The sequence below is a fragment of the Monodelphis domestica genome, chromosome 8, assembly GCF_027887165.1.
Source record: "Monodelphis domestica isolate mMonDom1 chromosome 8, mMonDom1.pri, whole genome shotgun sequence".
NCBI lineage: Eukaryota > Metazoa > Chordata > Mammalia > Didelphimorphia > Didelphidae > Monodelphis > Monodelphis domestica.
The window spans coordinates 251,645,468-251,717,556 of record NC_077234.1 but is presented as its reverse complement, the minus strand read 5'-3'; the positions used below and the strand labels follow the sequence as shown (position 1 = coordinate 251,717,556).

The window sequence follows — 72,089 nt, the reverse complement described above, 5'->3', positions numbered from 1 at the left end:
GCACTTTCACTCAAGAGCTGAAGTTTCTTGTAGCGGCAGGCGCAGAAGGGCTGCATCTCCTGACTTCTTGTACAATTTTCTGGTTCTGTCCCTGCTTCTCTAGGAAGACATTGAGCACAAGCAAGCACCTATCTGGTGTGCTCAAATGGTCCCTGGCATAGGAATATAATGGGACAAATACGTATCCTCCAAACAAGTTCTAGCAGAATGGACTGCATAGATGTGTTTGGACATATCTGCATGTTTTCCCCCTACTTTGGACAATGAGTTTCTTGAGATAAGGCGAGTCCCTTCATTCCTTTACATGTGCCGTGCTCAAGACCAGTGCCGACAAAGAACAGGTTTTTGATAAATATGGATTGACTGACTAACATCGAATACTCTACGTCTGTCATGTCTAATGATTAATTTGCTTCATGGTATAAATCACATCCTAAAGTGCTTTATTTACTGGAGAGGGAAATGGCAGATCACTCCAGTACGTCTGCAGAGAAACTCCCCCAAACAGGTCATGACGAGATGGGCATGAGTTAAAATGGTACAACAACAGTAACAAGCATTTCGTTCTTTCGGTGCATTGCTTGGATATTCGTTAATGTTTCTGTACAGTTGTCAGCCCCCTTCCGTTTCCTATTCTATCACAATCCAAAATGGGATTACTTTTGCACATTTTTCCTACTAGGTTATAGATATAGTGTGTGTATATATGTGTATAGATATATATACGTATACAATGAAGGTTTTCCTTTTTAAAATTAAGAAAAATGCTAAAGGAAATATTACCAATGAGCAGGAATGTTTTTTTTCCCTAGTAAAGGCAGGGTAATTACAAAAGAGGTGGAGAGTGATTTTAAAACTCATTTTAAGCAGTTTTTAATCATAAACCTTTTTTGTATGAGCATCTATACATCTATGTTTTACATGTATACACACACACACCTATGTTTTATATATGCACACATGTGTATGTATTTATACAACGATGTAAATATGCTTGTATGTAAGTCTTCATTGGTATTAATTTTCAGATAATACGATATAAATAATTTCAGTAGTTTATTTATATATCTCTAAACACTTTAATATATGAGTTATAAACTGCCTACCCACAGTTTCCTAAATCGCAGGATTAGCCATCCCTTTGCTTCCTGCATTATACAAGGTAATAGCATGTAAACTTTATGCAGATGGAAGTGATTGGAGCACTTTATAGACCAGTAAGATGAAACTGACCATGCTGAAATGTTGGTACATATTTCAGCGCTTACCAGATTTGCATCCAGTAAATTTTAATTCTATACCTTTCCATGAACATTGACTGTACTTATATTAGTCCTCTGTCATCATCCTAGAGGGATCATCATTATTCCTTAACTTACAGAGAGCCCATTTCTTGCTACACATCCCCCTAAGGCAGATACGTGTAGCCATAGTCCAACTTTTCCTACATGTCAAGAGACAGACCTGAGGTGTCAAGGAGGGATGTGGCCCTCAGAACCCAGAATGCAGCTCAGATAGAATGAAATGTCTTTGGGAGGGGTTTAACACAATAAATTAAAATACGTCACACTATCGATGTTAATTTGTAGTTTTCAAAGTCGATGGGCAGCTCACAGGAATCCGTGTCTATTTGAGTTTGATACCAGTTCGTATTCTCTGTGTATGTGTGTTGGGTCGGGGGGGGGGGGTCTTTAACCCATCTTCCCCTTCCTATGTTTAGCTTTGGGCTAAAATAGACTAGAGAGCCACTCCAGAGATAAAGAAGGATTTTTGTATGTTTAAAAGAGCTTCCTCTGGTAATTGGCTGTGTTTCTACTTTCCTCTTTCCTTAACATCCTTGGAACTTTTCTGACATTAAAAATGAAAACAATTGGCACATTGAGGTTTCCAATAATTTATAATACGATATATATTTTGTTTCTAGTTTTGAATATTTTTTAATTTTTAAAGTAATTGTTGACACGTTGTTTTTTCATTCAACATATATGCCCCAACAAATATCCCATAAAACCTTTTCTAAAGTATACTCCCTGAGAAAACAATTTGATGATTGGCTCTTACCAGAAAGAAGGGGTCTATATGACCTAGAGCAGGTATTTAATAAATGCATGCTTACTGATTTGTTGAGTGATTTATGTTTTTACCCTTTAATTTTGACAGTAAAATGTTAACATTTGTCTTGGATATTTTAGACGTCTTTCACCGAGAAAATTCTTTAACTTGATCGTTAAGCTGGAGAATATAATCTAAGCTACCATGAGCTCTAGTCAAAATTCACAGTCCATTTTGGTAGCCCTGGGAGTCCAAAGACCTTTTAGTTGCAGCCCAGAGAAATTTCCTGCAAACCAGAGGCAGACAACATTCCTTCATTAGATGCTTCAGGTACCCCTGCTAGGACCAATACTCTCTGATAGCATTCCTTGATAGTTGCAGTAATGCCTGACACTCTCCTACAGTTTTCACATGCAAAGTAATCTTTAGCTTCTTTTAAAGTGGGGACTTGGTCTTCCTGGTCCTCTGCATTCAATTCATCAATTCAACAACCATTATCACACATTTACTATGTGGGAAGCTCTGTGAGGAAGCTGTACAACTAGCCTAGACTTGCCTACCTTCTAAAGGTGGGTCAGATCAAATTTATCATTGTAGCATTTATATATTACTAATTGCAATTAACTGCTTAATAAATACTTGAAAATATTTGCTTCCTTTGCAGATTATGCAGTTTGGAAGAACCATATTTAAAAGTCTCCGTAATAAACTTTATTTTTCCCATTATAGGGGATCATTTTTATGTCATTATTGGAAGCAAATTGGGTGTTTGGAATATATCTCTGGAGACTTTTCATTCTGATGTTCTTTTACCACAAGTAAATGATGTAGCTGGTAAGTACGTCATGGCACACAGTCATGCATCTTTGGGGACCTTATTTTCCTTAAGGAAGAAGAAAACCAAGTTTTGCTTTGAAAATGTCAGAATATGGGAATTTCTTCAATAATGTTAGGAAAATCAGTACTGCCAGGAATGGAAGCATGTTATCATATAGGATCGTTACCAAAGCATTAAGATGAAGGAGTTTTTTCTTTTAATTAAAAAACAAAAGTAAGTCACTTGGGAGCATTTATTCTAGGAAAGGTGACTCCTAGGACACTCCTTTAAGGACATGGAAATGACTCATACTTTCTTAGGAAAAGAGAACCTGCTTACTAGGGTACTAGGTACGTGAAAACTAGCGTATGGGAAAACCTCCGGAGTGGATCACGTTTGAACAGAGAAGCGATTTCAAATTGGACCCCGATCACACGCACCTTAGGAGGACCAAAGCCCTAGCACGTTCTTTTGAGATCAGGTTTTTAAAACGCATTAAAATCTGCTTTTAACCAATTCTAACAATTAAAAAATAGTATTTCATGTAACGTATTTTGGAATGAGAGATAAGGAAGATAGTCCTTTGAAATGTTTTCCTTTTAGCTCATGTAGTGACAAGTCCCTGATACTTGGTTGTAGATTCTGAGGGTTTTCCTCTTTTGCAAGCGTCCCCGTCATCCAGCTCTTTAAAATTTCAGACTTGGACTACATTGATAATGGCTCCCTCTACTGGATAAACTCAGCTGGTAACGTTTATGTAACAGATTTGGATGACCCAGATTTCAAAACGCTGAGGATGGGAGCTGTTCAGCATGCTCAAGCCCTCGCCATTGACTGGATTGGCCACACATTATATTGGGCTGAAAAGAAAGGGAATCGGGTAGGTAGCAAAAGGAGAGGGTTTTCCTGTCCCGTTTCATATTGTTTTCCTCACCATCTCATGTTTTCCTCATTGGCACATTTCTCAGAAATAATGGGAGAAGGTTGAAACAGAAAGTCAATCGCTTCGAACAAGGATGTTGGGCAGGCAATAAGGAACAAGCGCTACCACGGTCGATCCTTCTCCATCCAATTTCTGACACTTACGAAAGCTAGCATTCTCCCAGCACTTTCACGTCTGCCGTATCTGCCATTGCCTTTTCCATTAGAAACAGATGAAGGTCGAGATAGACAATCTCATGTGTTGCTTTTTCCTTTTTGCCAAATTGCCTTGGACTAAGTTGTACCTCAACTAGAGTACGAGACCGAGAGTCAGAGAGGCTCAAGTTCCCATCCAGCCCCCGACATTTGCCAGATGGGTGTCCTTAGGCAAGTCTCTAAACCTCTGTCTGCTTTCCTTTTCTGCAGTATCAAATGGGAATAAGAAGAGCAGCCACCTCCTGGCGTTGCCATGAAAATAAAACGAGATACTGTTTATAAGGTGCTTTGCAACACTTAAAGCATTATGTAATTTTGAGGTGTTATTGTTGCATATGTCTGCACCGTGGACAGAGACCTTCTTCCTTTGTTTAAATCTAACCTCTGATACTTGCCAACTTTGTGACCCTGGGCAAGTCCCTTAACCCTATTGGCCTCAGTTTCCTCATCTGTAAAAGGAGCCGGAGAAGGAAATAGTAAACCACTACAATGTCTTTGCCAAGAAAACCCCAATCAGGAGCCCAAAGAGTTAAACAGGCCTGAAATAACTCTACGATAAAAAAAAACATTTTCAACTTCATCTCAAGTTCTCCACGATACTGATTTTCATTTCTACCACAGAACTTCATCGTGATCAAAGTATTTTGGAGAAAGCAATCGATTTAGAGTCAGAAAAGCTGGACTCAGCTTTAAATTCAACCTCTCAACTTCCTTGAACATTCGTTTTTTAGTTTCTGATATTTGATTTCTGATTTCAGCTTGGGATTTCATCCATGTAAGCCAATACCAGTGGTTGTGACAGGTGCGGATCAGCATCGTCACTTTAAAAGAGTTTGCTGAGGCCAGTAAAGGGTTAAATCACTTTCCTGGGGTCACAGAAGCAAAGTCCTCCTGACTCTCTGGTTCTCTTTCCACTAGACCACACTGTCTTTTCATAAATTACCCCCAATAGTTTTCGCATGACCTACTTCACAGGGTCATTGCCAGATTGAAGTGAAAATTATTTCCATAATTTGCAATGCAAAATTGGTTATTTTATTCTATATATTTATTATATAAAATTGGTTGTCACTGGGCATGAGTTCTAGTATGGTTCTGATTTCATAACTCTGTGGAGCTTCCATTGAAGAAACTTCCCTAAAGCAAATCAGTCCCTTTTTCCTGGGATACTAAGATGGAATGATTTGGTCAGATCACATCCTGGAACGCGAAAAGAGACGAACCTTGTCTTCAAGCCATCTTGATACCCCAGTTTGACTTTCTGTAGCTGCCTTGTCCTGCCACATGAAGAAATGCAAGTTGGCTTGCAAAGAGAAGCGACCAGCACCATGCGAAGACATCTGTGTAATATTTCTAGGGCTATGAGGCAGCCTCCCACATACTCTTATATCTGATCCTCGTAGCAAGCCTGTCGGGGCACGTGAGATGATTCTATTCAGCACGTAAGGAAATCAGTTCTGGGAGGTGCAGTGACTTGCCCAAGGGAATAGTGATGGGTTCTGCAGGACTAGGAGAAGTATTTGGTTACTCACTCCTAGTTCTATTCCACACAATTTGATCGTCGATTGACCCTACTTTATTAATGGGATACCATTTGGGTTTCTAAATCCTGAGACAAAATGCCACCTCTTGATAATGTTATACCCCGATTCCTAAACAATCCTTTCAGATACATAAAAAGAAACTCTTCTTAGAATCTTTCTTTATAGATCAATTCATTCCTTTTAATGGTAGCCTTTCTTTTTCTGCCTTTACCTGATCTGCCATATAATCAAGATTTCTTCCCCCTCCCTCCTCTTCACATTTTGCATAAATCAATGACTTGGCAAGTCTGTTAAGCTCTTTGCTCTACTTGCCTGTAACATAGATCAGATTCTCCTGTGTTGAAAAATGCAACCATGTTGAATTATTGTCCCTGCAAAATTCACTTAGTTATTACTTGGTAGATTGCCTCTAGAGCGTCAAATTAGATCTCGTTCAACTAGAACCATTTCAGTCATGCCTCTTAATGTTTGTAGGGCCAACTCATTGCAATACATGTCAGGCTCCCTCCGACTTTCCTCCCTTTCCCTCATTCAAAAAAAAGAAAAGAAAAAAAGAAGATATCTCACCATTTACATTAATAAATGCAGATATTCCATTTTTTTTGTTTATCGTTGCTGGTAGAGGATTTTCTTTGCTGACAAAACAGCCTCTCTCTCCTCCATACCAGTTTCACTTTTATTCTCATTCTGGTTATTTCCCTTTTAATCAACGGAGGAACTCTCTGAGGGAAAGTAAAAATGATTTCATTTCTATTTATAGTGGAATAGGACTAATCTTCAAGAGTTCTTTTTGACCATTGTGGTCTTTGCTTCCATTCTCTTAAATAAAAAAATCATTACAAATATTTTAATAATCATCTAAACCTGCTAATCAAATGGTGAAAGCAGCTAAGTAGTCCATAAAATATTACTGAAAAATATCTCATACATCCCTGGTATGGTCACACATGAGAAACCCACAGCTTATAACAAAATCTTTGAAAATGGAATATAAACTGCATTATTCAAAATAAAGGTTACTCCTTTTTAAATACTACATGAACAAACGAATATGAAACACTAGTTTTCTTATGGCTAGATTATAAATCCATTTAAAATTATAATGCCCTTTGAGCCCATCTAAATGTAAAAATATTACCATAAACGGTTCTCATAGCAAAAATATTATGTAAATGAAATGGATCTTAGAATTAAAACTTTGGGAGCAGGTGGCCTGGTGGTATGAGAGAGTTTAATTGATGCTGAACATTTAAAGGAAGATGTGAATAATCTTATTTTTACTCAGCTCTTTATGATAGAAAAGCATGTTCGGTGAGCACAAGAAGTGGCCTTATTTTTTTCAATTAAAGGAAAGTCAAAAAGACATGTGGTTTGAAGACACCATGGGACATGTTTTAATAACCCATTAATACAGGATGATGTTTGCATCTCAGGTAAGGCACATGATAATGAACCCCTGAAAGATATCTGCGAATATAGTTGTTGTCATTGAACTTGGAGGCTAAGAGTGTCGCAGAATTCAGAGAAATCTTAGAGGTCAGCTGGGCCAGAATCCTTCAAATGCCCAAAGCCAGGCTATAGTTAGTGTCCCTTTCCTATACCCAAGCAGCATCTGTTTGAATACTTCTAGAACCTCTTTTGCTGCCTCCATGGGTGGACAGCTCTAATCATCAGGATGCTGTTGTTTTTTAAACTTTTGTTACTCTTCCTTTGAGGGTTTTTATGGGGATAAAATAATATTTTTAAAGTACTTGCAAACCTGAAAGTCATGTAAATGCAGTGACTCTTGTGATAATTAAAATGTTTTGGGAGCAAGGGAAATATATAACAATTATGACCGCTGAAATATGTTTTCTACTGTGTCTTGGGTTTATATAAATATAAGATGGTCGCCAGGGAATATATTCCCAATTTATGAATATGCCCAAGACAACTGGGTTTTATAGAGAAATTTAGTTTATAATACACTGATTAATCAGTAGAAAACAGAGAAAGTAAGAAAGGAATAAGAATGAATAAATCAGTCAGTTGGTTTTATCACTCACCAAGATCTCTCTAGGTAAGGCTTCTCATGCCAACCTCAGGCTCCACCTTCAAGAGAGCCTCCTTTCAAGAACTGTTTCCAGAGAATTCTCCTTCAGAGCCAGCCTTCTCTCCTGGTCCTCCCACCGAGCAACCTCCTCAGTCCTCCTTCAGAGCCACCTCGCTCAGAGCAAAAACTCCTCAACCTCTTCCAGTCCTCAGACCTCTCTATCTTTAAGGACACCATCTAAGTTCCCGCCCCTCAGTTTTCACATCTACCAATCACTGTCCATGTCTTCCCTGTGCCAATGGTGGCTCTAGCTTAACCCAGGACTGCCCAGAGGTCTGTGGCTTTGCACATGTCTGTTGAAGGTCATATTCTCAAATAATTAAATTTTGATCTATGCTGCAGCCCTTCCTAAATCCTGTTAGGACTGAGTAGGGTGGAGATTGTATTCTGTCATTCCAAGTATCTCTATTGTATCAATTCTAAAATCAATCATGACTCAAAGAACTTCCTGTTCTATGCTTAAGCATAGGTCAAAGCCCTTTCCATTGTTCAGCAAAAGGTTTCTATCCTAAAGTAATCTTAAGTAGGGAGGAGAAGGACCCTCCCATGCCAAGGGGGTTCACATTCCAATAGACTATCAGTAGGAAATTTTTCAAGTATGAAATTTCCCAATGGTGAAATTTCCAACATTTATAAGTCTAAGAAATTTTAAGGTTTACACTCTTGAAGAGGAAAAGGACACAGTCAGAATCCTCTGTCACAGCATTGACAAATATTTTCTATTGCTCTTTGCAACATACTTTCATCCTAAAAAATGTGTGGCACAGAGAGGAAAGTATTATTTTCCTCCCTTATGAAGAAATGGAGGCAAAGCAGATTTTGCCTCAAATTACCCAGTGACTAAAGGTCAGACCTGTGAAGTGAACCCAGGGCTCCAGAACCTCTCTACTATTGTTCTCTCTATCATATTACAGTTTAACTAAACTTGGTTCATGATTTTTCTCCAAGTTAACAATAATATTAATTTACAGACTTGTTAAATTAGCCAGAAGTCTACCTACTTTTATTCACATGAACTTGGGCAGATCTTCTGACTTCTAAGGACTTTAATGTTTTTTTCATCCAGGTTTAGGATTTGAACTCAGGTCCCTTTGGGTCCTAGTGATTTCAGGATCCTCAAGTCAGTATTTCTGACTCCTCTCTAAGGATATCACAAGAGATATTGTCAAATGCCTTGATGAATGAACTCAGGATACACCCACTGGGTCTATAGCATTCCTTTTTCAAAAATGGAATTGAAAATAGTTTTTAAAAACACATTTATAATGACTGACACCAGGTACTCCATGATCATTATTAGAGAGAATTGTGGAGCTGGGTCTACAGTCACCATCTCATCTAAACCTTCCATGTTATTAGTGTTAGAATGGAATTGGAGTTTGTGTAGCCAAAGTCTGGCACACTATCATTGCTAGACTTAGTGCTAGAACGAAGGTCTTCTTACTCTGGACGCTTTTTCTGAATTTTATTTGGTTTTCTTTAATAAAAACCAAATTAGCATCAGCCAGATAACTTAATAGAGATGGGAGGTTCTGGGTTCAAATCTGGCCTCAGACACATACTGGCTGTGTATCCCTGGGCAAGTCACTTAACCCCAATTACTGCTCTTCTGCCATGGAACTCATACTTGGTATCAATTCCAAGTTGGAAAGAGTGAAAAGAGCAGAATCAAGAGAACATTATATACAGCAACAGAACTGTTTGAATAATATCTTATTCCTACTTATCTGGTTTTCCAAAGTAGAAATAATAAAATTTTATATATGTGTAACTTTTTGTAAAATGATACCTTCCCTAATAGGGAGAAGGCAGGGAGGGAGGGCATTAACTGGGTATTTTAATGTAACAAAAAATTTAATTAAAAAAAGATAGCCTTGTTTTTTCTAAATAAAAAAACAGTGAACAAAACCCATTTATTTCATAATCTGTTTTATAATTTAGTGTGGGTAGGAAGTGCACTGGACAGAATGCTGGATCTGGAGTCAAGAAGATTATATCCTGAGTTCAAATCTGGCCTCAAATGTTTACTTGCTGTGTGACTCTGGACAACTCACTTAGCTCTGGTTCCCTCAGTTTTCTCATCTATAAAATGAGCTGGAGAAGGAAGTGGCAAACAATTCCAGTGTCTGCCCATAAAACTCCAAGTGGGGTCAAGAAGTGTCAGACCCGGCTGAAATGATGAAACAACTGAGCTAAAGTTTCCCATTTGCCAAGAGAAGCAGCTCGGTAGGACAAAGAGAATACAGGACTCGAACGCATTCATTCCATGTTTTTATTTGTTATTAGCACTCATTTCTAATTAGTACTGTTACTAAAAGCTCCACTATTCAGTTGGAAAAGGAAGCACCCATGCACATTTCTGCACACTGAATACCGACTGAATCATTTGATAAGTTCTTAACTTAATTTAGACATAGATGTCTCATTGGAATTTGAGTTGAAAGAAAGAAAGAAAAGAGAAAATGAGAGAAATTGCTAGCATCATCATGGCGGAATTTATATAGGAGGAAGCGAGGTGGCTCAGGGAAGAGAGGACTGGGCTGGAGTCAGGAAAGTTCGAGTCTAATTATGCCTTAGACCCTTCCCACCTCTGCGACCCAGCCTAAGACCCTTCATCCACTGGAGCAGGAAATGGCAAACCACTTTAATCTCTGTATCAAAAATTATCCTTCTATTGATAGGAGGGTACACGGAGTCGTGAAGAGTAACCTGTTTTTAAAGCTACCGTCTACACTTATTCTTATACAGCTATGACTTGAATTTCTTATAATTCAGTTTTCTTATCAGAAAAATGAGAATGACATGAGCATTTGCCCCAGAGAGTTATTGCAAGACTCAAATTGGATGATGCTGTTGAAGTTCTTTGCAAAGCAAAGATCTAGGCAATGTCGGCGATCATTAGTTTGCCAGTTGCTTTCCATCCCTCCTCCCCGTGTCTTTGCATATACCATCTCCGTATGTCAGGTGCAGAAGGAATAGCAGCTGTTTTGTGAAGATGTGGCTGGTTCCCCCCTATGGAAGCTAAGAGGCCATCTTCAAGATTTGGACCGTCTTCAAGTCGGGGGGTAGTCAAGGGGTTTTTCTGGGGGTTTTAATTGAATCCCAGGGATCACCTCTTGATCCAGTGCTGTTCAGGTGGTGGAAAGGTTTAGCACTGACTTGAATTCAGACAGGAAATGGATACTTTTTAATGCTATCATAAGTAAATGGCCCAGGCGTATGTCACTGACTTTCCAACTGAGTTACAGGATTGTTCTGTGTTCGGTCAGAATTGTTGGCATCATCAGCAGAGCTTTTTGCAATGACTTCATAGTTTCTCATTGGAATGGGGAAAGGCTGACACTAAATGAAGAGAATCTTATATGATTGGATGACCAGGATACAGTGTGACAGCCTGTGCTTGTGTTGTTGTTAGTGCTATAGGAAAAGCCCTCCCCGTGCAGTATGGAGGAAGCTTCTATCCACTCTCTAGCATCATTGCAATGGCTGCTGAAAACTTGACAGGGGAAATAAAAATACAGCGAAAGAAAATATTCTTTGGCTCATTATAACAGTTTTCAAAAAGTTGGATAGCCAAGTTAGAGAAGTGGGACTATGTGTCCACACATACATATGTCTAAAATGTACATTTATATGTATAAATATGCAATATTTCTTTATTGTGACATTCCTTATGTGCATGTCTATGCATATAGGTGTATATGTGATATGTGTATACATATATATATCTGAGATGTGTATCTCTCTCTGTCTCACTCTCTGTCTCTCTCTGTTTTTCTGTCTCTGTCTCTCTCTGTCTCTGTGTCTGTCTCTCTCTGTCTCGCTCTGTCTTTCTGTCTCTGTCTCTCTCTGTCTCTCTGTCTCTCTCTGTCTCTCTGTCTCACTCTGTGTCTCTGTGTCTCTGTGTCTCTCTGTCTCTCTCTGTCTTTCTGTCTCTGTCTCTCTCTCTGTCTCTCTGTCTCTATCTCTGTCTCTATCTCTGTCTCTGTCTCTCTGTCTCTCTGTCTCTCTGTCTCTCTGTCTCTCTCTCTCTCTCTCTGTCTCTCTCTCTCTCTCTCTCTCTCTCTCTCTCTCTCTGTCTCTCTCTCTCTCTCTCTCTCTCTCTCTCTCTCTCTCTCTCTCTCTCTCTCAAACTTAAAATAGTTGCCTCTGAGCTTTGGTATAGATACTTAAGAGAAAAAAGAATACTTTTTTTTTTATAAAAAAGACAGCCTAAAACTTTAACTGCAGCTTTCCCAAAGAGGATTTATGGATTGTTCACAGCTTCATGAAGGCTGGGATGACAATAGAATAGTTCCCATTCCCTCGCAGGAATTCTCACCATCACATGATACTACCTGAGGTTTGAAGAGTCAACTGTAAGCAATTTCTCCTTTTCATTGGCACAGCCTTCTGCCCCCACCTCTGTTCCTGATTGTAGGAAGTAAAGGAATCACTTGATCAGGGTCATTCCAAAGCAATGCATGTGCTAAGCTTTGGCCTTCCACATAGGCAGGAAGTTTGTCATTCTGGAAAGGTTTAAATAGTCAGGCAATATCTCTGAAACTTCTGTCACTTTTGAAGAGACCTCTGGGTACATTTACCCTGGAATGAGTCTCAGGCCAATTCATCCTGCCTTCCATAAAGACATTGTTCTTTTGCATTTAGTAATTAGAAACTATGAATGGATTTTTGATCTTTAAGCAGTTTTGAAGAAAACGAAGTGTTCTGTGCATCTAAGGTTCTAATAAAATCACAGCTGAAAAAAGAAATAGTAATGACAATAGGAACTAATGAAATAGTGAGCTCCTGATGTCTCCTAATACACCTAACAAATGTGGTGGGGTTTTGTCACCCACTGCTACTGCTCTTACCTATGAGCTGCCCCATCTTATGCCAATGACTGGTGTTTTCTTTATTTTGTAATTTAAAAAAAAACCTCACTGCATTTCAAATATCAAAAAAGTTGGGAAAATGTCTTAGGGAAAGTAAAAGTGTCATTTAAAAAAAAAGGTTACAAGTAAGAAGTATCATCTCTGACTAGAGGTTTCACTGGAAAATGTACTGAAATCCTGCCAAGATTAGAAGTATAGCAGAAGATAAAAGTTTCATTGGCAAAGATAAGGATTGAATACTGTTGCTGATGAGAAGAGTCTTGGCATGTTCCATCACTATCTGTGGGATACTGTTTCACAGGAGTAACCTCCACAGGGAAGTCAAAGAATTGATAGGTATAGATAGTCTTTTGCCACTAAGGAACTAGAAAAGTTGCAAGAGAAATTTAAATCACAAGCAAATGAATCATTAAAATAATGACCTGCAAAGAAGATTTTTTTTTTCCAGTTATTGTGTTTCATTGACTTGGAGAACTTTTAGAGAGTTTGAACTAGCAAAGCCAGCTGAATTAATCTGTGGCCCTAGATAAGACTTGCCTGGTTTTGGTTTTGGTTTTGAGCTACTTCTACATACTTGACCTCCTAAAGATAAATGTCTTTTGGATTTGGTTCCCCACTGGGAAAGAGTAACTGAGGGAATTAAATTTTTATAAAGTGGTGGATTCCAGAGATTGCCTTTAGGTTCCAGTTCCCATGATCCTGCTTTGGAGAGAGAAGGACCTGAGCTTTCATTTGTAGTCTCATGGCTCTTCAAGTTTCAGGTAATTACAGATTGATAAATACACACACATACACACACTTGTTGTGTATTCTGATAGAATGTAAGTGCCTTGAAGGCAAGAATTATTTCTTTTTTTGTTGCTATATCCTGAGAACACAACACTGTGGCACATTGGAGATGTATCCTAAAAGCATGTTAATTGAGAAATCCTTTCCAGGGCTTGTAACAAGATTCCTCCTCAACCTTTCACTGAGTTTGACTTGCCTCTGAATCTTTAGAATCTCTGCGTTCAACCATAGGTAGAGCCTTCTAGTTCCCATAGTACAAAATTCACTTTTCTTCTTCATCATCTCTGTTGTAATATTTAAACCTTCCAGATTCTTGACAACTCTGCTCATATTCAATGACTTTGCTCCTATTTTTAAAATCAATTGGATGAAGAAGCATTACTTGAGACCTTCCACTTTCTCCTCTGTAGAAACATCTAACTTTTAAAGCAAAGATAATTGGTGATCATTATTGTTAATTTAGTTGTTATTCCCTCTAAATGCCACCAACATATTAAAATACTACATTGAACATCAGTTCCATCCATAGCTGACATTCCTGTCTTTTGTCCATGTTCTTTCATAAGCTCACTTATGAGGAAAGAGAGAAGAAGCAATTGTAGAATATGCAAAAGTAGAATGTAATTCTGTAAAATGTGATGGCCCTGAACCTGGTTCCCACACTCATGACATGAACTATATAAAGTATATATGTAGAATTTTTAATGTTTTTATTTTGGAATGTAAATGTTATAGTTGTGACACAGTTACACATATACATATGTATATCTTTTTAAAACTATTTTTAAATGCAGGACTTTCTGATAAAATAGAATATAAAGAAAACAGATTTGTTTTAAATTATTAAACTGATGACAAATTTATCATATGAATGACTACATTACACATAATTCTACTGCGTACATACATAACGATTACAGACAGACACAGGCATATACATATCAAATCCCTTGTAATCAAAAGAAAGTTTGTTTAATGATATCAATAAGGCTGTTTTTATTTCTCTAGTGGAGGGGGGCCATATTTGATAGGTCATACTTTTTCTTTTTTTGGTTGGTAGTTATGGAGAATACTATGTAACACAAGTTTCTTGTAAAGACCACACAATAAATAAGACATCCAAAAATTTAAGTTAGAAATTTACCCGATAATCATCAAGTCCCAAAGTTCTTAACCTGAGACCTATGAATTTACTTTTTGTTTTGCTATTTTGAGATTATTTTAAATAACTGGTTCCTTTTGTCATCCTTTTTTTATTTAATGCATTTCTATTTTTTATGAGAAGGGTATATAGACTTTGCTAGACTTTTCAAGGTCTTTCTGATACAAAAAACAAAACAAAAACAATTAGAAAATCTTGCTCTTGTCCAACTAATAGAGGAAAGGAATACCTAGTACAATGTTCTTGATAACTGGTAAATTATCTTTTGCTTAAAGGTTTTCAAGGTGCAGGGACCCATCTCTTTTCTTTTGGAATCCATTCCATGTTCATACAACCTAAAATTGCCTCTTCTCTTTTTTTTAACCCTGTGTTCATATTTTTTACTTCTCAGGACAAAGCATTTAATCCCTAATCCACATGCCAATTCCATTATCTATTCTCTTTTATAGCACTTCAAATACAAAGAGACAGTTATTATGTCTTCCACTTTCTTTAAGTCTTCTTCAAGCTAAACATGGCTGGTTCTTTCAACAAATTCAAATAAATTTACACAGGTTATTCTTTGAAGCCTTTAATCTGCAAACCATATATTCACCAGAAAAAATAATTTTGTTTTTTAAACAAAAAGTTGGTGGGTTTTTTTTTGGGGGGGGGTATGGTTTAAACTAGGTGGCACCTGCAATCCTTTCTTTAAAATCTGTGACTGTGATTTATAACTTGAAAATGGAATAAGTAAGAAAAGACGGAACTAGATTAACTCTGAGCTTTACATGTTTTATGTAGACTAGACATCTTAAGATTTTATATACATATGAAATATGAGGATTTCCATTTATCCATTTTTTCTTATTAACAAAGATGAAGGATATAAGGCTCTATCAGACTGTCCAGAGAAACTGAGAGACTTGTTTATTGCTGATAGTACCAAGTGGTTGACTTGTCAACTATTTGAATTTTTTTTTGAAATCTAATCATTTGATAGAAATTATTGTTCCTTTAAAATTTGAAAAATTAGCTCTACACTGCCTTTGCTTATTTACCTGATTGTGTATAGATACTATGAATGCCACTGGATACAGAGATTTCAGAAAAAGTACTAACAGCTTCAGGAAGAGTCATTGACTTACAGCTGGATCCTCTGGAAGGCTATATCTACTGGACAACAATGGATGCTGTTGAATGTGCTCTCCTAAATGGATTTTATCCAGTCATGACTGTGGAAGAATCCAGCTTCTCTAATAGACAGGTGACATTTAATATTTTTTCCTCTTTGTTTCACTATTTATATTTTTACAATATTCCAACAGTGTAAATGTGCAACATAACAGAAAATTATATTATTATGCTATATCAATTAAATTAACTACTATAATATTGACAATTCAAATTTTGTATACTATTTATTTAAAGTTAATTAATTAAATGAGCAATGTCTCCTTTTATGGCTCTACCCTAGTTAAATTTAATCAAAATGTCTATTCATTAGAATACATTTTTTAAAAATAGATTTTAAAATTTATAAATATTATAAAAATTATTGCCATTTAACATTAAAAGGCCTATGATTTGTCATATTATCTTCTTTCTTGGGAAGGAGGAAAGGGTAAAAGAGAGGGGAAAATAATGAAATATATATTTTTGGACATAGCAAATATGAGAATTTATTTCTCTTTGATAATCTGTTAAATATTTCTATCAAATCATATGTATTATTATTTTGTTACATATTATATTGTTATACATAAAAAGAAAAAGAAACTTTTAAAATGGCTGATGATGTTCCTTCGACTATGAACAGTTTCTTTTATAAGTTGTCTTTACCTTTGACAGGTATGCTTCCATTGCCCATTTGTAGAAGGAATAGATCTATTTTGTGTCCTGATGCTATGAGCCTCAAGCCTCATAAATAATCAGTCTGAGTAATCACGGGAATTGCATGGTCTCTCTGAGATTTTTTAGTGGGCTTGTTATTGCATGTACAAATACCTTTTTCAGTTAAACATTTCCCTTATAGATTGCAGGTTTGACTATGAATTTTGAACACATGATGTTTTACTGGTTGGTCCAAGATAACTTTGGAATTGAAATATATCAAGCTGAGCTATGTAAGAAAAGGTAATAATATTAAAGATTTGCATTATGGATTTTCTAAGCTTTAAAGCTATCAGACTGCTAAAAATATTCCACTCTAAATGAAAAATGTTTGAAAAAAATAATGTTTGTATAGGCATATCTGTGAGTTATGTGAGTGTACCTTAACATACACACATAGACACATGCAGGGCAACATGGGATAGTTGTTAGATGTTTTATATACATATATATGTGTGTGTATGTGTTAGCTGACCTCAAGACAGGCTCTGTCTCTGTCACATACTGATTATGTGACCCTGAGAAATTCACGGACCATATCTGAGCCCCGGAAAACGTTCAGAGGCTGAGAGTTGTAGAATGGTTGCACTTTTCCATTGGTAGAAGGAGCTTCATCACTGAGAACTCCCTATACCAGTGATAGTATAGATTTAAGAATACTGATTTTCTTTTGATATTGAAATAGATACATTCACACTTAAGCACACATGCCTATAATTTAAAAATATTTTCTCTTCTGTGTATTATATTATCATATGATTTGATCACTAACATTTTTCTTATTTATCCTTATTTTTATTTAAGTCAAATTGATATTTTACTGATAACCAAAATACCTAAAGTAGTTTAGTGACTATCTTGCTACTTGGTAAATTTTGATTAGTCATTATATTAGTGCTGAGCCTAGAATCAATTGCCCTTCTACATGGCTTTTTTAATTCAATAGCCTGACCCACTTGAGGAGAGTAGTGGAAAATTCTTCCATCTAAGATGGAAAAAAAAGGGGTGGAAGAAATGTATCTTTAGTGCTTAAGGGTGGGGTGATTGAAGGTAGTTTTTGGTGAATAACAAGTCCATTTGCCTAAAAATTATCATGCACTCAATTTGGATCAATGAACAAGTAGTTCTCATTAGTGCATACACCCAATTCCTTAGTGTTTCATCTTTATGAAGAATGGAAAACTGCCACCATTATAAAATAGTCGACTCATTTATGGAGGGAAGAAGGGCTAAGTTTACCAGGGGAATTTTGATCCCCGACTAGGTATATCTCTTATTTTTCATTACTGTAACGTGACATTTTCCCCTTATTAAATATCTAATGAAACTCCTGAAATTCTTTTTAAAAATATCAAATAATAAAATATAATTATCATTTGCATAGTTTTTTTTTTCCTTTTGTGGTTAACCTCATAGATTTACTGATAAAAGATAAGTAGGAATTCATTACAGAGGCAATAAGAAGAACCAATGTCAGAATTAAGGCAGGTTCAAGATGAAGTTGAACTTGAAGACTGCCCTAAGTTTAGGAGTCGTGGGTCAGGAACGTAGGTCCTGAGATTTCTGACATAACAAAACACAAGTGGGGGTGTTGGAATAGTCGCCAAAGATGAGTTCTCTGTGATGCATTTGTTTTCTTAGGTCCTGCATGGAGACTTCCATTTCCAGGATCATATCCGTTGATCTGAGACTCTCTTCTCCTGTTCTTCAGTATTATAGTGGTAGATTGGTTTGGATAAGCCAAACAGACACTATTTACAGCTTAGACCTTGCCAATTCACGGAAGACGAGAATCAACAAAGGAATGGATCTCACCATGCTGACGGCTTTCGTCGTTGTCCAGCCTAGACCTTTTCCAGGTTAGGTCCTTGTCGCCATTACTTAATGATGGGTGGAAGAGAGCAAAATGACTTTGGGTGCCGTTTGGGTTTTAGTGGGTTGATGAGGTTTTGTGACCGTTCTAACTGATGGAGTGTCACTCGTACAAAGGGGATACATTTGAAAGTCTGACTCCAGGTGAGGAGTCCAATGTTATTGTAGGGAATGATTGTGATGTCTGCTGAAAATCCTATGCGGCATTGTTTATGCTTCATTAAATTCTCCTTATTTGGGTAGGTGTTTTAGTTGTACAAAATCAATATAAGCCAATCGAGATAATCAGAGGGAAATGGAAAAGATTTCACTATTGTTCTGACCACTGGAAATACTGCATTTTTTTCCAAATTGAGAGACTATAACTTACTCCATATTTGAGATGATGAGATATTGAGCCAAATAAGGATGACCCTAAGCACTGAAACATTTATACCTAATCTATTCAAGGTACATGCATAAGAATTATTATCTCTGCCCTAAGCTTATTGGCTATTTTAGGGAAGATAAAGTATACTTATGTGATAGAAAAATATCTCACTTGAAAATTGAATTTTTCAGTAACTAATAATTATCTCAAAATTTATTAATTAAATAATAATTAGTATCAGGTACAGTGATAGCTCCCTGCTTTAAAAAGAAAGAGGCAATTACCTTATATCTTACTCTTCCCAGAATGATTTATTTCCCTCATGGTACTAATAACGTGCTTTCTGAATATTACTTTTCTTGCATGAGCAGAGCACTAAGTGATCATCAAAGACCACTGCAAAGCTAAATTGAAGAAAAGTTTTCATGTATTGGTCTTTCATTTTTCAGTTGATTTCTTCATGAAACCTGATGTCATTCCTCAGCCTCTCTCCAGAAATTCATTCCACATCACTGGAAACTCATCAGCATTTTGCATTAGCTGGAACCTGCCTGGGAATGTTAACCACGGAAATATATATTACCTGCTTAAATCGCTTGCCCTTTCTATTGTAGAGGTAAATACTTAATCCAGAGAAATCTGTCCCTTAGAACCGTGCAAGGCATCTCAATCCAGTGGGTAGCCACCATCTAGCTTTTAAAGTGAAGGAAAGCTCGGACCTGCCAAAGAACAACACAAAGATGTTATCTCGGGGTTCTGCTGAGGAGGCGGCTGGTCAGAGAAGGGGGAGCAAAGAACACACACTCGAGGTATAATCAGCAGAGAAGAATTCATTTTGGTGAGCCGTGTAACCCCAATGGTAAGAATCGCATGAAGTGCTACTGGGCGACAGACTTGTTTGCTTACCTTTGCACCATGTGGCTTTCAGATCCTTTCTATTCGGCTTCTGTCATTAGACCCTTAGAGTGTTTGCAGTACGAGGGCTTTACAGGTCATCGTTTTCCAGATTAGGACACTAAAGCCCAGAGAGTTTCTGACTTGGACAGGCTCAAAGATAAGTTAATGGCAACCAAGATGATCATGAGCATTGACTGCCTATAGAGTATTCTTTCCATCAAAATTTAAAACTGTCTGATATTATGGAAGGGGTGTTACACTGGGAGCAAAGAGCCTGATTTTATAATCCAATATATAATACAATCAAGGAAATAGATGGGGTCATCATTGTTGTTTGCCTGTGACGGAACAGGAAGGAAAATACTTTTCATTCACACATCAGCACATATGTGTACATTATTCACAAATGTGCTGACATACAAATACATTTGGATCTTCCTTAATGGCTCTTCATACCATGGAAATCCCCTCCAACATTTATTATTTTCCTTTCTCGTCATATTGGCCAAGCTGCCAGGTGTGAGGGGGTACCTCAGAATGATTTATCGGGAAGCAATTAGAACACTTTTTATGTGATTATTCATGGTTTTGATTTCTTCATCTGAACACTGCCTCTTCATATCCCTTGACCAGTTGTCAAGTGGGATTGGCTTGGTGTCTTGTAAATTTGACTTAGTTCCTTATATATTTGGGAAATTTTCTTTGTCAGAGAATGTCTCATATCGATTTAAAAAATCTTAAAAATTCTTGTTGGACTTCTGTCTAATCTGCAATTTTCCTGAGGCTTTTTTCAATTTATTGTCTTCTGAGTCTATCTTGAATTTCCTTGTCTTTCTATAAGATTTTTAGGATCAGGTCCTCTTCTGTTGTTGTTAGCTCATTTCCCCAGATTTTTTCTTTCGTTTGGACTTTCTGTTTGAGTGAGGCTCTGCTCCTCTTTAGGACCACTGCAGAGATGACTAGGTTAAGCTTCTGTGGCTAGACCTGGGGGCTTGCAGGTCTTCAGGGCTTCTGAGGTGCTGGGGTCCAGGCAGAGTCCTAATCACCATCCTTTTGCTCTTTTCCTTATGTAGCTGGGGTGTCTTCTGCACTCTCAGACCTGCAGCTTGTAGCCTCTCTTCTGCTCTGACACCGCAACCATCGGCAATGGGTCCTGGCAAAGCAGCTGCCCAATGGCCCTGGCTTTGTATCCAGGGCGAGCGCGGGGTTCCTCCCTATTATCTCTCTGACCTTGCTTTGGTGTCCTCACTCTGATGCTGGCGCTGTGGCAGCTTTCTCTAGACCTCAGAACTGGCCCTGCTTCAGCTGCTTCCTCCGTGTGGATTTCTGGCCAGTGTCCGCAGGCGGACCTCTCCCTCATCGCCCCAAGTTGTCGGGCTCAGCGTTTAATTTGGGGCTTTTCAGCAGGTTCGGTGGTTTGGTTCAGGAGCGCTCAGCAGCGGTGCTCACTGTCCATCTCCTCTGCTTGTGATGGAGACGGGCTTTGGGGATCCTCGCCCATGTTGGGAAGCAGACGAGCGCTCCTTTTCTCCCGGAGCTCGCGAGCCACTGATGGCTTTCCCGGGACATTGTTTAAAGTTCAGATTCATTCGGGCTCTAACAGAGAAAGGAGGTCCTCACTCTAAGGAAAGCCAGCTACGGGGTAGACAAGAGGCCGTCGTTCCTCTTGATGAGCCGGAGTAGCAATCGATACATGTTACAGTCTCTCAGGAGGCCAGTCGTGAAAACGCACTGGAGCACGCACGAGTTACGGGACTAGTCATAGGCATTTCGGCGCGGTTCTGCACTGTCCAAATAGCTGGACGTCCGTGTCTTCTGGCAAATAGACCAGCCTTGGACTACTTATTCTCTTCTTAGCATCCGTCTTTTCTGTTATCTAGTTCCGTGTTATTTGATTGGCCGTTTCAAATGATCTCTTCTCTCTGTCCTGTCCCTGCACTTTGGACGTAAAGAAAAAGACGACCAGTTCAGTGTGTGCGCAGTGATTCCACGCAAGTCCCCATTTTAGCAACGTCGAAAGGCAAAAGGTATGCTTCAGGGAGCGGTCTGAACTCATCAGGTTTCTGCCTAGTCTGGGACAGGCACTTTATGAGGAGTCCTTCGGCGTTGTGCTTTGTCAGGCTGTTGGCCAGAGGTATAAAGTCTTTCAGAGCTGATTCTCTTCCCCAGAGGGCTGTTTCTGCATCAGGTCGTGCACGTCTTCCCGGGTTTTCTGTTCGGCCATTGCCCCGCGGCTGGGCATCGCCCCGGTCTCCAGGGCTCTGCCGTTACCAAAAGAGCGACTGCCCAGAGGCCTTTGATCCCTTTGGGGCATAGAAGGGACAGTGGAGTTGCGGCATCGACGCTGGTGCAGGTTCGTAACGGGGGCACCGTCCAGAATGACTTCCCAGAGCGCCGTCGGCACACGCGCCCTCCCGCCTCTTGGCCATCGGTTGTCGTTTTGACTGGTGCGATGGCTGATCCTCAGAGCTGTCTTAGTCTTCTCCAGGAGTACTGGTAGACCCTTAGGACCCACCGGTGGCCATCCGGGCGTTTCCAAGCGTAGCGCATTCTGAGTTCTGTCTCTGAGATGCAGACTCACAGCTCAGCCACCTCTTGTCCGTGAAGCTACTCTGTCATCCAGGACACGCCTTTGCCTGGATCTGCACCGAGTCTCGTCCTATTTAGAATCAGCCCAACTGATGTAGCCGGCGGCGATGGTTTTTGGATCTTGACTCTGACATCGAATGTATTAACTCTCTCTTCCAAGGTTTAATACTAAGGATCCGTGAGCGCATCATCGACGTCTTCTAACGGTCATAAAATTACTGGATAGCAGCGAGCCGCGCGCGGGTCTTGGGAGTACGGCTGCCGCGCTCCTGCCGTTCTGGTGCCAAACCATCAACGACTCACCTACAAAGATTCGAAGGCAGCCGGTTGTGTTACCATCGGACTCAGATATGCCTCTGTGGCCCCACAAAGAGAGCATCAAGTAGAGGATCGGAAGCTTGGCTCAAATCTAGATCAGGGCGCTCCTTCGTGTTCCCCTGATGTATTTGTTCAGTGACTCTGTCAGGAAAAGGAAACGAGGCTACTCCAGTGTGGCTCGCCCTCGACGAAGCACACAAGCTCGTACCGATGACTTCTGTTTTTCCTGCTTGTTCACCGGCCCTCGATTTCATGACCTCACAAGAATCTTCCCAGAAACCAAAGTCCGGCTCACTGGCCTGCCACGTTCAGGGTCTCTTCTGTCAAAAAGCTCAGGACCGCATTCCGCCTTCTCTCATCATCTGGTGCTTGTCCAGGATTCCCACGAAAATGCATGTACCAAATGCCTATCGCGGCCCAAGCCCCTTGTGGGTGATAGGAAACAAATCCAAAGCTGAAAGCCCAAGCGGTCAAGGACCTCTGATTCTATTAAAGAAACAGCACACGCGCACACACACGCACACACATGCATGCACACACACACACGTACACATACACACTCACTCACACATGCAAACATGCACACACGTGCGCACACGCATGCACGCAATGCATGCACGCATACATACAATACACACGTACACTTACACACATGTACACACATGCACACGTGCACACATGCACACTTACACGCATGCACGCACACACGCGCACACATGCGCGCACACGTGCACGTGCACACACACTTACACACATACACACTTACACACACGCACATACATGCACACACAAATATAAAAAGTACACAAAATCCAATAGGAGGCCTATTTAAGGAAGAGTAACTGGGAGAATCACGTAGAAGGTGAAGCTTGATCGGAGCTGTGAAGCAGGTCATCCCAGCCATGGGGACACCAAGGCCATGTGTCCGGGATGATGCGTTTGGATGGATCGTAATGTGGGAGAAGGGAAGGGGTACTGAGGCAGGACAGAAGGGGAGCGAGGAGCCAGGAAGTCACGGACTTGTCAACGCGCGTGTCCTGATAGCGCGGTCAAGCCTGCACGCCCCCCTCGGCCCACTCTCCTGTACCAGGCTGTAGTCGGAGACTTCGTTGCTTTTTTAAGCATGCATCGACCACCATGTTTAGATGGATGTACCAACAGGGACCTTGTGGAGGAAAGCGATCCTGTCTTTTTACATAAAGAATTGGTCATCGATAGTACAAACTTTGATCTGTTGGCATTACGTGTCACAGCGGACTTTAAGCGGAAGTCATCTGGCCAATGAACCCATTATAGAGACGAAGAACAGGCTCCGCAGGTGAAGCCACACAGCCCCGTAACGGCTGAGGGCGATCAATAAGGATTTTAAACGCTGTGTTCGTGCCTTTATTCTGCAGGAGCCGTTTCTCCGTCTGCTCCTACGCTACCCTTTGTCAGAAATCAGATCCCTCAGGCACAGCTGTGCCCGATGCCACTGGAGACGTCAAGCGTGTTGCCTCATCTGTCCCCTGAGGACGCGACCGACCTTACACGTTATCAGCCGCTCGCCGTCCTCTCGTGCTCTTTTCAGTTGTGCTATTGCGGTCACCGCGTGTGACTGAGCCTCCCGGTCTCGCTTATGTCCCCTTGTACCACTTCATACAAGTCCTTCCCTTTTCCTCGTGACTCTCTTTTCTTGGAATTCATAACGGTCGATGCGATTGCCCTTTTGATTCCATTTCCTCAGCTTTCTCCAACAGACGAGCACCCACTTCTTTTGCCAGCATAAAAAGGCGTCAATGCAAATGCAGCTCTCCTAGGTGTGCACACGCATGCTTGCTTTCTGTCTGTGAAACTATGGGGAGATGTGGTGAGCAGTGGAATTGCCGGGGCAAAGGTTGAACAACGACGTCGCTTTTCTCACGTAGTCCCAATTCATTTTTCACAAAGTTGGACCAATTTATAGCTTTGCTAATCGTTTGTTGTATCCCTTATGGCAGCTCTTCAGTGCTGACTGTTTAGATCTCTCATTTCTCAGCATTTTTTAAGTTTGATGTTCCTCTTACACACCATTTAAATCCTTTGACTTCTTCTCTATTTTTAGAAGCTCTCGGTCAATATACCTGTATATTTAATGATCAGATTCTTATTATAAACATGAATTAAAAACCTTCATGACTCAAATTCATCTAACAAAAATAGACATTGAGCCTCCATCGTAAAAAATAATTGAGTTAGGTGCTGTGTGGGGAATACATAGAAAAATAATAGAAAATTCTTCACCTTCCTAGAAACAAAGAGAAATATTTCCCCCATATTTCATTCGTAGATTCTTCACATCGTTCAGACGGATCACCACCTTCACTCTGATAACTCCTCTGAGGTTTAATCACCTGTGTTCCTGGATGCGCTGCCTCCTGAATGACAGTGAAGAAAAAAATATTTTAATTAATAGATTTCTATTGGAAAAGTAATGTCTTCTTTGTGAGGAAAATAATGCATTCAGATATTGAATTCCTTAATGAAATCACCCAAATTATGTGTTGCACAAACGATTTTCCTCTTTTCTTTGTCCTTGATTCAACTCCTATAAACCAGAAGACTATACCCACATGCTCCTCTGGAGTCCCAAGTGTTAGAAAATAATTATATATTTCTGAGATTCTGTTCGCCATAATAGAAAAAATGTATTTATTATTTGAGTATTGAATAAAGGAGATGCCTAAATGTATGAATGATATAATTTCCTGTCATTTCAACAGTTTCTTATTATTTTAGGCAATCTTTTACTTTTTCATTGTATCTTTCTTCTTGTTCCAAGGACCTTGATACACCTAAGTATTGTTTGAGGGACCTTCCACCGTTCACAGAATTTGATCTCAGTGTAAAACCTTATACGTATTGGAGATCTGCTGCTGAAACCTTATTAATCCTTCATTCTCCAGAATCTGGTATGTTATACTGAATATAGTCAAAAATCACTTTTTTGGTGGAAAAGGAAAATTATATAAATTGCATATTTTATAAAAAAATAGTGCCATGAATGCAAATATGCTTATTATAGGACTTAACTATGTCACTGTCAACCTTTGAACTTAAGGACCGTGTTGTAGGTTTTCTCAGCGAACTCAGTTCTCCTACCCACTTTGTAACACAATAGGTGTGGTGAGCACAATATATTTCATTTATACCTATAGACTTTTTTTGAAGTGGAAAGTCTCCCATAAAGAACATGCATTTTATTTCCTAGAACAAAGGCGGCTAAAATTAAACTCAACTGATTTTTAAAAGTTAATTATATCTTACATAATAATATACATTTTAAAGATGACACAAAATACCAATTTATAACAAACGTAGTAAGAGCCATTATTTTGATGATCCAGTTTTAGCCCAATTCCCTTCTCGTTCTGAAGACTCCAACGACCACATTCATTAAGGAGACCTATTGAACAAAAACAAGGCAATGATCAAGGTAGGGATGATCATGTATATTTATCTCACACGCTCCCAACAAGGAAAAGTTTGGTAATTCAAAACATGACGGATTTGAGAATTTTCCCAAGTAAGTGTTTTGGGATTATAACGTGTTTTTTTTTGTCACAAATCACATTATTTAAAAAAAATACTTATTAGGCATTGGCCCCAAAAGATGTGGAATAAAAAGGATTTTGGACAGCAACTAGCATCATTGTCCCTTGTTTTTTGATAGGGGCTCTTAGAGCCAGAGAGCCTTGGTTAATATAATAGAAGAAGTCTATACTTGAGGGAGGCCTTTCGCTCCTGCCTTCTGAACTTCTGTTTCAACCCCCCCTCCCCAAGAAGCCGCTAGGAACTGGGCCTAGAATCCACAAGATCCCAATTTTTTTTTTTAAATCTTTACCTTCTGTCTTAGTATCCACTGAAAGACAGAAGAGTGTCAAGGACTAGGCATCTGGGCTAGCCCTTACTGCTCTTCTTCCCTGGAAACTGATAAATTCTAAGATAGAAGGAAAAGATTTTTTAAAAAGCAAGAAAGAGAAAATCATTTGAAGGAAATAGTTTACTGCTGATTTCCTAATTTCTAGGTAGATGAGAAATCACTATATTTACTCTGAGCAATACAATGGAATCAACAATAGCATTCTCGGAAAAGTAAAGCCAGTTAATTGATGTGTGCCTAAGCATCTCTTGTCTTCCCACACCAAAATCTATTCCTCCTTCTCCACAGCTCTTCCTGTCTTTTCCTATTAGAATGTAAGCTTCTTGAAGGTGGTTGGCTTTTTTCTTTGTATCGCTAGATGTTAGCACCATGCTGAGCATATCCATGTTTTTAATAAATGTGCTCTAACTTCTATTTGCTGCCATTCTTCCTATTCCCTTCCTTACAATGGGATAAATCAGATTCATAAAAAGCTTGATAAATATTTGATGTTAGTCACCAAAGGACAAAGATTTTTGTTTCTTTTTTATAAAAATGCCTATACATTTTAGGTGTTTTTTGAAACAATCATTGCTGGAAGTTTTTCCTGCAATTAAGCAACCTAAATACTTTCTTACATAACACCCAATTTTGATACAAAAATGATTATGGACCAGAATTCTGCAGATTCCTAGCTTTTCACTATTCCTTTGAGCTTTGTAGGCTGGACCCTAACCAGCCTTCTAGGATAAGAATTGTATAATTGCCTACCATATTTGATCTATTCAAGTCAAGTGAACTAAAAACAAAAAAGCAAAACATTTTGTAGGTACTTACTATGTGCCAGGGACTCTATTAAGTATTGGGTATACAAAGAAATGAAAAAAATACCATTCCCTCTTCTTAAGGAAATCAGTCCATTGAGGAGCCAATATTTAAGCATAATTCTTAATTTTTTGCTGCATGTCACTTGTTTCTAGAAACAAGTGACATGCAGCAAAATTTGAGGTAATCTCTTAGGGAAAACAGTAGGAACAAGGAAAAATATGAAAGACATCTTTGTAGGTGAGAGTTTAGCTGAGATATAAAGTATCCAGGAAAACTAGAAGAGAGAGAGAGAGAGACAGAGACAGAGAGACAGAGACAGAGAGACAGAGAGACAGAGAGACAGAGACAGAGAGACAGAGACAGAGAGACAGAGACAGAGAGAGATGGAGAGACAGAGAGACAGAGAGATAGAGAAAGGAGAACTTTCCCAATATGCAGTACCTGGAGTCAAGAGATAGAATGCTTTGTGGGAGAGACAGTAAAGAACCTAGTATCACCAATTTATGGAATATGTAATGAAGGGCTGGGGAGTAAGGTATGTAAAAAAAACAGAAATGTATGAAAGAATCAGGTTAAGAAGGGATTTAAAAGATAAACAGAAGACTTTATATTTGTTCCTAAAAGTAATAGGAAACTGCTAGAATTTATTGAATTGGAGGAAGAGTTGTAATGTGTTCAAACTTGTACTTTAGGAAGATCAATTTGACAACTGAATAAAAGAATGGACTAGTAGTAAGAGGAGAGAGTTGAGGCAGAGAGACAACAGGTGACTATGGCGACTATTGTATTATCCAGGTGTGAGGAGGTAATAACCTGTACCAAAGTGGTAGCAGTGTCACAGAAGAGAAGGGATCATATATAAGAGATATTACTAAGGCATGAGAAATGACAAGACTTGGCATTACATTAGATATTGGGAATGAAGAGATAGTGAAAAATGAATGAAAAAAATCCAGATTGTGAGCCTGGGAGGATGATTTTAACTTCAACAATAACAGGGGACTTTTGGGAAAATATAATTTTATGTTTTGGATAGATTGAAGTGTTTTCTTATGTCTATGAGCAATGTATTTGATATGTCCAATAGGCAGTTGGAAATATGAGATTAAACCTGGAAAAACAGATCTAAGAATCATCAGCATAGAGTTGATGACTGAATCCATGGGAGTTGATGAGACATCTAACCAAAATAGTTTAGAGGAAGATGAAAAGAAGGATTAAGATTATGTCTTGAGAAACATTCCAAGGTTCATGGACATAACTTGTATGAAGATTCAGTAAAGTAAATTGAGTAGTTCAGTGATGGCAAACCTTTTAAGGAGGCGGGTGATGTGAGAAATGTCCATAAGGCATGCCTGGAGAGGTGGAGAGGATCAGCCCAGCCTTGCATTCCTCAGGCTTTATAGTAACAAACTCTGGCAAATTCTGCACTGGGGCAATGGTGCATATGCCCATAGAGAGAGTTATGAGTGTCTCCTCTGGCATGTGTTACATAGGTTTGCCACCATGGGAGTAGTTGAACAGATAAAAGAACCAGGAGAGAGCAATATCTTGAAAGATTTAGGAGAATAAAAATCATGAACATTTCCCAGTACTAACAAAAAAGACAACAGCAAGTGATAGAAAGATCCCACTTAAAATAACTGGGAATCTACCTGCCAATACAGATGCAGGAACTATTTGATCACAACTACAAAAACTTTTAAAAAATAAAGTAAAATCTAAATAATTGGAAAAACATTAATTGCTAATGGGTAAGCTGAACCAATATACTAAAAATAACAATTGCTCCTAAATTACTTATTCAGTGCTATACCAAAACCTACCCAAAAATTATAGAACTAGAAAAAATAATAACATTCATCTGGAAAAAAAGATGTCTAATATCAAGGGAATTAATGAAAAATATTAAGGAAAGTGGCTTGTACCACATTTCTAACCTATGTTATGAAGAGGTGACGATCTGGCTATAAGGAGTACAGTGGGGGACCAATGGCACATACTGGATACTCAACACACAATAGTAAATTACCATAGTTTCCTAGTGTTGGTTGACAAACCAAAAGACCTAAGCTTCTGGAAGAAGAAATCACTGATGAAAATTGCTGTGAAAACTGAATAACAGGATGGCAGAAATTAGGCACAGAAGAATACCTCACAGTTTACAACAAAGTAAAGTCAAAACGGATAGCTAATCTAAAAATAAAGGTGATACCATAAACAAATTGCAGGAGCACAAAACCATTTATTTGTAAAAACTCTGGATAACGGAAGAATTTAGGTTAAAGCAAAATGAGATATAAAATAGATAACTTTGGCTACATTAAAATTAAAAGTTTCTGCACAAACTAAAGCAATGCAACCATGGCTAAAAGGCATACATCAAACTGGGGCAAAAAAACCGACAACAACTTTATAGCAAGTCTCTCTGACAGGATTTATTTCTCAAATATATAGAGTCCTGAGTAAAATGTATGAGAATGCAAAGCATCTCCTAACGGACAATTAAAGGATATGAACAGGAAATTTTCAGATGAAGAAATTAAAACTCTTTAGTCATATAAAAAAATACTACAAAGCCCAATTGATTTGAGAAATGCAAAGTAACACAACTATGAAGTACCATCTCAAACCAATCAGACTGGCTAACATGACCAAAAAGGAAAATTATAAATGCTGAAAGGAATGTGGAAAATTTGGGACACTAATACACTGCTGGGGGAGCTGTGCATTGATACAACCATTTTGGAGAGCAATCTGTAATCATGCCCAAAAGGCCATCCAATGCTGCTTACTTTGACCCAACAATACCACTGGGGAAAAGAACAAACCTCTACAAAATATTTATGGCAGCTTTTTTTCTCATAGCAAAGAACTGGAAACTGATGGAATAACCATCAGTTGGGGAATGGCTGAAGACATTGTGATACATGATAGTAATAGACTATATTGTGCCTTATGAAATGACAAATAAGATGATCATGAAAAAAAACCTGGAAAGACTTCTATGAAGGGATGCAAAGTGAGATGAGCAGAATAATTAAAATGTTGTTCACAGTATCAACAATAACATATGATGATCAACAATGAGTGACTTAATTATTTTCAATAAGGCAAAGATCCAGGACAAATCCAAGAGACTCATGACAAAAAAAAAAAAAAGCTATCCACTGCCATAGAAGAATTCAAATAGAAACACGTCATTCCTTACTTCATTTTCTCCATGAATTTTTCTTTTGTGAAAATATGTGCCTTCTTTCACAATATGATGAACATGGAAATATGTATTATAATAGATGTACAACCTATATCGTATTACCTGTCTATTTGAGGGAAAAGGAAGGGTAAGAGGTAGAGATAGAAAACATGGATTACAAAATATCAAAAAATAAATATTAAGAAATTGTATTGCTATAGAAGCTGAAAAAAATTTATGTATATATAAACTTAAGAAAATATCAAGCAAAAGAAGGTTATTGACAATGTGAATTGAACTTGAGAGGTGAAAAAGGATGATATTTACACATGAATATGTTACAAATTTTATATAAAGTTCATAAATTCAAAATATAAGTGGAATACTAGTGGAAGTGATATTAACATAAATGTTAAATCCATTTTTTGTTTTAATATATAAATGGCATTGGCCTCAGCATCTAGCTGAATTTAAAGTATAGCTATAGACTTTTTTAATGTTATCTAATATGGTATGTAATATATATTAAAATGTTCATTTACTACAATATGCAATTAAGTCATCCTTTCCATTTTAATACATTTAAAATACTTTTTATTTACAGAGCCATCTACCCCTGAAAACCCAAGGATTTTTGTGACTATATCGTCTAACGTTTCTCTCAATTTAACAAATTCAGAAGTGGAAGTGAGATGGGATCCCCCCAGTTCACCAAATGGAATTCTTCAGGGCTACATGGTGTCCTATACTCTTATTGATTATATTGGAGTTAATAGGAAGACTCAAGAGTAGCATGCCATATTACCAGCCAATGTGACAAGGTTCAAATTGGTGAAAGGTGTACCTGAACCATCTTTTACATTTCAGGTACATAAACCAATAAAAATAGTCAGTAGAAAAATGCACTTAAAAAAGAGAGTCCATGTAATACTTATTGCTTATAAAAGTATCATGAATGACCATAAATTGTTATTAACTTGAGAGTAAAGAATATATTTTTCAATTATAGTTATAATGAATTTCATATATTACCCAGCAAAAAAATAGTTCTGTTCTTAAAAAATGTATAAATCAAGGGGAAAATGATTTATAATTTGACACCTTAAATGGAACTTTCATGAAACATTCTTAGAGCAGAGTTAATAATTAATCATTATTAAAATTATTTTTATTAATTATTATCAATTAACATTTTAATAATCTTAATGAACAATTATTATTAGTTGAAAAGTATGTGAGCCTCTATCAGTTCTATGGTAGGAAGGAATATTCCAAATAAATTACAGAACTGCGTTTCTACCTTTATGGAACGTGTAATATTGTTGAGGAGATGTTTTAAGCAAAACATAATTTCTCTTCTATTCTTTCTCTATAAGATCTTATCACACAGTTTCAGTAATAACTTCTTTACTCACATTTTCTAATTTTTTTACTCACACTTCCAAATTCATTCCACATTTTCCACATCCGAGGAGATTAAAACTGATCCTGTATTCTTTTTGTATTGACCTTATTTACAAGTAATTAATTTTGTCCTACACTGTTTTCTGTTTGTTTGGTTTTTGCTTTAACTGCTCGTCATGATTCCTTTTCTCTGAACTTGGATCAGAATTTAGCTGGTCTATAATGGGGTGAATTTAGAAATTCTGTTCTTCTACTAATCTCTGCTCTTACCTCAAGGAATTCTTTTGCTGGCCTTAAGGATTGTGTGAGAAATAAAGGTAGTTGGGCCTGATGTGTTTAGCCACCAAATGGTCTTTCAAGGATGTCTGGGTTGCTGTTCAAAAGTCTGAGATGCTATTTTGCATTTGGACGCCAACAAGGGGCTTTTCTTAATCTCATGAGAAAAGAAGAGGGGACATCACTCGTCCCTTTGTCAGACTTTCACCATTCATGTTGTTCTCTGCCTCAGCTCTGTTACCTATCATTTTGCATTTTAGTCCATGATGTCATCTATCCTGCCCTGTGTTTTCATCCACACTTCAAAAAAACCTACTAAAAATAGACGTGTCTGTCTTCTCAGGATCTTTGGTGTGCATGGAAGCAAGCCATGGACCCATTTATTGATAGGTAGCATGCCCCTGCTAAGAAATGTTATCTTGTTCCGAGAGTTTCCCCTTTGTTAAAATTAAAATTCTACTATAAAATCTCTACCTCTGCCATCTCTACTGAGTTCCACATCCACATTTCTAACTACTTTTAATCAGTCATCATAATATATTGTATGAAATTAGACCAATTATAAATTAATTTTTAATATATGGTACAAAATCTAAGTGCTACTACAAGGGTCTAGAAAACACATTAATGTTAGCCCTTAGGATTGTTGGGGGAAGAATCCTTGGAAGAGTTTAGAATTGAATTTCATTTCTGAAGAAAAGAGAAAATATTAATGAAGCTGATTAATAAATTTATTTGTTTTGCTTTATTTTCTGGTGCTCTGTTTACTCTCTCATATTGATTTTAATATAAAGCAGTGAAATTATTCATTGTTTTCCTTCCAATAATCTACTCTTTTAAAGTGCTACATTTTCCTCTCTCCTAAAGTAATCACTTTTTTTTTGTTTTGAAATTTTTATTTAATTAGTCAATTTAGAACATTTTCCCTTGGTTACAAGAATAATATTCTTTCCCTCCTTTCCCCCTACCCCTTCCCATAGCCAGTGTGCAATTCCACTGGGTTTTACATGTGACCTTGATCAAACCTATTTCTGTGTTGTTGATGTTATTGATATACTAGGGTGATCATTGACCCATGTAAAACTAATGGGGAAGTCCATTACATTCAATCATGCCACAATGTATCTGTCTCTGTGAACAATGTTCTTCTGGTTCTGCTCTCACTCTGCATCACTTCCTGGAGGTCATCACAGTTCACATGGAATCCCTCCACTTTATTATTCCTTTGAGCACAATAGTATTCCATCACCAACATATACCACAATGTGTTCAGCCATTCCCCAATTGACGGGCATCCCCTCGTTTTCCAATTTTTGGCCACCATGAAGAGCGCAGCTATGAATATTCTTGTACAAGTCTTTTTCCTTATTATCTCTTTGGGGTACAAACCCAGCAGTGCTATGGCTGGATCAAGGGGCAGACAGTCTTTTATCGCCCTTTAGGCATAGTTCCAAATTGCCCTCCAGAATGGTTGGATCAATTCACAACTCCACCAGCAATGCATTAATGTCCCAACTTTGCCACATCGCCTCCAACATTTATTACTTTCCTCTGCTGTCATGTTAGCCAATCTGCTAGGTGTGAGGGGATACCTCAGAGTTGTTTTGATTTGCATCTCTCTGATTATAAGAGATTTAGAGCACTTTTTCATGTGCTTATTAATAGTTTTGATTTCTTTATCTGAGAACTGCCTATTCATGTCCCTTGTCCATTTATCAATTAGAGAATGGCTTGATTTTTTTGTACAATTGGTTTAGCTTTTTATAAATTTGAGTAATTAGACCTTTGTCAGAGGTTTTTGTTATGAATATTATTTCCCAGTTTGTTATTTCCCTTCTGATTTTGGTTACATTGGTTTTGTTTGTACAGAAACTTTTTAATTTGATGTAATCAAAATTGTTTATTTTACATTTTGTGACTCTTTCTAAGTCTTGCTTGGTTTTAAAGTCTTTCCCTTCCCAAAGGTCTGACATGTATACTATTCTGTGTTCACCTAATTTGCTTATGGTTTCCTTCTTTATATTCAAGTCATTCACCCATTCGGAGTTTATCTTGGTGTAGGGTGTGAGGTGTTGATCCAAACCTAATCTCTCCCACACTGTCTTCCAATTTTCCCAACAGTTTTTCTCGAATAGTAGATTTTTGTCACAAGAGCTGGGTCTTTGGACTTGTCATAGACTGTTTTGCTGGGATCATTTACCCCAAGTCTATTCCACTGATCCTCCTGTCTGACTCTTAACTAGTACCAAATTGTTTTGATGACCACTGCTTTATAATAGAGTTTGCGATCTGGGACTGCAAATCCTCCTTTGTTTTTTTTTTTAATTTCCCTGGATATCCTTGATCTTTTGTTCTTCCAAATGAACTTTGTTATGGTTTTTTCTAACTCGGTAAAAATGTTTTTTGGAAGTTCGATGGGTATGGCACTTAATAAATAGATAAGTTTGGGTAGGATGGTCATTTTTATTATGTTAACTCGTCCTACCCATGATTAGTTAATGTTTTTCCAATTGCTTAGATCTAGTTTTAGTTGTGTGGAAAGTGTTTTGTAGTTGTGTTCATATAGTTACTATGTCTGTCTCGGCAGATAGATTCCAAAGTATTTTATATTGTCTAAGGTGATTTTGAATGGAATTTCTCTTTCTAATTCCTGCTGCTGAGATATGTTGGAGATATATAGAAATGCTGATAACTTATGTGGGTTTATTTTGTATCCTGCAATTTTGCTAAAGTTGTTGATTATTTTGACTAGCTTTTTAGTTGATTCTCTAGGATTCTTTAAGTAGACCATCATATCATCTGCAAAGAGTGATAGCTTGGTCTCTTTATTGCCAATTTTAATAGCTTCAATATATTTTTCTTCTCTAATTGCTACTGCTAGTGTTTCTAGTACAATGTTAAATAATAAAGGTGATAATGGGCATCCTTGTTTCACTCCTGATCTTATTGGGAATGCATCTAGTTTATCCCCATTGCAGATGATGTTTGCTGATGGGTTTAGATATATACTGTTTATTATTTTCAGGAAAGACCCTTCTATTCCTATGCTTTCTAGTGTTTTTAATAGGAATAAGTGTTGTATTTTGTCAAAGGCTTTTTCTGCGTCGATTGAGATAATCATGTGATTTTTGTCCATTTGCTTGTTGATATGATCTATTATGTGGATTGTTTTCCTGATATTGAACCATCCTTACATTCCTGGTATAAATCCCACCTGATCATAATAAATGACCCTTGTGTTCACTAGCTGGAGTCTTTTTGCTAGTATCCTATTTAAGATTTTTGCCTCTATGTTCATTAAGGAGATTGGTCTGTAGTTTGTTGTTTTTTTTTTCCTCAGTTTTGGACCTGCCTGGCTTGATTCCAATCAGTACCATATTTGTGTAATAAAAGAAATTGGGTAGAACTCCCTCTTTGCTCATTATGTCAAGTAGGTTGTATAGTATTGGAATTAGCTGTTCTTTAAATATTTGATAGATTGTGAGTCCATCAGACTCTGGGGATTTTTTCTTAGGGAGTTCTTTGATGGCTTGTTCAATTTCTTTTTCTGGTATGGGATTATTTGAGAATTCTATTTCTTCTTCTGCTAATCTAGGCAATTTATATTTTTGTAAATATTCATCCAAATCATCTAGATTGTCATATCTATTGCCATATAATTGGGCAAAGTAGTTTTTAATGATTGCGTTAATTTCCTCTTCATTGGAGGTGAGGTCTCCCTTTTCATCTATGATACTGTTAATTTGGTTTTCTTCTTTCCTTATTTTAATTAGGTTGACCACTACTTTGTCTGTTTTTTTTTTTCAAAATACCTTCTATTCTTTTTTATTAGTTCAATAGTTCCTTCACTTTGAATTTTATTCATTTCTCCCTTAATTTATAGGATCTCTAATTTAGTTTTCTTATGGAGATTTTAAATTTGTTAGCTTTCAAATTTTTTGATTTTCATATCTCATTGACCTCTGCCCTCCCTAATTTATTAATATATGAACTCAAGGATATAATTTTTCCCCTGAGTACTGCTTTGACTGCATCCCATAGATTTTGAAAGAATTTCTCATCATTGTCATTTTCTTCAATGAAATTATTCATTGTTTCTATGATTTGTTCTCTAAATAACTAATTTTGGGGAATCATATTATTTAATTTCCAAAGAATTTTTTATTTGGTTCTCCATGTGCCCTTACTGATCATTATTTTTATTGAGTTATGAACTGAAAAGGTTGCATTTATTATTTCTGCTTTTCTGCATTTGTTTGCCATGTTTTTATGTCCTAGTACATGGTAAATCTTTGTGAATGTACCATTGGCTGCTGAAGAGAAGGTGTATTCCTTTTTGTCACTATATATTTTTCTCCATATATCTTAACTTTTATTTTTCTAAGATTTCATTCCCATCTTTTACCTCTTTCTTTGTATTTATTTATTTGATTTATCTAAATTTGAAAGTGTTAGGTTCAGGTCTCCCACTAGTATAGTTTTACTATCTATTTCCTCCTTCCACTAGTTTCTCCTTTAGAAATTTGGATGCAATACCATTTGGTGCATACATGTTGATTACTGATATTTCCTCATTGTCTATACTCCCTTTTATCAGGATGTATTTAACTTTCCTATCCCTTTTAATCAGATCTATTTTTACTTTGGCTTTGTCAGATATCATGATTGCAACTCCTGCCATCTTTCTATCTGTTGAGGCCCAATAGATTTTGCTCCAATCTTTAATTCTAACTTTCTTGTAGACAACATATGGTAGCATTTTGGATTCTAATCCACTCACCTATTTGTCTATGTTTTATGGGTGAGTTCATCCCATTCATGTTCAAAGTTATGATTGTAATTTGTGTATTCCCCAGCATTTTGACATCCTCTCCTAGTTCTGTCCTTTCTTCTTTTGCTATATCCTTTTAAACCAGTGGTTTACTTTTCATCAATCCCCCTAATCCCCTCCCTTAATATGCTTCCCTTTCTGGCCCCTCCCTTTTTATTCCCTTCTTGTTTTTTAGGGTCTGCTAAGTTCCCTCCCCTTATCTTTCCCTCCCTTTTTGTACTCCCTCCTCACTACTCCCCTTAGTTTTCCCTTCTCACTTTCCCTGTAGGATAAGATAGAATTCAAGACCCCAATGGATCTAGATGATCTTCCCTCTCAGAATTGATTTCACTGAGAATAAGGTTTAAGTATTACCTATTAGCACTCTCTTCCTCTCCTTATTTTTTTTTAAATCCTTACCTTCCATCTTGGAGTCAATACTGTGTATTGGCTCCAAGGCAGAAGAGTGGTAAGGACTAGGCAGTGGGGGTCAAGTGACTTGCCCAGGGTCACACAACTGGGAAGTATCTGAGACCAGATTTGAACCTAGGACCTCCCATCTCTAGGCCTAGCTCTCAATCCACTGAGCTACCCAGCTGCCCCCTCTCCTTCCTATAAATGTGTTTTCCCCCTCCCCTTCCCATGTGTGTCTTTGTGTGATAAAAATTATCCTATTTATTTTATTTCTTCAAGTATCTCTTGGTGCCATCTTTGATTCCCCCCCTTTTTTCTTTTTTGCATATCATCTTATAGTACTTATTACCCCAATCTCTTCCTGTGAATGATTCCTCTAATTACTTTAATAGTGAATATAATTTTTGAGAGTTACAAATAACATTTTGCCATATAGTTATATATGTATATATATACATATATACATACACACACACATATATAATTTGATCTAATTATACCTTTCCCCCCTTTTCCCTCTCTTTCTTATATACCTTTTCATGTTTCTCTTGACTTTTGTGTTTGGATATCAAACTTTCCACTTAGTTCTGGTCTCTTCTTTACAAAAACTTGGAAATTTTCTATTTTGTTGAATGTTCATACTTTCCCCTGGAAGTATATAGTCCGTTTTGATGGATAGGTGATCCTTGGTTGAAGACCCAATTCTCTTGCCTTTCTGAATATCATGTTCCAAGCCTTGCAGTCATTTAGTGTGGAAGCTGCCAGGTGTTTTGTGATCCCGATTGGTGCTCCTTGATATGTGAATTGTCTCTTTTTGGCTTTTTATAGAAATTTCTCCTTAGCTTGAAAGCTCTTGAATTTTGGAAATTAAATTCTTGGTAGTTGCCTTTTGAGGATTTTATTTAGAGGATGTTGTACGAACTCTTTAAATGTCTATTTTGTCCCTTTGTTCAAGAACATCAGGGCAGTTTTCTTGGATTATTTCTTGTAGTATGATGTCAAGATATCTTTTTATTTATGGGTTTTCAGGTAGACCAATGATTCTCAAATTGTCTCTCTATGATCTGTTTTCCTGATCTGTCGTCATCTTGTCAGTGAGATATTTTATGTTTTCTTCTATTTTGTCAGTCTTTTGACTTTATTAATTCTTGCTGTTTTGCAATATCATTGTCTTCCAATTACCTAATTCTGGTTTTTAGAGACTGGTTTTCCTTTTCAGTTTGGTCTATCCTGCTTTTCGTGGCTTCTAGTTGTTTCTCCAATTGGGAGTTCTTCTGCTTTAAAACTGTTGTTTTCTCTTTTAAATATTTCCCACTTTCCTTCTTTTTGATAAGCTCCAATTCAGCAGTTTTCAACCTCTCAATTTGTAGCAATGAGAATACATAATGCATATCAGGTATTTACATTCTGAATCATAACTGTAGCAAAATTACACTTTTGAAGTAGCCACCAAAATAATTTTTTGGTTTGGGGTCACTGCAACATGAGGAACTGTATTGTGGGGTCATGGCATTAGAAAGGTTGAGAACCACTGTTCCAATTTAAATTCTTCAAGAGCTTGTGGACAATTTCCATATTTCTGGAAGGTTTTGGTGCATTTATTTGAATTTACTTTTCTATTTCCTCTGTAGCCTGGGTTTTTCCTCTGTAAAAATTTTCCAGGGTCAATCCCTTCTTCTTGTTTTTCTTGGAGGGAGATTGTTGTTCCTGGGCACAATTTGCCATCACTGTGGAGGTTTTTCCTTCCCTTTTTAGTCAGAAATCTGAGTGAGATGGGCAGGCTCTCTGTGTATGGAGTTAAGGAGCAAGGATTTTGCCTGAGGCAAGCTCTCGAATCTTCACAGCTTCTGCTGTTTGCTGCCCTTCTCTGTGCTATCTTCCCAAGAGTGTCCTCAGTCTGCACTCTTCAGCCTGCTGGAGTTTCAAGTCTAGCTTATCTCAGGGCTAGGTCTTTGGTGGTCTTAGTCAGCTCCCAAGGACCTAGAGGTGTCCCTTGCTCAGTCCCTGATTCTGTCTTGAGCTGGCTCTTACTCTGGCTCCGTAGGTGGGGTAGGGGAGGGTAGATCAGCTCATGTTTTGGTGGGAGCTTTTTCACCCCCTTATTAAGTGGAAATGCTCAAATCCCATTTCCTTCAATGCTCTGCCCCACTGTAGAGTCCCTTCATTCTTGTGAATTTGTTTTTTTTTTTACCTTTTGAGGTAGTCTATATCAGTGGATGCTGAAGAGAGGACAAGTCCTGCATCTAGACTGCCACCATGTTTACCCAGAAGTGCTGGAATTCAAAGCACTGTGTTTTTGAGGGTTTGCAGAAGTTTGAACTTTTGCTGCCTCTAAGCCACCATCTTGATTCTGCCTGTAATCATTTTCATAAACATAGTAAAATCATGTATTCAGAGCTGGAATGTGTAACAAGAAATGTGTTGGACTTTGAATTGAGATTTAGCTAGGTTCAAATATGGTATTTAGCTCTTCTGGTCATTTCATAATGTGCAAGTCAGTTAACCTTTCTGAGCCTTGGTATTACCTTTAAAATGTATATAAGAAATACTTTTAATGCATGACCTCATAAAGTTATTGTGAGGATCAGAAGAGATAATGTTGTGTAAAATATTTTGCAAACCTTAAACCAATATATAAATAGAAACTGTTATTATTATATCTGAGTAACTAATATCCAGGGAAGTTAGGTGATATTCAATCATATAAGAAACTGTTAATTAAGATTCACAGGAAATGTAAATACACCAATGAAATAATTCTGGCCCTCAAAGGGCATAGATCTGAATGAAGCTGAACCTAAGAGAGCATAAAATCCAATATCTCATATCATAGATGAGGAAACTAAGGCTCAGAAAGGTACTTGTCTTTAATTCACTCAGCTAATAAGAATCAAATGTGAATTTGAACCTAGTTCCTGTGGGAACAGTTAGTGTACTGTTTCCATTTTATATTGCCTCCTTATATTCTATCTTGAGATTGTAGCTGATAAAAAATAAAGCTGATATTCAAACCCAGCTCCCCTGACTTGAAATCCTTCTGTTTTACAGCTAGACATGTTCATTAAGTTGGACTTCATTAGTTGAGAGTTATGGATCATTAAAACAAGTTTGTGCTTTTTATATGATCTTTTAAAAGTAATTTATGAGCAAACAACACTTTTTTTACTCTGTGCTCCCACCTTAGAGATCTAAACCCATGGCTTTAATCTATCTTGTCCATATAGTTATCTCCCACAGTTCTACCTCCAGGATTCATCTTTCCTTTGAGCAACAGTTCCTCATTTTTAATGACCTGCTGAGTAGCTGTTCCGATGAACTTTCCTACCCCCAACCCAAGGAAAATATATTTATTAAAACCAAATATGCTGGAAAATTAACTTCACATAGAATATTCCTTTGAAAAATTATATATATATAATAAAATGGCCTTCCTTTGGAAGGGAGTTCTCTATCACTGTAGATATGGATGTTTGAAAACTGTTAAGAATGAATGGAGGAAATTGTAGTTCAGATACAGTTTGGGCTACATCTCCTCTGACTTCACATCCAGCTTGCGACTCTGAGATGCTGAGTTTATTCACAGATAAAATGCTGAGAGTTTGATCATTTCCTCCCGGTATTCTGCCTGTCCTTCCTACTTAAAACATCTGTAACTGATACCCCAATTCTGTCCCCCTCCCTCCCCTGCACCCCAACATATGTTCCTCCTTCCGACCTCCTCTCTGCTTTGAGTCTCCTTCGCGTCGCCTCGGCACCACACTCCAAAATCCACGTGGCTTTTCTTCTCTCCGGTTAGACACCATTGCCTTCCAGTCCCTATTGTTTGAAGTACTATTCATTCTACCCTGGGAACAACGCTCCCCTTTATTATGGTCTCCACTCATCCTATAGCAGCATTGCTAAGCCCCTAGTAAAGGCTCCTGAAAATAGCCTCCTGATTGGCTTGGCTTGTCCCCACTCTTCTCTGCCCAGTCCCTATGCCATTTGCCTGCCACATGTATCTCCCAACTATAGAGGTCTTTTCATATCTCTGTCCTCATCTGGACGATCAGTGAATCCCTAACCCTCGGAGGGAAAAGGTTGGAGCGAGGATTCTCTTCAAGGCAGGATTCCATGTTTACTTAGAACAGCGAGAATCGCCATCACCACCCCGTGGGGGAGGCAGGACTTGAACTGTCCTCTCGAGGGCCCTGCATGGTGCGCCATTGCTGCCCTTGTGCATAGGAAATGAAGTAAAGATTTCTTGGACGGAACCCTGAGATGCTCTGCAATTTGGGCCAAGCCTACCTTCCCAGCTTCATTTCACCGTGCTCTATCCTTCAGGCATCCCGCCATTTGCTGTGCCTCTCTGATTCCCTCCGCATTACACTATACTCAAATTCTTTTCCTTCAAGGTCTGGTTCAAGCAACATCGCACCCATCAAGTTTTTCCATCGGCTATTCAATGAAAGTCACCTCCTCCTCCATAGATGGCTTCTTAGGCATTTGCCTGGACCTCCCCTTGGCTTGGTCACATTGCCTCTCGTCATACTTCCTCAGGAGCATACTCTCCTGTGCTATCCTCTTCATAGCTTTGTTCCTTTTCACCTTCATACTCCCAGCCCTGGCTCAGAGCCTTCTGCATAGGCGTTCAGTAATAAGTGTTTGTTGCACTGAATTCTTATATTTCTCTGAGAACAAATGGTGCCAGGTAACTCTGTAGAAACATTTCTCTATAAATACTCGTTAATGATATATGTCATTGTCATCTACTCATTAAAGGCCCTCTCAGTACCTTCTTATTCTATTTATGATACCAAAAACGCCTTCTTCATTTTTTGAATTTGGGGATTATATTTAGTATATTTTAATTGTAAGGAAAGCTTAAGGAACTCTCCTAATTGGACTTCAGGAACTATTAAGGGAGAATATTATTATTTGCTAGTGAAATTTTGTTTTCCTTGAAAGGTTAAAAAATTGCCATGGGAGATCTCTTCTAGGGATTGAGATGAAATGAAATGACCCCTTTGCAAATGGACATTTTTAACTTGAGTCTTTGGAGGGAATGAACTTGAATGAACTTTCTTTTGCTCTATAAAAAACTTTAAGAGCCTTTTCCCTTCCCACCAGCCTCCTTTTCTCAGTGATCTCTTGTTTGTTTCCTTCTTGTCTCCTTCTACTTCCTTTGCTTTTCAATTCTTCAATATTCATTCTATACTCCGAATATTTTGAGTCACTAAATCCAATAAATCCTTACCTTCACTACAACAAAATTAATTTTTCAGGTTTAAAAATTAACTAATGGATGGTAAGTTAATGATATTTCCTTTGAAAGGTATAGGAATGTTGAGATAGAATTAGTAGTTGCTTGCAAAGATATTTTAAAGCAATGTTAGATAAACAAGATACAGATATTATCAAATAAGTCAATGAAAAGGGAATTGAAATCATAAGAATTATTCAATTATGTTCCTAGATTGCAGGTTTTACAAATGCTGGTCTGGGACCCACTGCAGAGGTGAAGATGAAAAGTATAAAAGGTTAGTATATTCCTTTAAAAAATAAAATTTTATCATAAATGATACATTAATCATTATAATAATTTAAGTGTTAGTTGTTGAGAGACTGTGAGATGTTTTAGGTTAATTAGACACAGTGTTGTAACCAGTAGGAGATTATATATTTATAATATATATATATATATATATATTAAAGATTTTATTTTGAGTGCAGAGTCAGACACTCACCAATTATGTGACTGCAGGCAAACTCTCCATTTCATCTGTAAAATGGGGATAGATTACTTTTACTACTTATTTCATAAAGTTTTCATTTAAAATTTTTCTCACCAAATAAATCTATTTATTCAATAACCTTTCAAAAAATCTACTATGTGTTTGTTAGTACACAATATGAAAGGATTAAATGATAGAAAATTATTTGTAGATGAGCTGGTCAGCTGGGCATCCGACAGTGGTTAACTTTCAGATCTTGGGAAAGCCACTTAACCCACAAGAATTTTAGTTTCCTCATGTGTAAAATGAGAGGGTTGAACTAATTCATTTCTGAAGGTCCTTGGAGTCCTGAATTTATGATCCCATTATTCGATCTGGACCTTGAAGGATCATCGGAGGAAGGATTAATTACATTTATAGGGACCCGTTCAAGCAGAGGTCTGAAAATGTATAATTATAAGCCATTACATGCAAATTATTATTATTAAAGAATAAGGTTTTAATCTTAACTGACTGGTTGAAATTGATGGATGCTTATGATAAAGGAATGGGCCTGAAACTGCAGGAAGTTACAGGAGGATAAGTTGGCATGGTTTGAGCCAAGGAGTATGAATGAGTGATGAGCCCTGGTTGAAATTCCAGGGGCTCGCTGATTAGAGCCGTACCTCTTATCTAGAAGGACTCTGGAACGTTATGATCAGCATTTATTGCCTCACCAAACAGTTAGAAGTAGAGTTATAAAAAACGAGTTTACGGAAAGTTTAGCAAGAGATTCAGTTCAACCAGATCCTCCTAAAACCACTAGAAAAATATAAACTATTCAAGAGAGCTACCCATATTTCTTAACTATGCTTTTTTATTAATGATAGTGAAGTTGCCACATTTGGACCCCAACAGCACAGTCTTCAATTCACTACATGATGAAATCTAAAGGGCCCTGAAGCAAAACTGGACTAGGTCAAATACAGGAAAAATCTGGGCTGGAAAAGATACACTTTTAAGGATATTTAAGAAATGAATCTCAAAACGACCAAGCTTATAATCAAACAGTCAATTGAAAACAGAGTATGCTATATCCATAATCCATTTTTATCTCTTTGAAATCTTTATAAAAATATTTCCTCCACCTATTGAAAAACATCCATAATGAATATATTAGAAGGCAATAGATAGATTTAATAAATATTATCCTACCATAGGTGATATCTTTACAGACTTGCCTTTTCTGAAGGTTGATTAGAATGAAAACTCCACTGAAGATATATTGCTTGTTGTTGACCCTCCCCCCAAAAATACATTTAACTCAACAAAATAAAGTGTCACCTTAAAATACATCCAATAAAGTATCACCCATGCCATGTATCAGTTAATGTCATACAAAATGCTTTTTAAAATATTCTACTACAGAATTAAATTTGATCTAGGAGACAATAAAATCTAGAGATGCAATCTTCCCAGAAGTATTTTAGAGTGCAACTGGAATAGGAATTCTCTATAGAGAGTGAGAGCTTCTAGTAGCTCTTTTTTTGTAGATTCTGTGCTAATTGTGGCAAGACAGAAATATTGCATTGCTTCTTAAATAAAATCCATAATTACGCCCAACGAATTCCACTCAACCATACCCAAAGGGAGAAAATCTTGTCTAAAAATGCTTATTATCTAAACTATGCGAGGTAGTTGGATGAACAGTGCATTGATTTGGTCCAGAAAGAGTAAATCAGAAACTGGAAATGGAAAATAACTGATCCAAAAACCAAATAGAAAGAGGAGAGTTACTTGGATCATATTTTGGGATATTTCACTGTGTTGAAAGAAGGAACTACTTTATTTTTGCTTATGTGTCATTAATACCTACCACAGATCTTTGCTATGTTAAAGGAAAGAATGTTTATTTTTAATAAATTCTATTTTTATCAGCATAATTTTGGAACAAACCTTCCTCTACCCTTTCTAGGGAATAATGTCATGTAACAAATATCAATAAATTATGATTGGATTAATTTTTTATGTACATAAAGTCCTACTCACATGTCTTCATGTGGCATGGAGAATTACTTGAGTTCTCCAAGACAATACCAATGGAAAACTGCCAAATTCTACCATGCTGGAAAGGCTTCGAGTATGGTTATGGCAACAGTCCATATGTGATTTCTAAGGACTGGTCTGTATAAGTGTACGCAGCTTATTTATAAATCTGCCACTTGATAATGGATGCATTCCATGAAATTCAGGCAAAAAGCCTTAAATGGCAGCTTTCTGTTTCTGTGATGATGGTGGCAGTGTCATGAGAAGCTATAAAGAACACTCTAAAGATCACAAAATTTCCAGACATTAATTTCACTATTGTTTTTCTGTGTTATGTGACATTTTTGCATAGTAATTCACAAATAGAATTCCTACTGAAAAAACCTGAATGTTATCGATATTGACATCATTCCTATAGATGAAACCAGAAGAGAAGAGGACATTTTAAATGAATGGAAAGAGGATTCAAAGATTTTCTTTGGAAGAATAAGTAAGGGACTTAGTTTTATCATGTGTCTCAGGGTAACTAGAAAGATCATTTTTGTTGAGGAATTTTCTAATTTCGTATTTCAACTCTCATTAATAAGCTTTTTTTTTTTAATCCTCATATGTGGTATATTCAGTGAAAAAAAGTAGAAAGAAATGGAGGTACTGACAAATATTTTGGGAAACTTGGTTTAAGAAAAAATGTGAAAAGGTTAAAAAAAACTGGATTTTTTTCTAGACTACTTGAAAGCATCACACTTATATAAATTGGCATTCTGGGCAGACAGAGCTGTTAATCACTCCCTAAACTTCTACATTTTAATCCCAGACTGTGCATGCTCAAGAAGTTGACTTCCTGTCCTACCAGCTCACTCCCTCTCTGACATTGCCATCTCTTCAAATTTGACTGAATGCTTTATCAGAGCAGGAAAAAAATGGTTGGCATCTCTATGTATACTGCTTCAAGTTTCCAGGCCTATTTTTCTGAGAATGTCCCCCCCCCCCAATACACTCGTTTCTATTAAACGTGTGACTTAACTCCCTAGACCGTTTGAACTTTTACTACATTGAGGCGTCAAGGAAAGTCTTCAATATGCTACATGCAGAATTAAATATGCCACTAAAGAAGACAAAGCAAAGCATAAACCAAATATCCTTTAGGAAAATCAGTGTTGGAGATGATGTAATTTTATAGACATTGAGCAATCACTTCTTAAGATATCTGAAAGAGAAGAGGACTCCGAAGACTTAGAAATAAATCCATATACTTATGAATATGCCCACTATCCCCCCAAAAGTAACTGAAAAATTATAGTAATAAATACCATTTCATAAATCTACTTCTCTATTTCTCCATTATCTTTATGAATGTAATTAAACAATATTCTGCTTCTTTACAGTTCACAATTGAAAGAAGTAGAAATTTGAGTTTGAATTCTGCTTATTTTTTGTTGATTATATTAAAAATCACTTGGGAGAGTGTAAATCATGACTTAAAAAGATTTTCCACCAAAAATGTCTTGTGTGCTCACATTAAAATCATTTGATATCCCCTGAAACATGTAACAACTGATATCGCAACATTATTGAATCATTCTCAGATCTTTATTACCCAAAAAGGTACAAAACAGATGTGTACGTCGAACAAAGGTGTTTGTGACTATCACCGTGCAAAGTTCACGCGGAGGAAGTACTTTGTATGAGTGTGAACTACTTGAGATGCTCTTCTTCATGGTGAGTGGAGATGCCACTAAGAAGAGACTAACAATTCCTGGAAGGAAATTATCTGAAAGATCAAAGACTTTGATGAACAGGGAAAGGCAGGAACAAAAGCTGAAGCAACCGAAAAGAATGAACACGAGGCTAGCTGGTTTGGAATACGAGGTCCCATCTGAGAAATTTGTCACTGGCTGCCGCCCGGGTGACATTTCTCTCCACTCACTGATGCCATAAATAGGTACCATTTTAATTTTTTTCCTCAGACATTTTCTTTTTAGGAATATTCTTCTTTCTTAACAGATGCCGACCCTATACCTTATGTGTGGATTGTAGACGACAGACAAATTATGCTTTTTGATATGGATGCCAAGGAAATTGCTCAGAAGATATCTCTGTCATCAGTTATTGATATGACTTACATCAAACAAAATGGCACGCCCTACTTTTTGTCCCATAATTTGCTTTTGAGTATTAGTGTGGATTTTGCTAAGGAAATGCAGGTATGATTGCTAAACTTCAACTTATTCTAGTCATTTTTTTCTTTTACTTATGTGTTTATTGCTGTTCATATATCAGTTAAAATCAATCTAGAGTCTATTATTTGCATTAGTACTACAAATAAGTGTACCATAACTGCTGAGAGCTTTTATAAGTGGTCATTAAGTAATTTGGAATAAAATATTTTTGAACTCGAGGCAATTTTCTCAGGAGGTCATTTGAAAGCAAATATTTGAATAGACCTACTCTTGCTTTGAGACTGACCTAATTTGAGGAAAATTGCAATTTAGCAGGAGTTTTTTTAATGGCTTGATCTTTTCTTTTTTTTGTCTATAATTTAGAAACTCACAGTCATAGCATCTCAGAGTTGGTTCTAACCTCTGTAGTAGAGGTTATTTACTTCAGTTCTTGCTACCAATTCTTGCTCATCTTAAAAAAAATGTATGTCCTTTGCCTACAAAGATTATTGAGCTAATAACACTGTCACATGGGTGAGCTCTTTTTCCTCCCTCTCAATAGTACCAGAAACTTGCCGATATAGTCATAGTTGTGCACTTTCAAGATGACTTCCTCAGAACATATTAAAGTTAACTCCTGCCCATAGATAAATTGGACCTGTTGTTCACTGTATTGTTCACATGAGCTAGATGACAGTCACTCCATCTGCTTGTAAGTCTTAGTTTCCTCATTCATAATAAAGGGAGGAAAGGGTTGTGGAGAGGACGTGAAGTGTTCTATAAATATTAGCTGTGATGTGTTCATTCATTCAGTAGGGATGGGACCTAGACCTAGGATTTCATTGACATGGGGAATTTCTAGATTAGGAAACAGTCTAGCAACACATATGGGAAACTTTTTTGCATTTTAAAGTTTTAGAGATTCTCTGGAGTCCTGAAAGGTTTAATTTGCTTTGAATGACTGTGTAAAAAAATATTTGCAGTGTATGCAAAATACTGTGGTCTTGGTTTCATCATCATTTTGCTTTAATCAGATAACCAATCAAAAACATTTATTAGTCACTTTATTAAATACAAGATAAGAGGGTTATAGTGATTTCTATATGTGCAAATATACATGCAAGTTATTTACATATTGAAATAATTAACAAAGGACAGCTTGTGATAAAGTGGCAAAGAAGAAAGCAAGTCAGATACCAGGTGCTATTGGAGTTCAGAGGGGAAAGCTCTTTAGTTGCAGTCCTCAGCTAAGATTTTGGAGGGCAAACTAAGCAGTCCATGTCTAGGACATGAGTAATATACAATAGATGCTTCCTTTTAAAAATTATCCAAAGTGTTTTTTCTCAAGCATAGGTCTAACCATATCACTCTACCACTTCTCAACAAATTTCAGGGGTTTCCTATTACTTCAAGGATGTAAAAAGGGAGATTTTGAACCCAAACTTCAACCCCCAGAAGTCCTTGGTATTTCCCAGAATTCCCTATAATCTCATGTGAGTCTCCACATTGGTGAGATCACAATTGGTATTTAACTGGCAGTAACGCCCCCCACACTCTCTTCTCTTCCATTGCAATGCTGTAGCAAGTAAGCTAAGTGTGGGGATTTTGAATGGGCTAATCAGACATGGGCACGTGGTTTTTATTTTGTATCCTTGATGTCTAATAATCCTTAATAAACCTCATAAAATAGAATATCTTTATGATTAGAGATATCATTTAATTTTTACCAAGATCATATGAGAAGTCCTTGTTTTGACATTTAAACTCTTGGTAAGTTGGCTTCCCCTTACCTTTCCAGTCTTCTAACATTCTTCTTTCTCCCACACATTCTGTGTTCACACACTTCATCTCTCGTATCTATCCCTTTGTACTGACTATTCCACAAACCTAAAATGCTTCCCCTCTCAGATACCTGTTCTTAGAATCAGTGGCTTCCTTTAATATTCAGTCACATGCCATCTCCAGGGAGTCTTTCTTTGGGCTTCTTTTATTAGTGCCTTTCCCTCGAAGATTCCCTTCCCTCTAGTCTATATTTATTTTGTTATGTCCTGAGGTTAGGAACAGTCTGTATCGACTCCCCCCAGGTTTGAGGGTCTTTGTTCAGGCACTGTGTGACTTTTCTAATGTCTTTGGCTCATCTCAAATTCCACTGCTGACCCATCACTAGGCTAAGTTAAGCAGGTCACTGAGGGCTTTTCTTCTTACTGGACTCAGTGCCCAGTTCCTGGAATGTCCGGTGCTACCTGGGCTTTCTAAATTCACCGGGTAACCAACTATTTCACTACATCTTCAGAACTGCTCTACTTAAGTCAAGAAAGAAGACACAAATCAGTGATAGAGGCAAAAACAGAGCAATGTATTCATAGCTTCTTAGGGACTTGTGTGAGGAGAGGAAACCACTGGTACTGTCCTCATGAGGATTTTTATTATAGTTGTCACCTCACTCTAACCTGCCCAGAAAGGAAAAAGACTAAGCGACTCCCATCGTAGACTTTTGTTTACACATCCAGTTTCCTCTCAAAAGCCAATCAAAAAGACATTCAGTACCCAGAATAAGAAGTCACAGAATGCCTGCATATTTTTAAAAGTCCACTTGCAGGGTTAAATCAGAATGAGTGTGCTACATATTCTTATAATGGCTGGGCTCACAAAGCTCAGTTCCAGTAATACCCTTATAATGCAATGATTGTACTTTAGTTGCCTACACTATAAATTGTTCATCTAAGTTTGGGATCTCTTTTGGATCTCTTTCTATTCCTATTTTATCCTCTTATTCAAGAATATCAGGGAAGTCCCCTCTGAAAATTTCTTATAATATCATATGCAGGCTTTAAAAAAATTCATGGCTTTTAAGGAGCCCAATGAGTCTTAGATTATTTCTCCTGGATCTATTTTCCAGATCAGTTGTTTTTCCAATGAGATATTTCAGATTTTCTTTTCTTTTTTCAGTTTTTTGAAATCATTTCATTTTTCCTACTGTTTTATGGAATCATTAACCTTCATTTGTCCATTTCTATTTTTTAAGGAGTCACTTCCTTTTTTTTGAGGCTTTTATTTCCTCTTTTAGGGAGTTATTTTCCTGTTTGAGGTTTTGTGTTGCCTTTTTTTATGGTAAGAAAGATATTTTCTTCAGTCATTTTATATTCTAAGCTGTTGAATATTTCTATTATTTTCTTTCCTAATTTCTCCTTACTTGTTTTTTGATCCTCTTTTGGACCTCCTCCAGGAATTCATTTTGGGCCTGGCACTTTCACATTTCCCTTTGAGGCCTCACAGATTTTGGTTTTGGCTCTACTGTCCTCTTCTGAGCCTGTATTTTGGTCTTCCCTGTTGCAGAAACAACTTTCCACAGTCAGGTCTTTTCTTTGTCTTTTGTTCATTTTGAAGGACTTTTTTTTTTTTAAACTCTTCATTCTTGGAATCAATACTGTGTATTGGCTCCAAGGCAGAAGAGTGGTAAGGGCTAGGCAATGGGGGTTAAGTGACTTGCCCAGGGTCACAGAGCTGGGAAATCTGAGGCCAGATTTGAACTTAGGACCTCCCATCTCTAGACCTGGCTCTCCATCCACCGAGCTACCCAGCTGCCCCCTCATTTTGGGGGACTTTTTACATGGCCTTCCCTATATATTGAAACTCCCCTCCACTTCTGGTATGGATGGAATATTGTCCTTGGGTTCCTCTGGGTGCCACATACAATGGATTTATTTAGATTCTGCACCTCAGCTGCCAGTTCCCTTGGTATTTTGAGTGCCATAGTTATCCTTTCTGCTGAGGGTTCTCCTGGGCATGCTTGTACTGTATCATTCCTTACACTGCTGGTTCCCCTGCTCTCTCCTCTTAATGCAGAGTCACATCTTTCTTGCTATCCCTCTACATTTTCTTGGCTGAAATCCTGCTTCACCTGTTGGTTCTGCTGCTTCAAAATTTATTTTGAGGTGTGTGTGTGTCTTTGCAGGTGGGTTTAGGTATGTTCAGAATGTTCCTTTCTCTGCCATCTTATTTGCCAGAAGCCTAAATTGCTCATCTATTTCTCAACTGATATCCACTTACTTTGTTTCCAGTTCTTTGCTCTATATACCCCCATCTTTCTTTGGCCTCTGTTGTATATCTGTTATAGGAATCACTAGATTAAAGGGGACTCAGAGTTTGGTGATTATTTGTATGTAGTTTCAAAGTGCAATCCAGAATGGTTGAAACAATTTAGAGTTCGGTGCACAATGCATGTCTATACTTCTGTGTGTCTGTATTTCTGTAGTCCCTCTATTAATGGCCTTTATCGCCTTTCCTTTTCCCTATAAATCTGTTGAGTATAAGAGGCAAACTCAGAGTTGATTCCATTTGCATTTCTTTAGTGATTTGAAATATTTTTCTCACTTGGTTATTGGCAGTTTGCATTTTTCCCTTTGAAAACAGCCTGTGTATATACTATAAGTGTCTATTTTGGAATGAAAATTTTGTTTTTATAAATTCATACGTGACTTATTTATCTTTGACATCAAATCTCTCTTAGAGGAATTGCCTACGAAGATTTCCCCCAACAAACTGCTTCCCTTTTAATTCTAACTTCCTTGGCTTTCTATGCCCGTGCCTTTTAATTTTGTGTGATGAGCACTTTCTATTCCATCTCTTTGATCTTTTAGGACCCTCTCGACTTCCCATGGCCAAGAAATCTCCCCTCACCTACACTTTTAAAAGAGACCTCCTTTCCTGTTCCTCTCCTTTATTTATGATCCGATCTTTTATGCTGAACTCATTTAGGGCTTATTGGGGGGCGCGGTAGGAATGGTTAGCCTCGCCACCGTTTCTACCAGATTGCTTTTCAGGGCTACCCGGAGTGCGGTCCAGCAGCCAGCCCTGCCCCAGGCGGTGTCCTCGAGGCTTTTGAACACCACCCCATACTGTTAAACAAGGGAAGTTGTAGCGAATGAGCTATGAATTTCCGGCTCAGAGAAGGGAGGTGGGACGGAAGAGCAGCCCCCCACTATTTTGAGCCAGAGCTATTATACTTCCTCTGTTTAACCTGATAGAACCGAGCCAGAAGCAATGAGTGAGAGTTGAGGAAGGGGAGGATTGAGCCGGATGTGAGAAAAGCTTCTTCCTCCTCCGCATAGAAGGAGTGGTCTGTGAGATCGCTCCGAGTGGTGGTCTATTTCGGCCCTCTCCTCTCGCTAAGGTGTTCCCTTGTAGTCTGCGCTCATTCCCAGAAGTGCTGACGATGCGCCTCTTCAGGAAGAGCTCGACTGGAGGCCGTTAGGCTAGCGCGCCTGCTTCTTCCTGGAAGACCAGGAATTTGGAGTTTACGAATCAGTTCTCTTGGGCCCCTTTGGCACCTGATGAAACGTCACCGCTTCTCAACTAAATTAAAGCGTTGCGCCTGACGGATTCCACTAGAGATGAGCCCCGTGTTTTGGGAGCAGACCGGCCTGCTCTGTGCTGAAGCAGTGAGCCCAGCCGCGGCGCGGCATTGCTTTTGGGCTCCTCGAGGGTGGCTCTCGCCCGGGGCCGGTCACTGCCTGGGTCTTTGTGGCCTCCTTATTTCTTTCCCCGAATGGAGTGTTTGCGGCGGCCCCCAATACCCCTCTGAAGGTGATGCGGGGCGTTCTTGCCCAGCGGTGCTTTCCCATCCGCGTCTCCGTGGTGGGGTTCCCTTCAGGAGCTCCGGGTGCAGAGGGAGCATCTTGTGCTCCAGGAGCTCCACTTCTGTGGCAACGACTTCCGGAGAGGTTTTCCTTCCATCTGGCCTGTGAGGACCCCGAAGGAGCACCCCGGCCACCACAGTAAAGCCTGGGAGGACCCCAGAGGAAGGGGCGACCCTGCCCCTCGGGCCTTCACACGAGGCTGCAGCTTAGGACGTCCTGTTTCCTGGTGTCTGGTGCCTGAGGGCCACCCGGCTCCGCCCGTGAGTGGGCGGGTCCGTGCCGCGCTCCAGGGCTAGCCCCGAGCGCTGCCTCCAGAGGCCCGTGAAACCAGGTGAGCCTTCTCTCCGGCCTGGGCTCCCCTACACGGAGATCGGGAGCCCCGCAGGGCCCTGCGCTTTGCTCGCCCTTTTGTGTGCTTCCAGTGGAGCTGTGGCCGGTGGGCCTCAGGCAGTCAGGCGCCAGTGAAAGCCGCCCCCGCCTCCGCTCAGAGGTCCTCCTTCCCGCTTGTTCCCTGCTGGCGACTTGCGGCCAGCGGACATACTTATGGGCTGGCCCTTCCTGAGGCCGGGTGGGAGATGGCCTTAGAGCAGCCTCCAGCTGCCAGCCAAGGGCGGCCCCTGGGGCCCCTCTAAGGCGGCTTCCGAGAAAAGCGAGCCTTCGGGGCTTGGACACAAACGTCTGCAGGGGCATATAAGGGGGCCAGCGGCCTCCGCAGGCTGGGCTGGCGCCAGGCAGGGCACTCGGCCTCCAGGGCCAGCTGGGCGGACCCGGTCCTTCTGCTCGCGGCACTCCCTGGGAGGACGGGCCTGAAAAGGACAAAACTCAGCGTTTGCCCGACACAGTTAATAGCAACTTTTAGGGTCAACCTAATTTTCTGTCATTTGGAAAAAGAAAGGAACAAAGAAAACAGAATGGCTTCCGCTCCCACGTTCAGTTCACCCCAGCCCCAAAGGGAAGATCGCCGATGGTTCCTCATTCTACAATGACCACCTAAGACGTCCCTGTTTCACACTGAATCAATGAGGCCCCCATTTTGCACGCTCTCTCGAAGTCAGGGCTGCCGTCCACCCGCTCCTCCTGGGCTTAATCCTCCACGGGGTGGCTCCCCAAGCACCCAGACTGGCCACGGACCAGCCTCATCTGACCCATCTGACCGCGGGATTCCCCCATCCGTGATCCCGCCCCCAGCCCCGCCCCATCGCCTTCTCTGCTCACGTGATGCCCCAAGAGGCGCTTACATGCCTGACTCCCCATCTGAGAGAACGGCAGCCCAGCACGCCTGGCACGCGCCTTCCTTTGGCCTCTCTGTGCCCTTCACACAGTGGCGCCCCGCTGGAAGGAGGCCCATTCTCAGCCACCGGCCTGTCTCGGGCCGATCTGGGGGTCATGGCCCGATTCCTCTGGGATCCAGGACAGGCCGACTCAGTAGCGTGTCACGGGCGTCCTTCCTCCGCTGGTTCCTTTGCTCCCTGCCCACAGCACTCTTGGTCCTGATTCCTCCAGCGTTGTTTAATGCACAAATGCCTTTGCCACTTTGTTAGTGTTTTGTGATGAAGGACACACAAGCAGTGTAGTCAATAAGGAGCGCTGCGTCGTGTCTCAGCGCCTTCTGGAATGAGCTAGTGTGTATACGTGTGTGTGCATGTGTGTGCGTGTGTGCGCACGTGCGTGTGTGCGTGTGCACACATGTGTGTGTGTACGTTAGGCTTTGGTTGTTTAATGCACAAATGCCTTTGCCACTTTGTTAGTGTTTTGTGATGAAGGACACACAAGCAGTGTAGTCAATAAGGAGGGCTGCCTCGTGTCTCAGCTCCTTCTGGAATGAGCTAGTGTGTATACGTGTGTGCGCATGTGTGTGCGTGTGTGCGCACGTGCGTGTGTGCGTGTGCACACATGTGTGTGTGTACGTTAGGCTTTGGTTGTTTAATGCACAAATGCCTTTGCCACTTTGTTAGTGTTTTGTGATGAAGGACACACAAGCAGTGTAGTCAATAAGGAGGGCTGCCTCGTGTCTCAGCTCCTTCTAGAATGAGCTAGTGTGTATACGTGCGCGCACGTGTGCGTGTGTATGTGCATGTGTGCGTGTGCGTGTGCACACATGTGTGTGTGTACGTTAGGCTTTGGTTGTTTAATGCACAAATGCCTTTGCCACTTTGTTAGTGTTTTGTGATGGACACACAAGCTGTGTAGTCAATAAGGACGCGCTGCCTCGTGTCTCAGCTCCTTCTAGAATGAGCTAGTGTGTATACATGTGCGCACACGTGTGCGTGTGTGTGCGCGTGCGTGTGTGCGTGTGCACACATGTGTGTGTGTGTACGTTAGGCTTTTGCAGTCATTTTAAGCCTGTTCTGTTTTCCCCATAGCCGGCCAAGTTCACTTTTCGGATTTCTCCTTGTCACGGAGGGGAGACCATCCTTGTGGAGGGACCTCAAATCTGGGCTGGAGTCGCGCCTTCTTCTCTGACAGCCCCGCCCCTCACTGCCCCTCCCCCACACCCTGTGTGTGTATATAGCGTGTATATTAGAACTTCCTTCTCCGGACACAGTGAGTGCACTAACACGCAGTGAGGACAGGAGCACCCATGGAGCAGAGGTCGGAATGGCTGCGTTGGAAGGAAAGGCTCGCCGGGAGGAGTTGCGGCCTCTAGTTCTGAGTCCCTCTTCCTGACTGGCTGTGCGTGTTGTGAAGCTCCTTTGGCGCAGTCACATCTTGATCTGTTGCCAGCTGCGCAGCGATCTCCTGCCGTCTCTCTCCAGGAAGTCTCTGCACATCCCCCGTTTTCCTGGATCCGATGTTTATCTGGTGACCCCACAAGCTCAGGGGTGAAGGACCTCCGGAGGGATCTTGTCCAGGACCCCTTCCTAAGCCACAGCGCCCTCTATAGTGCCGTGATTGGTCGGCACGTTGTCTGGGGAGGGAGTCCTCTTCTGGCAGCCCCTTCGGCTTTCCTTACTTTGGGCCAGATCGGCTGCCCGCCGCTCCTCGTCTGTGTCCCCAAATCAGGCAGAGCCTCCTCAGACGTTCAGCCTTCATCTACTCGTAGAGCCTCCCCGGGACCCTCTCTCGTTCCGGATAAGCAGCCCACGTCCTCCCATGAACTTCCCTTGGAGGGACTTGAATCCACATCCCATCGTGGGCCTCCATTGGCCGCCCGGCCCCAGGGAAGTCGTTTAACCTCTGTCTGCTTGCATTTCCTCAACTATGAAAGGGGAATGATAATGATGCCACTTTGCAGGCTTGTTGTCAGGATGAATTTGGCCATGACTGGGAAGTCCTAGAACTAATCATGGGACTTGGTGGGTGTTTCTACGCCCCTGCTTTCTCCCTTCCTGCCCCTTCCCAGGAGCCTCCTACAAACATAGTTCTTCATGTCTCCTTCCAAAGTCCTCTCTTCCTATACAGCTTCAGAGCCGTCAGATCCTTCTGACTTCTTGTCAGTCGAGTGGGCCACGGATCAAGCTCATGTTGAACTTGACGTTCACAGTGGTCCCAGCCCGTGCTGTCTGATCACTGCCTTCCCTTCTGCGCTTGCACTGTTGTTTCAGGGCTTTTGTTCATCATTTTAGCCTGAAGTCCCCGCTCTGCGCTGAGCGTCTTAGCCAACCTTTCTAATGTCTCTCATCGTCATGCATGTTGCTTCCACGGAAGGTGCTGAAGAGTGACGTTAAGCTGGACAAAGCAAAGTGACTGAATCGAGGAGCCCGACATTGCACTGGGTCTTTGACACTCATTGGATGGGATGTACAAGGCTGGACAAAGTACTCCTCTCTAGCCCCTACTTTCCTTATTGGGGAAATGAGAGCTAGGGAGGCTTAAACTACCTGCCTCCCGAGGCTATTATCAGTGAAGGTTTTTGTTTTGAAAGACAAGATCTTTTGGTAGAAAGAAAAATGGACTTGGTTCATCCGTCAATAAATGACTAGAAGAACTTTAAGCTTCCTTCCCTTAGGCCCAAAGGACTGTAAAACATTGCCTGCCCTTGGACCCAGCTCTACCACTACTGGGTTTGTACCCCAACGGGATGATGAAAACGTTTGTACAAAAATATTTGTAACCACACTTTTGGTGGTAGCAAAAAAGGGGAAACGAGGGGGCGTCCCTCGATTGGGGAACGGCTGAACAAATTGTGGTATCTGATGGGGATGGAGTACCTTGTGCTGTAAGGAGTGATGATCTGGAGGCTCTTTATATGAACTGGAAAGACCTCCATGAACGGATGTGGAGTGAAATGAGCAGAACCAGAATGTCGTACACAGAAAGTGAAACATTGTGGAATGATCCAATGTAATAGACTCTGGGACTAATAGCACTGCAATGATCACGAACAATCCCATGGAACTTATGAAAAAGAATGCTCTCCACATCTAGAGAAAGAACTATGGGAGGAGAAATGCAGAAGAAAAACATGATTTATCACTTGGTTATATGGGTACAAGATTTGGGGTTGTAGTTCTTAAAAGATGACTCTATTAAAACATGATTAATATGAAAATAGGTTTTGAGTAATAATACATATATATATATATATATATACATATATATATATATATATATATGTATATATATATATATATATATATATATATATGCCCAGTGGAATTGCTTCTCAGTTTCAGGAGGGGGAATAAACAAATAAAGTAATGTGAAAAATAAATTCTTCCTAGCTCTAATCTACTACAGGCAGATTTAGAAGAAAAAGAAAAGAACATTCATATTTGGTGCTCATTAAGTCTTTTGTAGCTTTTTTCTATTTATTTCCCATCATCATCACATCTTATATAGCCCAGACTATATCTAATTCTGATTAATGATCTAATTAGTGATCTGGTTTACTGATCCTGACAGCGCAAATTTTGAAGGAATGTTGGTTCCTGGTTGAAACATTTGTATTGAAAAAAAGACATCAATGAAATATAATATTTAGGTGTTCAAACATCTTTAAAATTTTAAATGGTTTGAGATATGTGCAATCCATAGGAGGTAATGTGGTATAGCAGACAGAGAAACCTTGGTCCTGAAAACCAAGAAATCTTGCATTCAAGTTCTGTCTCCATTATAAATTGGGACCCTGAGCAAATAAACATAATTTTTCAGCCTTTGGAAACTCTCTAAATCTATAAATTGCAAAATAGGTGTTGATGAGCATTGGTAGAAGTTCCTCAACAGGAATTTCCTACCCCTAGGAAATCATAGGTCCATTATCTATCCCCTAAGAAACAGTAGCATTTCACTTTTGCACTGATTTTTCATTCTTTTTGGTCAAAGCCTATATAGGAAAATCTCAGTGCTGGGCATCCCCCACCCTCAGGCAGATCAGCCATTCCTTCCATAATTTTAGCTTTAGAGTTGCATGGGACTCCAGGAGCTTGAGTGACCTTCCCATGATCACACAGTGAGTCTGTGTCAGAGACAGAACGTGAAACTGAATTTTCCTGACTCAAAAACCTGTGTCCTTCCTACTCCCCTGTGATTGCTTTTCTGTAGGTAATACTGGTATATGTAAATATAATTTTGAAAAAAAAAGCCTTTATAATAAAAGTTCTCTTGGCTATCCTACAATATGAAGTGTGAAGAAGATGGAAGGAAGAAAGGAAAGAAAGTTAGAAGGTTATTTTCAAATTTGCTTACTCAAGTTAATATTTTATTAGAGGAAATCTTTATTGGATGAGGATGTTGCTTTTGCTAGAGTAGAGAGAAGTCTGCCTTTGAAAATGATAGGATTGGGGTGAAAAACTTGCCTCCCTTATTTCCTAAATGACTTTTGCCAGATTATTTAAAGTCCTTGTGTTTGAGTTTCTTAATCTATAAATTGAGGATTTGGGATTAGATGGCTTCTGAGGTAGCTTTTTACCAAAATCTGATACTATGTTCTTTCTCTATGTCTCTCTCTGCCTCTGTTTGTCTGTCTCTCACGGACATACACATACACACACATGTAAACACAGGAACTCAGGTGACAACTGGCTATACCTACCTGCATCTGCTTTCTTTTTCTTGGATCCCTCTTGGCCTACTTAAGGAATTTTAAAACTAAAGCAGTAGAATCTTACCCTGTAATATACCTGTAAATAGAAGACGTTCATTTTATCCTTGGTGAGTCTTATAATGTAGGATAAAAGTGACTGAAGATAAACAAAAGAAAAAGCTAACTCGGTCCTTATCTCCCACTCCAAACCCTCTCCCCCAGCCCCTAATGTATTCTTTCAATCTTATTGCAGCTTATAGATAGGAATCTCCCCGGAATACCAAAAGCAATTGCTTCTGACTGGATTGGGCAAAAACTCTACATAATCATAAATGGAGAAGACCAGAAGCGCAGTGATGTTTACTGGCTTGATCTAGAAGACAAAAGAAGGAGGCTGAGAAAAATGGTGTCTGTGAGTGAAGACATTCTCTCTATAGGATTGGATCCACATAAAAGGTAATCTTCCAGCCTCAAGTAGAGAGCGCCAATACCATTGCGTCCTCAGGTTGGCAGCAGCCAGAAAGGCTTGGGGATGGGCGATGGGGAGGAAGAAGTATGTGACTGCCAGGCATTGAGGGATAGAGTGCTCTTCCTTCAATGATGTTGGATACATTGACGAGGCATTGCCACACGTAGCATGGCAACTGATGGCACATTTCCACTATCACAATTTCTGTATTAACTTAAGAAACCCTATAAAAACCAAACAAAATTGCTTATTGCCAATAGTTTTAAAGTGAAAACTCATATTCAGCTCTACTGTATTCTACATGTCGAAATTTGTGTTATTTTCAGAAACTATCAAGCATTGAGTAAATTCATCCCTATGTTCAACCCAGAATTGGATTATTTAAGCAACTTTTGTAAATTTAAAAACAAAATATAACAGTAGAGTAGTGATCAGATTTCTGGTGGTGATTCCAAGTAATATTTTGAATTTTTCTAATAAGTTCTATTATTTGAAGAAGTTTAGAATACCTCCTATTTTATTAGATTTGATAAGTCTTTGAAGAGTTAGGCATTATGGAGTAGGTTCTTTACTTTTATTAATAAGTTACTTTCCTTTAATTTTAAGACTCACTTTTTAATGAAACATACCCAGATTGGGGTGTTTGTAATATAAGACAACATGATGTCCCTTCAGGCCCCCTCCTCTATTTTGTTAGTGATTTATATTAAATTAAAAGAAATGTCATTAGAGTTGTATTGAGTGTCTTCCTCCTAGCACCAACCAGGAAAATTCCTAATATCTAGGCAAATATTTGTTCTCTATTTTAACTTGCGTGTGTGTGTGTGTGTGTGTTGTATAAAATCCCAACTCTTTTAGTAGTTGAAGTCCAAAAACTTGGGTTTCCATATATACACCTGACAAAGTGGATATGTGCCTGTGTACTGTTATTATTATTTACCATAATAAAGTAATAAAGGCACAAAAGTGGTCTAGTGGTTATTCTGGTTTGAATTTTATTCTCCCAACATTCTATAGGATGCTTTTTCTTTTCTTTTTTTTTGGGGGGGGGCACGATATTAACATTCTTTCGTTTCTCTTTTTGTTGCCATGCACACTTCCATATTGATCATTATCGTAAGAGCACACTCATGCATAACCAAAGCACCACAATGAAACCCTAAATACACTGATGGGAAAGAGGACGCCAACAGTTCTTTCTCTGGAGGTGGATGGCCTTCCCCAAGACAAGTCTTTCCGGATTGCCCCAAGGCATTGCATTGCTGAGAGTAGCCACGTTTTCATAGATAATCATTGTATAATATTGATGGATATTCGCATTTTTCCTACTAGTTGTGACCTCTGAGGATTTCAAGAAGGGTCCTTAAGGTTTTGGTGATTTGTCCATAATTGGCTTTCTATTTGTAATCACCTGATGTTTGGTCGAGCATTTCTTCCTTGACTGCGCGCTCTAACTGAAATGCGGGGTGAGAAGCATCCTCTCTAGTACTGTTTCTATCCACATGCCTTTAAAGGATCAATTAGTGCCGATAACGACCACCCTTATTCACTCTAGCTCGGTTAGACTTGCAGAGCTCTTCTTGCACTCTGAACCCCAAATTGCCAGCCAGGTCCTCCACATTTTTTATGGTCCTCCATCGGAGTCAGAGGCTTGAATGCACAAGTCATATCTACTAGAGTCCATCTTGTGGGTGTGTGTTCATCCTTGCCACGGTAATTGAGGACGTGGTCACAAGTAGGATCTGTTGGGTGACCATCTCCACCTGTTGCCCTAATTCAAATTGTCAACAGTTCATTATTGAAATGGCATTCCAATACTTCCCCTATAAGGAAAGTTCCGTGAAAGCAGCATCTGAAACATAAGCTGTGTTTCCTAGGCCACAGCAGACCAGATGGTATTATGTTAATGACATTTAAAAATGTTTTAATTTTTTTGTTATTCTGAACTTAATACCCTCAAGCACGAACATTTCCACACACAAAGCAAAGCAGAAAAAAGAGGATTGCCTATGGAACTGCGAATCTCTATCACACAGAGACAGTTTCCCTTTAAAAGCATATTATAAGTTCAACAAACGCAAAAATAAGGTCAGCACATTACTTTCATATCTGCCTGGTGTCTTCCACTGAATCTCTCTTCCTGTCCTTTTCTGTGGGTGCCTCCACATGCGTCGTTGATGCTCTTTTCTGTCTTTGCTTTTTTTCATTGCCATCACTATCATGAGCCGTTAAAGCCTTTGATTCGTAAACATTATCAAAGGATAACAGATTTACAAAAACCCAACAACCTTTGCCATTAGGCAATAACAGTCGGCATCCTCTCCTTTACCTTAAATACTCCCTACTAACGTTACCTTCATGCACGACACAGATTGCAAAGTGCATGTCTCCGATGAGTGACAGAAATGCACTTTACCGACTCCTCGGGGTGCACTGGGTGTCTATAATTGTTGTGCTAGAACTTGGATAGAAGTGGGAATGAAGAGTGGCATAACATGACACCTTTTAAAGTCTAAAATATCTCATTTGAATTTTTTTACTGATTTGTAGGATCTATAAGAACTATTGCTCACAGAGCGACACTAACTTACGGTTATAATATAGATTTCCTTCCCTACTGATCTTTTGTGAGTCTAATCAGCCTCCTTAGAATTAACGTCATAGACATGTAATAAGGAAAGCCTGTGGCCTACAAAGTCTTCTTTTTCGAGGCAGTGCTGAGACCTCAATTTGGATTCCATTAAAATATAGAGTCACCTATTCCCCTTAGATTGGCATGCTTTTCTGTACAAGTTTCCTCAAAGCTTTTGGTCTTCCTTAGAAGCTCCAGTATTTACCTTAATCCTTCCCTTTCCATTCGTAACATGAACTTTACCATTGCATTTTTTCCTGTAGTTTATCCACTCAGCTTCCTGTCACCGCACAACTTTATAGATGGGAGCCCTCGTCATTGAGAGAGGAGGGTTTTCTGCCCCAAGGGCTCTAGCCCAGTTCTCTCAGCTTCCTCAACTACCACAGCTACCCTCGCTGCCTGAGCAGCCATACTTTGCTCACTCACCAAACAGATATTTTCCACTATACCATGCAGTCCATTACAGTTTCCCTCGTTAAAGTGAAAGTGTATTCATTTTTGAAAAAAGAACACAGAAGACAGCTTAGGAAAGAAGAAAACTTTGGAAGAGTAAAAAGAAATGTTTCCATCTTTCTTAAATGTATATGACATGATTAACTCACTTCCAGGAAGGTATGCAATTTATTTTTTGTAGGAAGGGCGATGGATTTTACTCTATCTACATTGTATGGTTCATCTTGTGACCAAAAAGCTCCAATTTTGAGATAAGATGGCAGGATAGCTATTAAATTTCTAATCGTTTCTGCTAAGGATTGACCTTGCTTTCATGAGACTCTACTAAATTGATCCCAAACAATTAAAAATTGGCACCACTTTATTCACAGGATCAGGGACCCATAAAATCAGAATAGGAAGGAACTTTGGGATCATCTAATCCTATTTATATTTGGCCAGGGAATCCCTCTGCAAAGAAGAAAAGTGAGGATGATCTATTCTCTTCTTGAAGATGTCCAGATTTTTCCTGCATCATTCCGTGCTTTTAATGCATGACTGTCTCCTAGGATCTATTTCTTGTCCTCTCATCTTCTCTTTAGTCAATTAATGACTTCAATTAGCCATAATGAATTTAACTGACATTTCTTTGTAGATGACTTCCTACCTTGTGTCTCTAGCCATCCTCTCTCTTCTGAGTTAAAATCTTGCATCTCTCACTGTCAGTTGGTCATCTTTTATGGATGTCGAATAGGTATTTAAAGGTAACGTATCTAAGATAAAATTCATTATCTTTTCTTCAATGTCATCCCATTCTCCCAACTTACTTCCTGCTCTTCAGGGTACCAAGGATCACAAATCTCTGCTGCAACCTTGACTCTTGACTTTCTCCCCCCATGATCAGTCAGTTTCCAATGGTTGTCAATTATACCACCTGGATGGCTTTAGAATTTGTTTACTTATTTCTACTCACACCAAATTCATCCTAGGCCAACCTTCGTCATCTCGTAATTGCATTATTTCAAAAGTCCTAATTGGTATTCCTATCCGATCCATCCTCAACATACCTGCGAATTAATAAAACAGGATCGTGATCTTGAACACATGCAATGACTATTTTTTGGTATAATCGGGTTGCTTCTAGTGACAAATGTTCTGTGATCCTGAGCTAAAGGACTCTTGCCTCGTGATGATAAAGAAAGCCCCTCTTTATCTCCTTGAACATCCAATTTGGGATGATAAAGTCACCTAATCATTGGTCTTTTCATCCCTGAGATGGAGGGATGGAGGAAAAGGGAAAACTGTGGCAATGAGGCCACTAAATAGCAAGTGAGCTCTTCCTTTGGCTTTAAAGGGAGCAATCGCTTCTGCTAGGGTGTCCATTTCCCTTTGGAATATGTGGCTTAGGCCAGGGTTTTCCTGAAGCTGAAATGAGATAGTACCTGTGAAACTCTCATAAACCTTAAAGGAACAAATGCCAGTTATTTTTATTGGTCTATTCAGGAGGCTTCCAACTCGGTCATTTCATTCCTTGAGCCAGGGGAACCCAGATGTTTTACACAGAGGCCAGTTCACTGTCCCTCAGACCGCTGGAGGGCCAGACTATGAACAAAACTATGAACAAACCTGTATGCTGCTGTCTGGGATAGCGGAGGCTGCAGCTGGCTGGGATGGGTCTGTCACACCTTGCACAGCCCATCCCCATCCCCACTATACCAGGCAGCAGTATAGACAGTGCGGAAGCCCCTCCCCCAGATTGCTGCTCACTCTGCTGACGTCTTCCATGGTGCAGCCACATAATCCTTTGTGAGGCGCCTCGTACTCCTTCAGTTACTCTCAGAACAAGGCGCCACACCAAGGATGATGTCACCGGAAGTAGTGCTGTATGTGAGCGACGCTGCCACATACAGTGGTCCTCTCATTGACCACCCATGAAAGAGGGGTCCCTTCCGGAATTGCAGTGGGGGCTGGATACATGGCCTCAGGGGGCCACAGTTTGGGGACCCCTGCCTTGAGCCTTCTAGTGGACTCCTGATGGTCTTACATGATTTTTGCAGAGCAATACAGGAGTATATTGGTAGATGTTTAATATCAAATCCCTGAAAAAATACACATTTTTAAATAAATAATATTAGCATTAATAATATTTTAGTAAGTCTAAACAACAAATAGAAATAATAAATCAAACCCTGATTCATGTAGATTTCTGAATGTGTGATTTTAACATTTAGCAATACATTTTCACAAACCATTCAGAGCTGGCTCCGGCACACTTTTGGGCTTTGGATTCTGAAAGGTCTCCTTTGAACTTAACGCAGGGGGTTGATGGAATGTCTCTCCCCCATCCTGGCTCCACTCCCAGCTGCTCTTACGTAACAAGGAAAACAAGGGCTGCCTAAACAAGCCCAGTGTTGGACGTCAAGTCACTGGCTCCCTCCTTTCCTTTGTTGTTTATTCCCTGTGTACAGCAACCCTTAAGGATGGATGTTTCATAGACTCACAGGCAGAGTCATGATTTCAAGAGATGGATCTAGGAGTTCATTGCTCAACAAGGAATGACCTCGGAAATAGCTTCTTGGGGGTATTATGAAAAGATCACCGTCTACCAAAGTTTCCCATCCCCAATGGGTTAGGTTAATAGTGTGTGTGTGTGTGTGTGTGTGTGTGTGTGTGTGTGTGTGTGTGTGTTTTCTGAAAGAGGAAAACTTAATTGGCCCAGTGGCCTAAGGCTCAAGATGTTTTTCCGTTGACCTCGCCTCCTGATGACCTCTGGCCAAACTGGCAGGATTCCTAACTAAGAACACTAAAAGGGCTGCCTCCATGGAGTGCAGTTTCTTTAACTTGAAGTGACTTTAAGTTACTTCCACTGCCCTGATGACCGGAAACATTTCATCATGGAGGCAAAGAAGGGTGTGTCTATCCAAGGTACCCACAGTTTTAAATATGTATATCAGAATACTCAATAGCCTTTCTACACTCTCATGAAGCCAGTTGCTTGTCATTAGATCACAGATGATGATGGCCAAGAGACCAAGTCCTGAGTCAATGGTAGAGTTGGAGAAGAGGTGAAATGCCTATTGAGCAGCAGCAATGAGTTTTTCATGTATTCATGTTTTCAGTATCAACACCCCAATAGAATAGTGTTTGATTCATACTTTGATGTCCATAATAAATCTTTAATGTTAGTAGTGGAAGATATATATATATATGTATGTATATATATATGTAGATAGATAGACAGATAGATAGATAGATAATAGAGAGATGGATAGATAGATGGATAGACTGATAGATAGATGGATGGATAGGTAGATAGATAGATAGATAGATAATAGATAGATAGGTAGATAGATAAATAAGAGATGGATGGATGGATAGATGGAAAGATAGATAGATACACTGATAGATAATAGATAGATGGATAGATAGACTGATAGATAGATGGATGGATAGGTAGATGAATGGATAGATGGATAATAGATAGATAAGAGATGGATGGATAGACAGACAGACAGAAAGACAGACAGATAGATAGATAGATAAATAGATAAGAGATGGATGGATGGATGGATAGATAGAGATACAGATAGATAGATAATAGATAGATAGATGGAAAGATAGATAGACTGATAGATAGATGGATAGATAAGAGATGGATGTATAGACAGACAGACCGACAGACAGACAGATAGATAGATAGATAGATAGATAGATAGATAGATAGATAGATAGATACTTATATGTAGTTCTTTGGATATGAAGTACTTTTCTGCCAGGGATCTTCTTGATCCTTTTCAGGGGAGACCTAAATTTGCTTGAGATTTTTACTTAGGCTCCCACCTTAAGTGTATCCATGAGCTTATACTCCTTAATCACGGGTTTGACTATGTTATTACCTTCTGCAAAACCTACGTGGACACCCTGTTGCTTCTAGGAAAATATGAAGATCCTGTGTTTGATATTTCAAGTCCCTCACAATCCAATCCTAGTTTGTCTTTTCAGGCTGATTATAAGTCGTTTTCCCTCATTCGCCGTTGGTAGTTGTCATAGAATCATAGATCTGAAGCTAGAAGAGACTTTAGGCGTCACTGACTTCCATCCATTTCTTTTACTGATTAGGAAAGTGGGATCCAGAGAGATTAAGTGACTTGTTCAAGGTAACACTGTCATTAAGTGTCTGAGACAAGATTTAACCTAGGTTTTCCTTTTTTATAGGCTAAGTATTCTGTCCACTTCTGTCAAGCTGGCCTACTTGTTGCTCTGTATGTGAGAAAACTGTACTGGGAAAAGCCCACCTTTCCTCCTCCCTTCTGGACAGGAAGAGCCCAGCCCCCTCCAGGAAGTCACTACTCTAGCGGGGGTCACTTCCAAACTGTTCCTCCTCTGCCTTCTGCCTGCTAAGATCCTTTCCCAGAGTTCCTAGCCTGTGCCGTAAAGACAGCCTCCCACTTCTCTTCAATCTTACCTGTCTCTATCCTTTTCCCAAGACAAAACCAGGCTTTTCCCAAGTTGTCCTCCATGACTGGAATGTTTTCTCCCCAATCCTGTATCATAGAAGTGTTAGCTGAAGCCACTTCCTTCTAGAGGCTATTTTTGGTTGTTCTCCCAGTTGTCATTAATGTGCCATTGTACATTTAATTTTAATATATACCTTTACTTCTCTGTGGATGGGCTGCATCTCCTTAGAATGTGGGCTCTTTGTATGAAAGAACGGTCACTTTCTATTTGAATCTCAGTGACCTCACATTGTTTTTCAGTCATTTCAGCCACATCCGACTTTTGGGATTTGGGGGTTTGGGTTTTTTTTGGCAAAACCACTGGGGTGGTTTGCTATTTATTTATCCGGTTACTTTTACAGTGGAGGAAGCCCAGGTAAATGCTTGCCCAGGGCCGTGTTTGGGACTAGATTTGACATCAGGTCTTCCTGACCTGAGGCCACCCCCTTGCCAGCGACTCCTCTTTGTTGTTTAACAAATCCTGGTGGCGTGACCAGTCTTCTTCCAACGCTATCCGCCATGTCTGAAATGCCGTCCCTTCTCCCCTCCGACGCCAAGCCTGCTTGATGAGTTAGTGCCCGACGTGGCCTCATCCGTGGCCCATTTCCCGATACCCCCGGGGGGGTTCTCCCTTTCTCCAGCACTAGCTCCCATTTATTGGTGCCTACGTGTCTATGCGTGTGTAGATCTGTCACACTGAAGCCCCCGAAGTGAAGGGATCCTTTAAACTCTTGTTACCCCCCCCAGAGGCCAGCGGACTTCCTACGGGAGCCCAGTCATGCCTCGCTTCCTGTTTGGCCTCTTTAATGCTGCATTTAGACACACACGCCAAGGCCCCCCTTTCCTTCTGCGGGGTGACTCCAAATCCCTTCCTTTCCTGCTTCATCGCTCCTAGATATGCTCTGAGAGGTTCTTTCACGTCTTCAAATGGGATCCTGGGAGCTCAACCCAGGTAGTGCACAAGCAATCTGATCCGGGAAGAGGACCTTCCCACTGTCTAGTCCTGGTCACTACACCTGCCATTGGAGTCTCGGATGCCATTAATGCGTCTGGCTGTCATGCCATGTGGCTGACATATTGAGTTTGCAATGAGCTTGCATTGACGTGATAGCCAAGAGATCTAAGTTCAGTTCTGACCCCAGATATTTACTAGTGTTGTGACCTTAGGCAAGTCTCTTAACTTCTACCTGCCTCAGTTTCTTCCATTGTAAAATAAGGATGACAAGAGCATTGACTTCATCCAAGGTTGCTTTAAGGACCATCAGATGAGGTAATATTTGAAAAAGTGCTTAGCATAGTGCCTGGCAGATATGAAGTCCTTAATAACTGATTTTTTTCTGGCCTTCTTTCCCATCCATTAAAACCCCTCAGATGTTTTTAATACGAACTATTATTTCCTACTCCCTACTCCCTGGCTTATTATACTTGCTAATAAAATGGATGTTATCACCATGGACAGGAAGTCAGTAAAGATTCAGTGATTAAAAAAATAATGGGAATTTGGGAAGTTGACAATGGCTTTAGGGGAATCCTAACACTGATAACATAGGCATGGGTTTGGGGGGAATAAGGGAAATATTAGAAACCAGGTTTTGTATTGTTTGTATGTACTCTCCAGTTTTTCATCAAAGAATGCGATGAGAAATAAAGTCGATAAAATGAAAGTTGGAGGAAATGAGAACATGGTGGAGAATGTAGAGAGGAAAGGAAAAAGAAAACAATATTGAAAATCAGTGTGAAATCATTAAAGTTTAAGATACATTCTGTGACAGTTGTGATCCTGCTGGTGAAGCTTACTCACCCCTTTTGCTGGAATATTTTGAAGTTAAGTTCTATTTAGCATACGAGTTTTGGTGATTTTTCTTTACTTTCAGTTTTCCAGCTAGAGTCAACACGCCTCTTTCTTGGGTTTTTCAGGGATATGAAACAATATATGCCTCACTGAATTATTTAGAAATCTTGATTTTATATTGATCTGAAAGTTCCATTTCTTTAATATTTTAATACAGTGACTACATTGAATTCTATGGTTACATCAGCATTGTCTCTAAAATATAGAGGAAGTCTTGGGTTTTCACTATGTAAAGTGGCCCTGAAATTTTATATTTTATTAGCAATGTAGAATATACGTGGTTTTTATTGTTAGCCTTTCCTGATATATTGCATTTCCTGCGACTGCTCTGTTCTAAAGCAATTTTGACCACATATTAAAGTAAGCTGAAAAGCAAATTTCCCCAACCTCTATTCTTAAGGATGTAGGAAGGCCCTTATTATTCCTCGTAATAACAAAAACAGTAGCTGGGTGGAATAGGAAGGTATCATCTCAAGTAAAACTATAACCAGATAGCTATAAGTGTATAGAATATGTAGGTGTTTTAAAATTACCTAAGCTGGGAACAGTATAATAGTTCCATTACTCCATAGTGAAGATTTTTGTCTCTATTCATGAATGAATTAATTTCTTGATGAATTTGTCTAAGCATAGCTGTAGCTGAACAATGAAGGGAAGTAGAAAATATGAGTAAGAGATGTCCAGAGTTATTGGCTTGTAATAAGAATTCACTGGAAGTATATCTCTGCCAGATCAGGGACTTGGGATGAAACATTTTTTACTTATATCTTTGGGGGTAAAGCAGACCAGAACAAACCTGTCCATTGATATAACCCCTTTTCATTTCATTTCAATAAATATGTATTAGGTACTTACTTACTATATCTGGTCTGCTGCTCCATGATAAAGATAAAAATGTTCAAGAAATTCTTATTAAGTATTTCAGATGGGTAAGACATCATAAAAACATTGAAGCTAGAAAAACAAAAATGAAAAAAAATACTCCCTGCCTCTAAGTAATTTACATTTGAGGAAATGAAATATGTGCATATAAAAATATAAGGCTAGAAAAGGAGAGAAAGAAATTAAGGCTAGATCAAGCAAAGTGCTTTAGAATAATTGAAAAGGAAGAGAACACGAAAACCTTGGGGAATCAGGGATAAATACATGTAGATGTTGGCACCAGAGATTAACTTTGAAGAAATATTAAGGAAAGACTTAGTAAAGAAGTGTGAGTCAGGCATAGTGAAAAAATATTAAGCAAACATATGTATAAAAATACTAACTTAGAACTAAATTAGACATAGGTGGCACATTGAATAGAGTATTGCTCCTGGAGTCAGAAAGATCTGAGCTCAGATGTGCCTCAAATCCTTGCAAGCAACGTGACTTTGTATGCCTCAGTTTCTTCAACTATAAAATGAAAATTATAATTGCACCTAACTCCCAGGGTTGTTGTGAGGATTGTGAAGTTTGGATTTAGCTATCTCCTGATTGTAACAATGAAGATACTTAGCTCTTCCTTTATTGTAAAGATAAAATTGTAATCTCCTGATTGTAACAATGAAGGTACTTAGCTCTTCCTTTATAGTGAAGCTAGAATTGTAATCCACAATCTATTTTTAGATTTTAATCTATAAAAAGGTGATTACTCAGTATTTTAAGTACATCTGCCTATTTTAACCACAAAAAGGTGTTAAGTAACAACAGAAGGTGAACTCGCCAAAAAAGGTGTTAAGTAACCCAAAAAGATATAATCTAACCAAAAAAGGTGAGAACTAAAGAGTGGGCAGTCCTGGAGAAAAGTGTCTGCTCTGATTGGTAGATGTGAAATTTAGAGGAGGTGACACAAGAGAAAAAGATTCTTTAAAAAGAGGACAAAAGGCCAGAAGAGGAGATGTATTTGATTCTAGTTTCGAGTTTGATGAAGGATCTCTGACTCAGAGTTGGACTTGGAGGAGAGACTGGAGACAGACACTTGAGGAGTGACCAGAAGACAGATACCCAAACTTCTTTCATTTAGACATCATCGTTGATGAGTGAAAGTCTGACTTAGTGACCCTGCCTTTCTGGAGGTGCAAAGCCTCCAGGAAAGGCCTGTCATCTTGAGACTCTCTTCCCGGGGAAGCCAGAGTGTTCTTGTTCTCTCTCTTTCTCTCTCTCTCCTCTCCCTCTCTCTCTCTCTCTGTCTCTCTCTGTCTCTCTGTCTCTCTCTCTCCGTCTCTCTTTCTCCCTCTCTCTCTCTCTTTCTCTCTCCCTCTCTGTCTCTGTCTCTGTCTCTCCTCTGTCTGTCTGTCTGTCTCTCCTTAACATCTCCCCTCTATTGTAAATAAACTACCATAAATTCATTTTACTTTAGTAATTTATTTGGGATTTAGAAATGTAAATCCCTGGCAAGTACCTATTATATATTCAGAGTCCAACCACAATTAAATTTAACAGGAGCAAATGTCATAATACTTGTAAAAATGCTTAGCACGGTACCTGGCAAATAGTAACTGTCATATAAACTATAGTTTCTGTTGTTCTTATTATTAAATATTATTAGTATTAAATATCTGGGTAAGAAATTTGTATTTTATTTTGAAAGTGATAGGGAGCAATAAGGAATATTTCCTCATGAATTATCAACTTTAAAAACATATTTTGACAAACATTTTTGTTTTAAAAACTAAAAAATATTGTTTGAAAAAATGAAGAATTACATAGAAGTCACATATTAAACATGAACATTTCATATAAAAAGAAGTTAATATTATATATAAATATTATACTTCATTTTAAGTATACTATATTAAATGTAACAACTAGTAACCAAAATATCCTCTTCTGAATCTACTTTCCTCTCCTACTTTATTTTTTTTTATTTTTTTTTTTTTCGTAAACCCTTTCCTTATGTCTTGGAGTCAAGACTATGTATTGGCTCCAAGGCAGAAGAGTGGTAAGGGCTAGGCAATGGGGATCAAGTGACTTGCCAGGGAAAGAGGCGATGTTGCGGCCGGACTTGGTTCCTAAACGCGTCAGAGCACCCATTGGGGTGTGCGAAAAGACCTTAAACAATGATCTGGAAGGATCTTTACAAAGAAGCTGCCTCCCTCGGCCCAGGGAGCTTCTTAGTGCGTGTAGGGGCAGGCAGAAGTCTTCTTCCGTGCCCCCGTTCGCCGTCCCCACGCTTCTCAGAGCCGGCCCATCACTAAGAGCCTCTGACAGTCAGAGGAGGCCCCAGGCTCGTCTCTAGCACCAGCCACCTGGCGTGAGGTCTTGTTTCCTCAAAAAGAAGGCGATTTACAGGGAGCATTTTATGTTCCCCAGAAAGGCTGTTCTGAAACGGTGGGCCCCGCGGGGAAATCGCCTGGTCCCAGAGCGACCTGAGATGAGGAATTAGCTGAACCTTGACTCAGAGCTTTTATAGAAAAATAAATATGAAATCCACTTTGAAGGGCAACTCTGCATTTTAATTGTGAAGAAAAGCGATTGCAGGCCCACCATTGCTGGGATGTTGGGTTTATCTTGGATTGGAAGAAAGATGCGGGG

At 39.2% G+C, this 72,089-nt stretch overlaps 1 protein-coding gene across 3 annotated transcripts; it reads left to right on the top strand.

Annotated features, from left to right (window-relative positions):
• Positions 1-17,786: 17,786 nt before the first annotated feature.
• Positions 17,787-61,596, top strand: LOC103094428 (proto-oncogene tyrosine-protein kinase ROS-like). Of its 3 annotated transcripts, none has more exons than XM_056807159.1 (6): positions 17,787-18,198; positions 19,031-19,197; positions 25,186-25,315; positions 30,894-31,156; positions 42,649-42,712; positions 46,937-47,341. In XM_056807159.1, the coding sequence occupies exons 1-4, from the start codon at positions 17,988-17,990 to the stop codon at positions 31,079-31,081; spliced, it is 696 nt and encodes a 231-aa protein (XP_056663137.1). In that variant the 5' UTR covers positions 17,787-17,987; the 3' UTR covers positions 31,082-31,156; positions 42,649-42,712; positions 46,937-47,341. The 3 variants fall into 3 exon arrangements, 2 of the variants coding, with proteins under 2 accessions (XP_056663137.1, XP_056663138.1); XR_008913929.1 differs by lacking the exon at positions 17,787-18,198 and adding an exon at positions 58,949-61,596 and having other exon boundaries at positions 18,842-19,197; positions 46,937-47,136; XM_056807160.1 differs by lacking the exons at positions 17,787-18,198; positions 19,031-19,197; positions 25,186-25,315 and adding an exon at positions 58,949-61,596 and having other exon boundaries at positions 30,874-31,156; positions 46,937-47,136.
• Positions 61,597-72,089: the final 10,493 nt, after the last annotated feature.

Excerpts from the sequence above, each read along its gene's own strand:
- LOC103094428 (XM_056807159.1), top strand. The coding sequence starts at position 17,988 with ATGGAGACTTCCATTTCCAGGATCATATCCGTTGATCTGAGACTCTCT. Across the intron at positions 19,198-25,185 it reads TTGCCCTTTCTATTGTAGAG|GACCTTGATACACCTAAGTA; the intron begins GTAAATACTTAA and ends TCTTGTTCCAAG. Across the intron at positions 25,316-30,893 it reads CCTTCATTCTCCAGAATCTG|AGCCATCTACCCCTGAAAAC; the intron begins GTATGTTATACT and ends TTTTATTTACAG.